Source organism: Fundulus heteroclitus, chromosome 2 (genome assembly GCF_011125445.2).
Source record: "Fundulus heteroclitus isolate FHET01 chromosome 2, MU-UCD_Fhet_4.1, whole genome shotgun sequence".
NCBI classification, from domain to species: Eukaryota; Metazoa; Chordata; class Actinopteri; order Cyprinodontiformes; family Fundulidae; genus Fundulus; species Fundulus heteroclitus.
In genome coordinates this window covers 18,536,388-18,597,335 of record NC_046362.1, presented here as the reverse complement: position 1 = coordinate 18,597,335, position 60,948 = coordinate 18,536,388, and the positions used below count along the sequence as shown (strand labels likewise).

Sequence of the window (60,948 nt, the reverse complement as noted above, 5' to 3'; positions counted from 1 at the left end):
GTTCTATTTACACTCACACAGGCCCGGAAATCCTCGTAATTACTCCATGACGATGTTTTAATGAGAGTCAACATCCTTTGGCTTTTAATTAATAGTTGACAAAAAATGATTATCAAGCTGGGTTCTGTGTGTTCATTGCATTTGTTTCTTAGTCCAGTTTTGCACAATGATCCAATTGTCAATAACATCAGCAAGAACAACATAAAAAAAACCAAGATCAGTTTAGGACCCCCTGTTTGACATTATGGTACGGCTTCAGCGCTGTCATATCTTAAAAATATTTTAAGCTCAAGGCTCACCAACAAGTCTTTAGATTCGTTGCACGTAAAGTGTGCAAACACAGCGTAGAGTCAGCATGCTAACAAACACCAAAATGTCCTTTGACTGCTCACCTCTGTGACCAATTAGCTGCAGGCAGCTTGCTTTCTCCGCGGCTGTGCACCTGCTGAATGACCTCTGCAAATATGTTGAGAATGTGATTAGCTGCAGCAAAAAAAAAAAAATCCAACTTTTATTTCTTGTTTGCCTGAATTTCTATCCAACCTTATAGTCTGACACAGCTGTGTTAAAAAAAAAATAACGGCTGTTAATCATATTAATAATTTTTTTATTCACTTGGCAAATCTTTAGACGCAGATGTAGAAGAGACATAAAAAAAGCAAAATGTCCAAAGGCACACTGCTGATTCCAGGTAATTGAATCATTAATTTTAATTTTAATGTTTAAAATATTAGGATTCTGAAGTTTAATTAGTGAGCTCACTCATTCTGTGAAATAAGCAGCCATTAAACAGGTGGTCCAAGCTCCAGAATCCAAACCTCAGCACTAAGGTTGGGCGATGGTTTAAAAATAAAATCTCCCATTTTATTATACCAAATCCAATTAATCGATCCCCCCCCCCCTTCATTTTCGTTTCACAAAAGCAAATTAAAGAAATTCTTTCCAAAAATTGCTTTTATGTAAAGCACTTCATCTGGGAGTTGACCTGAATTCAAAGTGCAACTAAATACAAGCTGTGAAACATGCTTCTAAAACAAGATGGCTGCCTTGCCTTTATAAACAATGAAAATATGACAAAATGTTTTCTGCTAGCGGTATTAGACAATGAGCTAAGAATAGACTTCACTTGTATAACTACAAACTTACTTAAAAAAATAAGTAAACGAGTAAATTAAAAAGCCTCATATTATGGTAAAAATATTTTGAGAATATATTGTCCTAAACATATATTCAGCATTGCAAGCTATTATCTTCAGGGAAGCACAATGAGTGCATCTGCTAAAATAAATCTAAATTTTTAAAAATTTAAATCTTAAAATATTGTAAATTTGAATTAATCGATTAAATCGATTTATCGCCCAGCCGCACTCAGCATGGTCACTCAGGCATCATGATATTGGGATATTTCTCATGTCAGGCCATTTTTCACATACCGCGGATCATTTTGAATAACATACATCAAAACAGTTGAAGAGGTCATATTGCCTTTAAAAAATAAATAAATAAATAAATAAAAATTATATATATATATATATATATATATATATATATATATATATATATATATATATATATATATATATATATATATATATATATATATATATATATATATATAATTAATTAATTAATTAGTCGTCCAGGGGATGGTATCCTGTAACTTTGAGATGTGATACTGAACTAAGATGCCTGAATCAAATCATTTGATCAGAAGAACATCTACAAGTTTTAGGACATCGACCCTGGAGGACGTCAGTTCATAAAATGTACAGTCACCGATTTTTAAAATTTTGATTACCATAAGGGCTCTTCTTATGAGATTTCTTACGAGTTGTTGTTGTTTTTTCAAATTCCACAAAATGTTTTATCACCCACTTAAATACACTACATCAACACTGGCTGCTTTTTGTTAATGACAAAATAACCCCAAACACATTTAAATTTGAGTGAATTTTCTGAAAAATAATTTATTGCCAGAGTAAAATAAACAATATGTTGCCATACAAAAAGTGTAAGAAAAGGGACAAACCTGTAACTGCAGAGTGACTAGTAAAGTGACCTGAAGTGCCGTGTCAGGTTTAAATACAGGAATAAACTCACTATTCATCTAGTGAGCCAAGTCTTCAGAACCACCTCTGCAGCCTTTTATGCTAAACACTAGAGGCCGAGTGGGAAAACACAGATCATTCCTGATCTTTTGTTTACAATAGTGAACTATACCTTTATCATTCTATATAAACTTTCATAAATCATTTGTGACATAAGACACGCAAACAATTCATAGATAATATATACTGTTCTTAGCTGATATAATCTAATAAAACATCATAGGCCTAATGAACCACTCATATGACTTCTAATCTAATTAACACGAATGTTGAAACACATAAAATAATTACCTTAGATTTTCTTCTCTGTGTCTCCGCTTGGTGCAGAAACAATATATAAATTCCTTTGATATACTGAATCCCTTTTAAGACAAATTAGGCTGAATGCACTCTGCAAAATTGATATGAAACCAACTGCTACAGTGAGAAGAAAAAACAAACAAACCTGCAGTCGTAGAAGAAGGCTAAAGTCATAAACACGGACAAATTGGATCTGAATTGCACCTATGTGACAAGACTTTACTGTCTAGTCCAAGAAAGTATCAAAAGCAGTTTTTACGATCCACCGAGAAAAGAAAATACATATATCAGACTTCTACCAGGCCACTATTATAACCCCGGTCCAATCTGGCCCGGGCGATTCTGGTCTCTTCTTATAAGAAACCCGGCTTCACCGAAGTGAAGTGACGTACAGTGACTCATCAGCAATTCCTTTGTAAACACTTGGCAACTTTAAAAAAAAATTTTTTTTTAAACTATAACATCTTACTTTTTTAGCGTAACAGACAGAACACACAGTGCTGACTGAGATCAGGCTGTCATCTTCCCACACAGATCGGCGGGGTCGTGACGGACCTAAAACAGTATGGTAGCTAAAGCCGTCGCAGCTTCTCGTCTATGCACTAGTAAACAACCGTGACGGACCCAGCTGGAGCTGTGGCGTCATCTTTGTCCACCAGGCACGGCAGGAATTCACTGACAACACCTCACGGGTTCAAAGAACTAGAATGGATCCTTTTCGAAGAGCTCCTGGAGTGCACCTCAGACCCGAACGGGCTTTTAGCTTTTCAACAGACGAAGGAATAACGACATACTTCTTATAAAACAGACTCTATATTTTCACAAAGCTCGTGTTCCTCCAGGTTGTATATAAACTTTGTCCTGTCCACGGATTTGGCCCCGTCGCTGAGTGACGGGTAAAAGTCAGTCGGGGTCAGGTTGCCCTCGCTTCCTTTGATGTACTTCTTGTAGTTCCTCCGCAGGCAGTACCACGTGGTGCTGTAGAGCAGGAACGCCACGCCCTTGAGGATGATGGCGAGGCTCACGTAGAGGTGCCTGTACCGCACGTTGTCGTAAAGCAGGCAGGCGCCCTTTTTGCCGCAGTCGGAGCTCCAGAAGAGGCAGGTGGAGTCGATCCCGGTGCCGAAGATCAGAGGAGGCGGGATGAATCCTGGAAAACACAAAGACCAAGCAACTTGTTTAAATCTGGTGACAGACAACTACATTATTCCACAACTTTGAGTATTGATATTATTCCTTCTCACAAATTAGTTTGTTTTTTTTAGTTGAATTGTACAGGATACATGTCAGGCTGCCTGTGCAAGTTCTCAGCTATCCGGGTCACAGCAACAGCTAACAGGCTTAAATCAGAGGCAACCGGACTTTTGCTCAATTTTCTAAAAACGCTGTGACACATATCTAGGTCAGATGCTCAAAGTTTACTTATCTAGGTCAAATGCTCAAATGCAATTCTGGCAGATTGCATTTGAGCAACCAATAGTTGGAGCGCCATGGAGTGGAGCAAGATTCAGCAGTACACTTGCAGTTCAAGAGCAAAGGACATGCTTTCAACGACAACACTGTCCAGATTTTTGACAGAGAGAACAGATGATTTGAAGGAGTGGTGAAAGAAGCCATCTTGGCCAAAACAGAAAATTATTTAGTGAGCCAACTCATTCCAAAGAAATTATATAAGCAGTGTCATCACGATTCCGGTGACCAAGTACTCCACAACCACTCCTGTATAGGTGTTGAAACCTTTTCAGAAAAATACTGAGCGAAAGTCTGGATGCCTTTAATTTGAGGCTGTTATGCTGATACGTGTCACATTATATTTCGGAAATGGTTTTAAAATGACTTAGCCACATTTTATAATATCACAAAACCTGGCGTTGAATGCCAGTGACACTGGTTCGCATGCCCGTGGCAAAACAGCATCAGAGGTTGCCATGAAATTAACCAGGACACACATCCAGTAATAAATGGAAATAAAATATTTTAACAATATTTTCTTAGCCAAAAATCCACAAACTTGGAACTGCTGTGGTGCTTTATTAGACAAGTAAAAAACTGAACAAAGAAGTCATCATAAATGGGTCTGACTGGTCCAGCTCTAAATTTCAAACACGTCAGAAAGTTAAGAAACTTTGGAAATACATTTTTTAAACTTCAGAGGCTTTGACCTCAGCCTTTTTCTGGCCACAAGGCTACATCTGCCACATTAGATATCCTCAACGTAATGAATGTATAAATTCTGTGCTGCAATCTGACCATGCTGCTTTCATTCTATAGAAATTGTCTTTCCTTTCATAGAGTGCAGGCTCTGCATAGATAGACAGAGAGCACTCTTACTATAGAAATTTGAACTAATGCAAACTAAAAAGAAAGATAGTTTTTGAATATAACCTTCAATGAGATTCAAACCAAAGTATTTAAGTAAGTAAAGAACTGTGCTTAATTTATGTAAAACAGAATGTTTGATAGCTGATTTCGTAAAAAGCTAATTACTTTTTGTTGAGTAAATAATATGCTTCTGTTTTCAGGATAGTGGGGTCACATTTAATTATTTCGACGCAATGTCTGTTGTTACAAGAAGAGGACAAAAATGCTAAATGCTAACTAGCAAACACAGGAATCTTGGAAAAACTGCATTCAGCCATTGGAGTTGCCTTAAACAACAACAATGTGGCCTTTTGGGAAAATAATTAAGTTCTCTTATTAGATACTATATAAAAAAGAAAAGGTAGGAAGCTAGGGCAAGTCTGTCGGATCAGTTCTTACCAAGTAGTCGTAACAAAAGGAACAATACTCCCAGAGCGTATGATTTTAGCTCAGGACTCACGGTCCTTGGAGGGAAGCAGAAAAAAAAAAGATAATGTTAATTTCTGAAAGGAGATGTTATCATTCATCCAAAACATCAAACTAGAGCAATAAATTTTACCTGATCAGGACAATAACAGATGGAGTCTGGGCCATGGCCCCAACCAGGCTGCAGACACAGATCACGCAAAGGAAGATGAGGAAAACCTCCCGGCAACCTGCCATCGGGCATTTCCCGGGAATCGCGGTGGCAGGTCCACTTTCGGAAGATATGCAGGTGCAACCAGTCAGATTCTGTAAACATAGGAGAAAGGAAAAAAAGATGCATTAGTGAAAAGGAACGTTGCTGTAGATATGCGTCCATACTTGGAAACAGAAATGATAAAAAACACCCAAGTGAGGATATTTCATGCTGAGAGCGATTATCTTTAACTGGAGAAACTCATCTACGGTCAAAACCTTCAGTAAGCACACAAAACCTGCCTGAGTGTGTGCTTGCTGATGACATAGTGATGTAATGCACTGAGTACAGAGCATATGAAATGGGTTGAAAAGAAAAGAAGTTGTATCATTTAATCAACTCTGAAGCAATCCTCACATTCTCCAGTGGCACATTATAATTCACCGTAATGTACCTTTTTTTTTTGTGTGTAACTTTGAAATGAACAATGCAGCTTGTTTACATGACACACGTTCAACTGATGCCCGCTCGATGAACAAAACTGAATTTGAGAGAGGACAATAGACGTAAACTGCAATTTTTCAGACAGCCAGTTGTTTCTCAAATACGTAGGACTAGAGAAGTTGTTCCCAATGCACGCGCAATATTCAGGATGGAAGCAGGTCAAAAGTGACACACACACACACACACACACACACACACACACACACACACACACACACACACACACACACACACACACACACACACACACACACACACACACACACTTCAATGACGTTTCCTTCTTTTACACCACAGCACATGGGGAGACGGTGAACTTAGACCAACACTGGTTATTACCTGCAATGTGTTGGATGCGGTCTGAGACGCTCCAGTGCGGGTGCAGCCGGCGAAGCAGGCAGACAGGTAGGTGACCCCGTTGGAGCCGCACACGGGGCTTATAGAAGAGGTGAGGCAGCTGCAGTGGCTGATGCACTGGGCCTCTGGTTTCTCCCCCACGTTTAGTGTCCTGAACAGAAACGCAGGAGAAGAACATCTAAACGTCGGTGCTCGACAGCTACGTCCGTACGAACCAAAAGGCACAGCCTGAACCCTTTCTTGTTTATTCTCAACTACTCTGCTCTGGAACACGTCGAGTTCAGGTTGTTAAATCAAAAAGACAAGCTGAGGCGTTCCTTTAGACACACAAATATGTCTGAAGCCTTCTGGATGCAAGGCAGAAAGCATAACAATTGAACTTGAATACATACACAATATTTCCATACTAGTACATACTGATGTTTTTATAGGTCTTTGTCTTATTGTTACTTGTTTGCTTAAAATATCTTTGTTGATCCTGTTTTAATGCAACAACCCCCCCAGGGGATTTTATATAAAGTACCTACCTGCCTACATCCAAAAACAATAATTGAAACTACTTAGAAGCAATTTTCACTCCTGAAGCTCCCGCAGAGAAAAGGACGTGTAGATGTATGACGCGTCGCAAGTATAATTTGAATGCAGTCCTTGTCATTATCCAACACAGCTTCTTTTATTCTGGGTCAAAAGGAGAAATTACGAATGGGTCATAAAGCTCAGGTGGATTTTTTTTATTTTTTTTTTTACAGCACTAAGACATTTAAGGCCTTTTTAAAGTAATCTTCCTTTAATGCCAATCCCGTGTATTGCTCACCTTACATTCACAAGTACATCTATATCCTTGATCTCCATTATTGGCCTTTTAGCTTAAAGACCACTGTAGGTGTGCATGACTGTAAGGGTTATCTTGGTGTTGAATTAATCTCCTGATTATCCGGATTAACAGATTTACTCACTGTTTATAATTTGTTGGTTTTTATTTCAGGAGCTGAGAGTAATACATTATTCATCCTAGATGACACGAATGATTAAGAGATGAACAAATTGTTGCTGATCATTTTCTTGCCTAAGCTGACTTATTGAGTCTTTGAAACACTGATCTATTCTCAGTTCGAATTGTTGCAGTAAAAAAAGGACATTAAAATAGCTGCACGACGAGCAGTGTTGTGTCACGTCATGTTTGTGTCCAAGTCGTGGATTACTAAATATAGAGTTGTAAACACTTGGATCAATTTAAGCAAGGAAAGTCCAAATTAAAAGTGGCTTCTGGTATATTTTATTCTACAGGAGCCGTGGCGTCAAAAGGGGCACAACTGATTAAAAAAACCCTGTTATTTCCGAGCAGGGCATTTTGTCCTAAAACGTTCAGGGTGAGAAGATGCTACTGCAATAACAAATTAATTTATTATGAGGCTTTTAATGCCTTTTTACCCAGAGAGCGGCAAATTAGCTAATTTGAGAAAACAGATCTTTATTACTTGGTCTTATGTACATGGAAAGCAAATATAAAGGCCAGCAGAAAAAGCTACATGGTTGCTGAAGAGGCTGAGAGGGACTTATTTAAAACAAATAGAAAACACAATGTTTAGAATAGCGGTTTTTCAATCCTGGTCCTCGAGACCTAATGTTTTATATATTTCAGCTGTTTCCCTGCCGCCACACACTTGACTTAAACAAATGGGTGATTAACAGGCCTCTGGAGACCTTGAGGGCTGCTGAGGAGGTCGTGCAATCGTTTGATGCAGGTGTGCCGCAGCAGAAACGCATCTAAAACAAGCAGGATAGTGGGTCCTGAGGTCCTGGATGTAAAAACCAATGATCTAGAAGAACCTGACAGTGACAGAATCAGAGCCATCGGGTCTAAAAGCCAGTGAGATCTTTTGTTTAAAAGTTATTTTTTATAGGTTTACGGTCTGACTCAATAAAGCCCTTCGCATTCAGCTCGTGAAGCCCTTTGGAGTGCAAAGCCACGCTGAATGGAAATCCTGTTTATAGATGAAACGAGGTGACGCAGATTTGTTTGTATAAATGGAAGCGCCCACTGGACCCTGACAAACAGAGGTGGACTGCATTTTCATTGTGCAGGTCACCTCTAATAATGCCGTCTATAGCTTTGGAGGCCAGGAGACTTTTGTGCTGTTGCCGGATTATACTGTCAACAGCCATTAGAAGAAATGTGCTCCTACGATTCGAAACAAGCCTAATAGCGAGAATTACGCTGGGCATTGAAGAATTCACCTTCAAAATATTCATTCTTCCCCTGTGGCCTGTAGTTTACCTTATGTACGTGATTCAGCGCTCCTGTAATCTGCAGGCTCCACGTGTCGGGTTTGAGAATGACATAAAGAGGTTTGTTATGATTTATCAAACCAAACGATCTGTCAAGAGACGGGTCTTAGAAGAGATAACCTCAGGTAAGCAATCTGGAGTCACCCGCAGATGAATGATTCAGATGGTTTTCTGATTAATTCGCCGTGAATTTGTATTCAGCCCCTTTTAATCTGACACCCCTACATAAATCCCAGTGGAACCAATTAGTAAATAGCGTCCATCTGTCTGTCATGTAACTTCAGTCTAATATACAGCTCTTCTCTAAAAGCCTTGAAGTTTTTTTTATTTTTTTTAATTAAACGCTAATGAACAAACAGCATCCTGAAGACCAATGAGCAAAGAAGTCAGTGAATCTAAGGCAGTGGGGTTAGATAATTAAACAATATCCTAGCCTTTGAACAATACATAGAGCACTGTTCAATTGATCATCTAACATGGAATGTGTATGAAAAACCTGATGCTATCACCATATTCAAACCTAATAATATATGTCTATACGCCTGATCCAACAACCTGCAGCAAGGAAGACATTAAGAAGCAGCAGCCAGGAGGCTGCAACTTTGGAGGAGCTGCAGCGAGCCAAAGCTCAGGTGGCATATTCTGTTGATTCTGTGTAGGAGTATTCACACACTCCTCCAAATCTGGCCTTAATGGAAAAGTGAAAAGAAGAAGGTGATGTACAGGACACAGTAAAGGTGTCCTGTCCTGCTGTGCGGACGCTTGTCTTCAGCAGGGACGGGGAAAATGGCCTGAGTAGACGTAAAGACGGATGGAAATAAAAAACAGGGCAATCCTGGAGGAAAACCTGTTAAAGGCTGCAAAAGACTTGAAAGTAGGACAGCTATTCTCCTTTTATCGGGTCAAGGAGCCTAAACACACAGCCGGAGCAACATCATTTAGATATTTATGTGCTCTTCATCTAGTTTGACTGAACTTCAGCTACTTTGCAAAGGCTGGGCAAAGACTTCTTTGTCTGTACGTGAAAACCTGCAGGATAAATAGCCCCAAAAAGCCTCGCAGCTGTAACTGCAGCACACGGTGGTTCTACTAAGCATCATCTCAGCTGGGTGAATGTAAATACATGCTGCGTTTTTTTTAACAGTTTTGTTTGTGAAAATAAAATCTCCCACTTCATAATCACGCATCGCGTCTTGTTGGGCTATCTTATGAAACTGTCGAAAAATATATTGAGTTTTTGGACGTGACAAGGCAAAAAGTAAAAAAGGGTGTAAGTCCTTCTGCGTGGGATTGTTCGTTTATCTGGGGATGGCTGCACTCGTCTGGCGCTCTGTAGCTTTGATAAAGAGATACAAAGACTTGTTGTGAAAGGATAATTTTAGCCGTTTTTCTCACCCAGAGTAGTGGAATATGTGCCACTGCGACAGAACAATTAATGAACAAACTACTGCCAGGGATGCAGAGTACAGGCGGAGTTATTTTTAAAACCAGTGTCTAATAGGTTCCAACCTGCTGTCCTCATTAAACACGGGATCTATGCGTGTCTCTCTTACTCGTTGGCGTATGGGACAGTGACTCCAGCGACCGGCCCGGTGTCGCAGCCCAGAAACAGGAAGGAGACGTAGCAGGCGGTGGAGATCAGGTTGACCAGCATTGCCATTTGGATGGCTCCCAACGCTGAGAGGTTCAGCTTCTTCACCAGCAGGCCACCCATGAAGATGCCCAGACAAGCGCACGGAATGGCCGTCATGCCTTAACCACAAAAGAGAGATCCCCCCCCCAAACAAAGTTAACGTCACAGGTATTCATGCATGTGTATGACGGCGCGTTTGGCATTTTCTCTTAGAGAACAGACCTAAAAGCTGGTTGGCAGACGTGGTGGTGAGGTTGAACTGCTGCTCGAGGTATTTTCCCAGGAAGGCTGCGAAGCCCGCCACGACAGCGATCTCCATGCAGGCGGCCAGAATGATGCAGGTGAAGACGGGGTTCGACAGCAGGTGCTTTGTCACCTTAGGGATCACTGATTGTAAACCGCAAAAAGCAGGAGGAGCGTTAGTGTCCATCTCAGTTGACTCTATCAGCTCAACTTAGCTACTCTCGGGAATTTTAACCTTATGAACACTTGACTATTAAATGACATTTTAATAACCAAATATCATTAAAGAAAAACTGATATTTATCATTATGTAGAATTCATAGTTTTAGGTTGTTTTCACCCAAGTAATCCACAAAAAAACAGGTTTTCTTATGTATGCAAATACAGTGTCTTTTTAAAAAGTATTCACCCCCTCTAGGCTTTTTACCCATTTTGTTACATCCCCACCTGTAATTTAAATGCCTTTATGTGACAATGACTCAAAGCATGCTGCATTAAAGGGAAACATTCAAACACACTGGAATGGCCTAGTCAAAGTCCAGACCTATAATCAATTGTGAATCTGCGGCAAGAAAACACAGTTTTGCCTCGAGGAATGGGCAGAAATCGCAGCGGCCAGATGTGACGAGCTCATAGAAACTTATCCAGAGCGACTTGCAGCTGTCAGTGCGGCAAACGTGGCTCTACAAACTACTGACTTTGGGGCGTGAATAGTAACGCACGCTGAAGTTGTCAGTTATTTTGTCCTATTTGTTGTTTGTTTCACAATAAAAGACACACGTCTTCAAAGTCGCTAAAGGCATAAATCCAATTGAGAATCTGCGGCCATTCCCTCTTCCGATTTTGACCTGCTTTAGTAAGAACTGGCAAAACTTTGACCTCCAGTTGTGCAATACCGCTAGACAAATAGTCCAAAAGACTTGCAGCTGTGGCCGTAGTAGAAAGTGGCTCTGCAACGTCTCAACTCGTGTGCCGAATACGATGCATGTTGTGATTTTTGCTTAGAAGAAAAGTGACCACAGGCATCCTTTTCCTTTATGTTTATGATTATGTACCGCCTCGTGTTGGTCTGCCACGCCCCAAAATTCCTCTAAAGTACAATCAAAATAAGAGAACTTTGAAAAGGGCCCGTTTGAAGCCCTCACCGCACTGTATGCATTTTACATGGCTTATACGGGAATCAATGCCATCCATGCAGCACTGCAGGCTCACCTCTCAGCTGCTGACAGCAGGTGGGGCTGTTGGCAGCCTCATGGCTGAGCACAACTCCATTGCTGGGCTTCGGAGTCTCATACTCTTGGCTGAGAGACGGAGGAAGCATGACCTGCTCGCTCTCGGCGCCCTCATCCCTTTCCCTCGTCGGCAGCGAGTGAGGGAAGCCGAACATCAGGAGAGCCGAGAAGAACAGTAAGGCACCGCACAGCAGGAAGCCCGCCCACCAGGCCCCGATCCACCGCGGGTCGTCTGGAGTGATGGCTGCGGCGAGAGGCACAGATTGAGTCAATGAGGCGTTCAGAGAGAGAAACAGAAAACAAAATGTGACGATGGGACAAGTGAGCGCACTGGTGTTAATGAAGATGAAGTCCACATAGAATTTGGTGCAGACGGATCCGAGGATGAAGCCACAGGCAGGTCCGAACACCAGCGTAGAGAAGAGGATTCCTGCAAAGGGACAAGTATAAACTTAGATTACGTATTTAACAAACTTAATAAATAAATAACCACAGTGGTTGTATATTTGTTGTGGTGTTTATGGCTTTAAAATGTTGCTTCCTACGCACAGCAAACCACAGCACCCAACCACGTATGTGTTAGGTGAAAAAAAATCTAAATGTTCTTGCTGTAATACATTCATTTACTTTATATCTTACACTACTGACATTTATGACAAATACAGATGCATCTAAATAAATTAGAATTTAATCTTTCACGTGATGCCCTTCAGGAATTCAACAGAAGAAAATGTTTTTTTATTCATGCCACAGGGTATAGACAAAGCTTGTGTTTCTGTTGATTTCAATGATCAAGGTTTACAGGTAAGGAAAATCAAAAAAAGAACTTTTTGTGAATTTTCATTTTACACAAGAACAACAAATAAGGATTTTTAACACAATCATAGAGACGTCTGCGGGAATGAAAGACGTCCAGCAGGTCATTGCTATAGAAGGTTGCTAAGCGCACAGTGCTAGAGCCAAGCACATTAGTGTAAAGTTAAGTGGAAGGAAGACGATCACAGAAAAATATGGACCAGCAACTGGGATGCAGGGATAAACACAGCCAAGAGTGAATAGTGAAGCAAAACCCACTCAAGAGTTCACTGAGATTAACAAACTGTGGCATTGCTTGTGTGAAGCCTCTCCTAAACCAGAGATGACATCAGAAGCGCCTAGCCTGGGCGAAGGTGACTGAATTGCTGCTTGTTGGCCCGAAATCATCTTTCAGATGAAAATAAATTGTACATTTAATTTGGAATTGTACTGAATTTGGAATTCAGTACACTTTCTGAGAAGTTACCTTTGGATTTCCATAAGCTGTAAGCCATAATTACCAGAATTAGGAGAAATAAATGCCTGAACTATATCACTGTGTGTAATAAAAGTTTCACCTTTTGAATTACTGCAATAAATCAGCTCAGCAATGGTGTTCTGATCAATTCAGGTGAACCTGCTCATTGTTTGGAACAGGGCTACGCAACATATGGTGAATATATTGTCATGGCAATATCAGTGTGCATATTGCAAAAAGTGCAGTAATTGTTGCCAAATATATTCCAAGTGTTATGAAGTTACAGTTTTTTTTTACAGTAATGTAATATTTAGCCGGGTGGAAAGAGTTTAAGGGCAGCAGATGTTCACGCTGGACACAAATGACGCTGCCCAAAATGCAAAAGGCCACAGAAGTGATGGAAGCACAGCAAAAAAGAGAGGAAAGAAGAAAATAAGCACATATTGCACTGCAAAAACAGATCTAAAAATAAGTAAAATGTTCTTAAAATTTGTGCTTTTGTCCTAGATTTGAGCAGGTAAAAAAGATCATCTGCCAATGGAATGAGTATTTTGACCCCTAAAATAACATAATTAGACATTCTGCACTTGAAATAAGATGATGGAGATGAGTTGTTCCTATTTTAAGTGCAAAAATCTCATTACATTGGCAGATCATCTTATTTACCTGCTCAAATCAAGGACAGATACACTAATTTGAGGAAAATATTACTTATTTTTAGTTGTGTTTTTGCAGTGTGCAACCGGTATCATATCAATTTATAACATCGTGCAGCCCTAGTATAGACCTTCCCCCTCAAATATCACAAAATCTGCTAAAGAACAACTTGATGTTGATGTCAGAGCTCAGGATGTAGTGTTGAACCAGCCTTCAAACTCCCTTGGTTATAACACAGCATCCCTTTAATTCATACACACAAGACCAGTACATGCCATTCTAATCTCACAACATGTCACATCCTGAAGCCAGAATTATGAGTTTGCTGCTTAGTTAAGTGTTGCCTTATTTTTTTTTTTTTAAGCGCCCCTTTTGTAGGCAGTAAAGTGAGTAGCAAAACTGCAACACTGGGAACCATTTCCGTTGTCGCCGGAATCAGATCAGCCACCTTAAAAAACCACAAGGCCGGTGTAGCAGGGGTCGCGGTGATGCTTGCATGCTTTCATTCCCCTCAAACCTGCACCGAATGCTCGGACCAATCAGAAGTAAGCCCCAGTCAGGAAGAAACAGACACAGCTGATGACAGGAAGGGTCTCCTTATCGGCGCCAGCGGCCAGTTGGAGAGGAAATTTCTGAGCTTGATTCGAAGTTCTAATTGCAGCGGGCCGCGTGCCTGGACCTGTGACTCAGACAGCAGGAAGATAATGCAGAGTGGGAGCTCAATTTGAGAGGCAAAATCTTTTCTCCCTGGGTCTGACTCCTGCGATATGCGACAACGTACAGTGAGACTTTCCTTTAGAGGGCCGGGAGATGTCTAGCACACAGAGGCCGGTTGGCCGGTGACCGCCGTTCTCAACGTCTGATTCCAGAGGCGGCCACTTAACGAAAGGACGGAAACGGTGACTAAGCTTGGCGTTGCTCCGCCGGTGCCGAGAGTAAACTCAACAGTCTCCTTCCTGCCTTGACCACCCACTTAGGAAGGGAGGCGACGCAGACACACAAAACGTGGCCTCAATCACATCGTGGTTCAATTTACAAATGCAGGAAGTGACTCACGGAATCGTGAGGCGGAGCTCGGTAGCAACGCAGCGCTGCAAGCAGCTCGACTGAGAGGAAAAGAACAGGGATGGGACCACTTGTGTTTCAGTTGCAGTTTCTCAAGAAAAGAATACGTTTTCCGTCGAGAAGCGAAACCGGCACTGAAACGAGGGCGCACAGGACGCATCCCGTCCCGGTCCCTACCTCCTTCCTCTGGTGGCGTCTGTGAGTCTGCGACATGGACGAGATGTATAAATCTCATTTACAAAAGCAACGTAGGCCTCAAATCAAACCAGTTAACCTCCTGAGAAACTCTGAGGCCCAGAAGAGCACAGATGCGCAGGAAAGCATTGTTGTGGCTTAAAAGGTGGAGTGTTGACTGGAAACAGAAGAAAGCGCAGTTTAGCGCAGCCCACAGTGTGACAGCCATATTTGCCTGTGGTGTTGCAAATGAGGTTGGTGCGCTGCGTTTCCTTAGAAACCGAGTGTTGTCTGCCGGCGCCAACAACATCACAATTGCTTTCACCGCGGGGAAACCTCAAGGAGGAAATTCAGTTAGACAAAAAAGAAAAGAAAAAAAGAAAAAAAGAAAAATCACCTTCAGGGAGGTTAAGGCCCAGCTAAACCGCACATTAGCACCCACTGTGAGGAGAAATGTTTCCACTGAGACCCACACTAAGACCAACACACGGTTGCTTTCAGGTAGACCTACACTGGCTGATCACATCGTCCCTCTACATGAGGAGCTTTGCATCTTAAAGTTACTATCAGTTTTTGGCCTTTTTGGCAAAATAAAACTAGACTTAGACAACTTTATTTGTCATTTTGTATGCACAGAGTGCGTACAGATCGAAACTATCTTGTAAACTTAAAGTTGGTGCGAATCGTTATCCCATGAACTTAATCTTCAAGCAAAACAAAAAGTAATATGGCTTTCGCGTTCTAACCCCTCCCACCTGCCCCCCCAAAGTCTAACCAAAGTTACAAACTAAAATGTTTCCCAAATGTTGTAAAACTGCATAGACATACAGACGTTACCTCAATTAGGAGCGCAATCTGATTCTGAGCAAGAAGTTCCTCTTCTGTCTTCTTCTGTCTTTTTTTGTGAGGCAGACAGCCTGTCTACTTTTAAAACAAGAATTTCCTTTTTTTTTGATAAAAGGTTTAGTTAAGAGTGACTTAAATAATCCTGAACTGTCTTTATGCTGCTATAGTATTCAGGTGCTGGAGTACCTACAGACTTTTTATTTATTGCTGCCATTATTTTGTACTCTGTCTCTTGCTCAGCCTTTGTTTTGTTTATTTGTTCCCATAGATAGTGTGCTTGGGCTGGTGCTTCGGCTCTTGGCTGTCTCTCTTTCCTTAAAGGCCCCATTAGTGGAATGGGGCTTTTTTTTAACTTTGTGTGCTCCTTTTGCCCCAGATTGTACTCTTGGTCTGGTGTTTCTTTGTTTAGCCGTGTCTCTTTCCTGGATGGAGCCACTAAATAAACTATTGTTGCCATTTACTTATAATAATATCCCTTTTTTCCCATAAAGTGTGCTCATGGCCCGGTGGAATGGATCTACTTTAAGTACATGGTACATCTGTTAATGTGCTCTTTTTTTTTTTTTTAGCTAACCCACTTGGCAGCATGGAGCCATTAACATAGCTAATGCTGCTATTAACTTTGTGTTGCCTCAGCATTCTTTCAGTAGAAGGTACCTCTGGCCCAGTGGTTCTGTGTTTGGCTGCCTCTCTTACCTGGAGTGGTTCACTGCTGGGGATATTACCATTATATTTGCGTACTGTCTTAGTCTGTCTTTCCTACAGACACCCCACTAAACCTAGAGATTCTTTTGTCTAGTTGTGTCTCTTTCCTTTATGGAACTATTCATCAGGCCACCGCTTCCGTTAATTCTCCACGCGTTTCATGTTGTTTTTTTGACATGGGGAATACTCCAAGGCAATGATTCTGAGTTTAATTCGTCACCTTCTTGGAAGAGTCATAGACTGAATATTGCTGCCAACACCTTTTTTGCACTCTCCTGCTTTTTTTTTTTTTTAAAGTCTTAAAAAGTTCTCCTAGCTCAGTGCTTCTGTGCTTTTCATTGACCCCCTCCGGTCCTCTAAACTCCCAGCCCGTCGAAGCAGATGTCTGCTCATACTGAACCTAGTTTTGCTGTAGGTTTCCTCCCATTATGCTCATGTTGGCCTGGGTATCTGTAGATGGGTCACTTTTTACCTATCGGTGTTATATGACCAGCTGCGTTTGAGTTAAAATTAACTGATTAAAATTAAATATACGTAATAGGGTCGGAAATTATCATATGAATAGCTACCCTTGGAATTAACTTCATGGATCAGAATTTTGGTTCAAATTGTATTTTAAATAAATTGCTATGAATTGTTTGTCTTGTCAGATGCCTTAAGATATAATTAGCTGAGAAGCTGTGGTTTTATATGTAGCTAAACTAATTAGGGAAGTCTAATAAAATGGAGTCAAACCCAAATGAACATCTTCATGCGTGTAACAGGTAATTGATCGGACTCTCATTGTCAACAGATCTCCTTCTATTGGACACGATATGATTCCCCATGCTGCGGTTAAACTTCTCTAATCGTTTTCAATAAAGATTTGGGAACCAACATCCTTAACTGAAAATTCCCACCAGAGTTATTTATAGTTTGTGGCTAAGCTATAAACTAATTTTCTCTGGGTTGTAAATCTGCCTCTGCATGAATCCCCCCCCCCAAACAAATGTTTCTACCCTGTGATCCTCATGCTTCTGATTTTATTCCCTAAAGGCCTCCGCTGTTCTTGTCCACAATTTACCGACTGAACGACTACCTGTGCCTGTACATGCTGTGGAGGGACGCATTTTATGTTTTTTTAAAAGCAGGATTAAACAGGCAGTAAGGAAATCTAGATTAAGCCCATTAAATCTCCATGAGGGACAACACGGAGCGGGCTGTAATCTTTGCCATGCGCAGCTTTCCCAAGCAACCTCCAAATCCCCCTTTTTTCCCTTCCAGCGGTCCTGATACAAGATAAGAACAAAACAAACTAATTTGTTTATGCTGTACTTTGCTCGAGCCTTTTAGTACGCTGTGAATTATGGTCTCAGGGGAGGATGTCAGAAGTAATTCAATAACAAAGCTTGGATCTTGAGTTTTTGTCTCTCTCTAATTTACTTAGGAACTAGTGGAAATGGCTGCAGAGCCACTGTGCACGAGGCCTGTGCTCTCCAAGATATTAATTAACCAGCAGATGGATCACAGAGCCCCTGCACTGCAGCTAAAAAGGGAGTTTAGAGTAAACATTAAACATTCACATTCAAGAAACTCCATCAGGCTTTCATAATCATTCACGCGGAACATTAAAGCGCAGATTTCGGTGTAAGAAAAGATCATAATTGTGCCGGATGAAGCCCAGAGAGGCCAATTTTATACATTTAAAACAAGGATCTCTCCAAAACTACCCACACTTGTAAATGAAAATCTTTTTATCCAAGTTTAAGGTTTGAAACGACAAGTCGGCACAGTGAAAAGGTTGAAAAGAAATGCCACCCAACTCTCAGGTTCATTTTCTGCTCTCAGGGCACAAAGGGAATTCCTCCTTCTCCTCTGTTAATCCTGCTCAAGTTGGCTCTCTAATCCTCTGAGCCAAATAGGAGCCGAGAGATGAAGTAATGTGGACTGCCAGACAGCAGCTTGTGTCACTTTCACATCCGTGGCCAGTTTGAAATTGAGAGTGAGCTAAATGATTACTGAAGATAAACCCAGGAGCCAGCGTCTCAGCCTCTCATCCTCCCTGGAGCCTGAACACAAGTTCGGTCACATAATCAATAATAGGCAGCAAGGGAAAGGTCTCCCGGGTCAGAGTGACAGAATTAAGCTGGTGTAAGATACGTTTAGAGTTACTTTTAACGTTAAATACCATGACTGCCTTACAGCAGTTCATGAAGATGATTTCAAACAGGAATTAGGTTTTACAGCTCAAACGTAGTGAGATGGAGAGCCATTATCGGCAATTCCAGTATAATAACAACAGTCAAGTCTTTTCACCTCTGTAATAATCAATATAATTTAGTTTGTCGCACAAATATGTAAGCATGCATTGGAAGGTTAAAGAAACTACTTATTCACAATTAAATATCATTTACAGCCTGAAGTTAACTAGTCTAAATAATTCATTTAGAAATTGATTGTTTGGTTTTAAAGTAAAAAAAAACAACAACTTGTTCTCATTTCCATTTCTTTTGCTTTTCAGTGGTTTAAATTAAACATCCCTCATTGAACCCCATAGATAGTGATACAAGTATGTGTCACTTTAAATCTCACAGACTTTCCAAATGAACTTTCCTTGTGAGCATCCAGTCCTCCAAAATGTCAGGTTTTATTAAAATGTCTGCGGCATTTATTTTTTTTACAGTAAGTAAATATCATTAGCTGATTGTTGTCAAAACACAGCAGGAATTTGGTAATTTAATCACCATCTATGTAAAGTTTTCATACAGATTTACATTAATATGGGTTAATGTGCGAGAAATGCTACAGGATAACTGGAGTTAGTAAAAAAAATAGTCATTCTTCTTAAAAAAAACATTTCATCAATAGGAAATTTGTCTTTATGAGAAAACTGCTACATGGTTCTAAAAATAAATCAAAAGATTATATCATCACAGGTGCAATTTAAGCACCGATCCCATTTTTACACACATCTATACATTAATTGGATTTTAATGTATTTGCTTTACATTTCAATGGCATATGAGGACAGCCGGCTTGGAGGAAGTAACCATCAAGCATTATTATTCTGCAGATCTCATACTGTAAGAAACATAAAGTCATTTCCAGCTAAATCGGGCTTCCTTGAATTGTTCTCAACACCTCAAAAATTGTGTGGCATTGTGCAGTGAAAACACAAGGGTTTGTCATTAGTACAATAACAAAAGTACTATCTAAAATGTTCACATATGTAAGTACAACAAGTAATATTTTTTTGTATCAAATTATTTCTGTGTACACAAAAATGCATTAACTTCTATCGCTGCAAACTGAACTTTCAACATCTCCTTTTACATTTTTGTTTGTTTGATGGTTTTTGATGTTTCCTGGTGATGTTACACAAAGCGGCTTGTGTTTTAAATATCAACCTAACTTTTTAAGGTAGACGGAAAGGCTTGGCTTCTTGCTAAAGGAATGATGGCTTAGCTTTGACCAATGACATTACCTGTTTCTGTATGACAGTGACATGCTTTGAACAGTTACAAAAAAATTGGAGACACAAATGACACATTTCACTGTGAGCACTTTAAAAAGCCTTTTGCTCAACCTTTGCTTGGTTGCTCACAAATGTGTCACCTCCAAAAAAAGAAGGTAAAGCTTATATAATTAGCTACTTCTGGTCTAAGCAAAACCCCAAATATAGCCTGCGAGAAAATAATGTGTGGACTAATGAGAGTCAACTAGACTGGGGAAGAAGAAGAAAAAGGGTGAAGTGGCCTAAATATCAAGCAATCTGTTAATGTCATTTCCTGATTCAGTTAAATTGAAGAAGAAGCCCTCATATATGAAAGATAGACTAGCTTTCTAATGGCTGAATGCTGCATAAAGTGGACACAGACAAACAATAAGCTGCAGGACACCAGTTCTCCTTACAAATGTATAACATTTCTTCAACTTAAAAGGTAAAATGTGTTACACAAAAATTGTAACTTGACAATTGTGAGTCTTTAACTGTACAAATCCAAGGATTTTTCTGAGGAGTGTATGTGTGAAAATTAGACTTCACATTTTAGTACCTGAAAGCTAGTCCACCATTTCCTAATCTTTCCTTCAATCATGTTATTGTCCTCTACAAGTAATAAGAAAATGGCTTCTGTATGTAAAATATATATAATTGCTGTCATCACAGTGTTGAAGAAAAATAAGACGTGGTTTTTGTTAACCTTTAGGAAGACGTTTCAGCAAAGTCTTATTATTTACTGACAGCAATTGATAAAATTGTTATCTCAGTTTTCTCTACATATATTTCTCATCTATAAACATGTTCTGACGGCACCACCTAAGTGTTGAATGTCATTAAATGGATTTATTTAAAACCAACAATTCCACCCTGTGAAAAACAGGAAACATGACACTACCTGACAGGATATGCACTAATATAGTCTAAAAATAATAAAAAGACGAGTGGCTTTCAAAGGTTTACGCAGAAGTGCTAATACACCAGGTTTGCAATGAGATGTATATCCCGTTTACCAGAAAAGAAAAACATTTTAGTAGTAATTTAAAAAAATGGTGCAATAAACATTTTAACTGTGTGGACAGTTTTCTGTTCAATAAACTGTGCTTAATTGTACACACCTTTAAACTAAAACATTTTTGAAGAGCCTTTTGATTTTATTCCAACATCAGTTGTAGTGAATCTGACAAACCAGACAAAACATTTACCTTTCCTAGTAAAATCTTCCAGGGATTAGCAAATTTGCACCTGTTAAGTAAAGTTATAATTTGCTGAGAGGTTACAGAGGACCTAAAACGTCCTGTTTTCTACATATGGCAGGAAAAAAGGAATGGGGTTTCTAGAACAAAAGTTTGTTTTTATTTCATCAAATATCTCTAGACCTGGATAAAGACTAAAACCTTGAGAAAGAAAGCAGCTCGGTCTGATAAATCCAAACTTGAACTTTAGGACAATTTCAAAATGTAAGTTTGACACAAAATGAATGGTACCACTTCACAACAAGGCTCCCTTTATGGAGGCTTATAAATGGTTTGTACATGTTATTAATTAATCTGTAAACACTTTATAAACCATTAATAACTGTTTATTATGCATTAATAAAGGATGAGAAAGACATACAAAGATACAAAACTGACCAGTTTCTTGCCAAATAGTGAGCCAAATCTATATTTGGCTAAAACACTGTATTGTGTTTTATCACGGCATTATAAACATCCACAACTATCAAACTTAGCCTTATTGTAAAGTGTACACCATAACACAAAGAAGAACATTACATGGTACAGAACTATGTTTGCACATGCTTCTTGAGCTTACAAGGTTATAATATGGACTGAAATATTTATCATAGCAACTCTAGATGAATTATATACAATTTGAAACGTTTTACCCAAATGTCAGAGCCAACAGCGTTAGACAGAAACTTTCACCAAAGAAAGCAAAGCCTCTACATGCTGAAGTGGCTTTACAATCAATGTTAACACCACTCATCAAAGAAAGTAATTTTTCCCCCCATCTGAATATTTCAAAAGTACTTTTAGAAGGTTCTTAGTCCTCTGAAAACTATGAACTCCAACATGTAAATGATGGTGTTTTCATTGGTAAAATAAAGTATCTTCAGCTTGACTGTGAAATCTTTAATGATTTTTTTTCTTCATAAGTCTTTGACTCATGGGATGGGAATAATCAAAATAATAATAATAACAAAAAGAAGTCCATAGGTTTGCTGTATCCTGGGATAACCCCATTGAGCGCACAGTCATGACCTAAATAACACGCCAAAAGCTTATCGCAGGCTGCTCAACTCACATTCAAATGCCATTGCATCAGGATCATCCGACATTAACTTCCGCTTACGTCAAATCGTCTAAAATTTCAAACCGGCCCTTCGCACACGGAAAGCCATAATCTGACACTAAAATAATGCCCCCTTCCACACTGCCATGTGAACCAGACCAGATAGGGGTTGGAGCAGTTTCACTGATGCCATATGGTCAGTGAATGAAAACTGCAGCCAGAGGACATGTTTAATGCTATTAGCCTTCTGACCCCCGAGGATGAGCAGTGGGGTTACTGCAGAACAAAGGCCATCATGCACTTGGCTAAAACACAGACCTTCAGCAAGTCCTTTTTCCTAAACAAACTGATAATACACTGCACTTTGTCTCAGTTTACGCCCACACAGGTTGAGGCTAGATATTAGAGCTTGGAGCAGGGCAACATGGGTGATTTCATTAGGGTATTTTAGCAACACGGCTGCTGATGGTAACCTATAAGACTCCTACTAATGGAATAGTTCAAAAGATGTTTCTGATTTTCAGTGTCCAGCTGAGAAGGAATACGTCAAGATTTAATATCCTTCTTTAATATTTAGCAAAACTCAATCCTGATGGAAATAAACATCTGAATCTCTGTTTTTTTTTTGTCCAACCGCTCTCCCATTTTAACAAGATTCTCATAATATAACCTTGTGAGATCTACCCATTTATAGAGTAATCCAAGTTTAACATGCTGATGTTAGCTTGCTATTAGCCAGCCTACTTACTCAAACATCAGAAAAATACGTGCCGCTCGTTTAATTTTGACAAACTGCAAGGAAGAGAATGGATGGATGATGGAGACAGCAATGAATGAATGAATGAATGAATGGTCAGTGAACAAAATGATAAAGGCATGAAGGTAGGTAGGGATAGATTTTTAGAAGGATGAATGGAGCGATGTTTAGATGATGAATGAATGAATGACCAGATGGATGGATAATAAACGCATGTATAGATGGATGGATGGACAGATGCAAGGATGGATGGATAATGAACTAACAGATAAATGTAGAGATGGCTGCAAATATAGACGGACTGACATTCTATTTTTTTTTTTAATTATTATTTCTGCAGGGTTTTTGCCTAAGAGTACACTGCTCAGTTATGGGGGGGGGGGGGGGGGGAGTTTTTCGTCAGATCTGAAGTTATGATTATTTACTATGATCAGAAAATGGATTCGGAAACAAAATACACTCGCTGAACCCAAAGAAAAAACAATAGACGGCTCTAATATGAGTGCGTAACATACGTACAGAGTAAGAATTAAGGCTGGGAACTTATGGTGCGGATAGTGCTCAGCTTTGTTCGTATAATGCTTTCATTCAGCATAAGTACTACTCACATGCAGTTGGTTCAAATAACCCTTGAGGACTGGCACAGCGGATGACATTTGCGTCACAAAAGCCTTGCAGTCTAGTTGAGGAAACCATAAATTCGCTTTAAGAAGCAAAAAAAAAAAAGGATCCTCTTTGCCAAATAAATCTTTGTCCTAGTTTATAATGCATTGGCTGTGACAGCTGTGCTGTCTAAATCCTATAAATGACAATGCAGAGAAAACGCTTTAGGTAAAAAAATAAAAAACTTGTGGTGGGATAAAAAAAGAGAAACGAAAGAGCCCGTCACAGATATAAATGCTTTTCTAATCTCAAAATCAACATTTTAGGAAGTGGACTACAGCCCCCGTACGTACATTGAAGAAGAGAAATCCGGTTTGAGCACCTTTACTTACTGTGTCTATATATATGCTAATTGTTCATTCTGAAAATAATTTGATCTAAAAAAAAAAGGAATGTGAGAAAAAACGTTGTCTGCGAAATAAATGTTTTAACATTTACTACTACACCTGTCTTTGTAAATGCTTCTCAAATTTTTTATGCAACTCAAACTAATTTAAACAAATTCATGTCAATTTAAGATACAAAACTGAGGGAATTATCTGCAGATAAAAAGTTTTTAATGTTCTTATTAAACGTTGCAGAAGGAAGCGTGCCTTGGGGGTTTCCAATCTATATGCTGGCAGCTCAAAATGAAAAGAATGAGTTGAATCACATATTTGCAATCACCTTAACCTCACAGGTCAATGCCAATCAGACACTTTAATCTGACATTAATCTCTAATTCCAATTAGCCTTGTGACATAAAAGCAGTCCAGGAACCGGTTAGAGTCCTCAATAACCTAAATGGGTCCAGCATTAGATTCCACTGACCTAAGTTAATTAGTGTCTGGTGCCAGAAATGAAACCTAACTGCCTAAGTAATGTAACGACCGTTGTTATTAACCAGACATTACTTCCAGATGTATAACTCATTTCTGTTCACTGCTTCTAAAACTCCTCGCTACCAGATTTTCTTTGCTTGCAAGGCGATAGATTTTCAACTGATACGCTACTTCAGGCGACAACTGCAGTCATAACAGTAATGATGACTTTACTGAGTCATAAGGTAACACGTTGAGGCTGGGCATGTTTCCAAAAAGAGCCGTGGTGCGACACTGGAATCTCCGAGGTCTTAGCCACACAGCCAAGTGTGCGTATGCCGGGTCGAGCGAGGACGAGAGACATGAAGCGACGGTCGACGGAGGGTCGACGGAGGGTCGGTGTGTGTGTGTAGGGAGGGGGGGGGGCTGATGTAGCAGAGCAAAGCCGGGCCACACAGTGAGCTGTTTGTAACCATCTTCAGATGTCGGAAGAGATACGGAGGCCCACACAGCCTCCTTTGTGGGGTGGCCGTGTTGGTGGGATGAAGGCAGAGGGTAAAACATCAGAGCAGGCTACTGGTGGAGAGCTGCAGCTGCTCTATTGGGAGACGAAGAGCAGGAAGAGGTTTGAGACTGTTTGACAGCAGCTGGTAACAGCTTCCTCTGCAGGTGGTTTGGCCTAATTATCAGGATAGAGATGCCAGAAGCCTTTTTTTTCCTCCTCTTTTCCCAGAATGAGAGAAGTGGGCTCATAAAATGCAACTGATTGTACACCATCATGTCTGGCTCAAATAAAACGGTGCAGAAACTGTGCTGCATCCTGGGGGGAAAGAGTTTAAGTGGAGTCAGTGCTGAAGAGCAGAAAATTGACTTATTTTTACAAAGAAAAATTTTTTTTTTTACTAGTTGTTTTAATAAATACCAAAGTATGTGTTGTAATTGAACTTTTTCCCATTTTGTCACATAACAACTGCAAAATTCCAAGAATTTCATTGAGATTTTATATGACAGAACAACGCAAAGCAGTTAATCATTTTTGAAGTGGAGAGAAAATGATGAATGGTTTTCACATTGTTAACAATAAAAAAAATCTGAAATGTGTGGCCTCTTTTTCTGTTTTGTGCCCCCCTTAGACAATACTTTATGGAACCACCATTTCTGCGAGTCTTTTGGGATATGTTTTTACCAGCTTTGCACAACTAGACAGTAAACGTTTTGGTCATTGTATTTTGTAAAACTGGGCTAAAGCTGAGTAAGACTGGATAAAAAAGCATCTGGAAAAATAAATCTCATATAAAATGGGATTTTCCCTTTATTATTCTGAGGTCTAAACCTTTGCATTGTAGCTCTGGCTGTATGTTTAGGGTTAAAATCAACCTAATGGGACTTGTTATGGCTCTCTCCACCTGAGCTGTGGATCTCTGGAGCTCCTCCAGAGTAACTGTGTTCCTCTTGGCTGATTCTCTGATTAATGCAGTTTAGATGGAGGGCCATGTGTTAGCAGCTTTGGCGATCTCCAAGTGGATATATTAGTTTCTACTAGAAAGTCTGTATATTAAGTATATCTACTGTATATAAAGTAAAACGACAAGAGGATCATAAACAGTTTTGTTTGGTCATAGTACTTGACAAATGGTCTTCATAGCTATTGTCTACTTTTTTTTACTTTCATATACTAATCTAGACTACATTCAAAGGTGAATGACATTTTAATTTGTATGTCAAATTACAATATCATCCTGCTTTATATTCATACTATGTCCTAAAATCTTACAGTGTGAATTTTGAGCAAGAAGGAACAGATGTTTGTTTGTTTGATTTTTCTAAACGTAATGTTAAGCATCATTGGGATGTCTGAGCTCTTGTGTGTTGTTTTGTCTCCCAGCAAATACACAGACTTCCAATCCTATCTCTCCAAGTAGATTTGTTCAGAAATCTGTGTAATTACAGTATTTGTTGACGTACAAAGAGTTATACAATACAATGGTATATTTGATAGTGCATTTTAAACTGTTATTGCTGGACGTGGGACTTGGTTTTACCTCACAAGCAGCAAAAATGGAAGTAAATGGTAAGAGATAAGTGGGACAAACACACCCTGAGGGTGCGTATCAGTGAGTAGAAGCTAACTCCCTTTCTTTAAAAACTAATTAGCACAGTGCCTGACATGGAGTTATCTTTAGAAGTAATGGAGCTGTTGGCCGGCTATGACGAAAATACAATAACTCATGAGAGCAGTGAAAAAGTAATAGGCATGTTACAATCAAGCTTTTTATGTCATTTTAGACTGATACAGGCATGGATACTCAGTGGCATATTAATGTTAACGTGCTCTGAAAAATAAAATACTGTAATATGCTGTTGACAGCAACAGCGTTTCTCCAGGCCAAGACATACCAAACCATCCAATCCGATGGAAAGATCCCTACAGATTTTTTTGTCCTGACGTGCTGGCTGCATAAAGACTTCCTCTACAGACCACCGGACTCGCGAGATCAAAAATTCAGACGAGAGTATGTACTGCAGCTTCCGGAAATTCTGTCAGCATAAACAAGCCGGGCAGTAAACGTAAAGCTGCAGTTGCTGCTTGAACAAGCTTAAGAGAAGATCGCCGTTTCACTTTCTTAAATATTTGCTTTACTTCTGAGCTCCTACCATGGCTAAGTACACTGTTTATTGATTTGTTGAGCTGAGTTTTCCAGGACGAACCAGGCTGGAAATCCTGTACCGTTTTACGTTACGGTTCGGAGATTTTATATGGAACTTTCCACAAAGAAAGGAAAAATACAAAAAAGTCAATTGTTGGTCTCATTAAATAAACTAACAATGTAATCTGACATCACGCTAACAAAAAGGAAGAAATTATTTCATAATTTTCAGATAGATTCTCTTAAACTATTGTCATTTATTAATAATCCATCAGCATATTGTACAATCTTAATTTGGAAAAACAGGGGATCATCAAAATACAATTCCAATGAAAGTCAATAAATATAATTTGTATTACTACTTAGCCCCAAAAGGTTATGAGTGTAATCAAACACTTTATCATATAGGGTAAAACATACATTAAAATAAATGTATTATATTGCATATAGGTAAATACAATGAGACTCAGTTATTTATATCTGCTACCATGTTTTTATCAGAGTCTATTCAATTAGGTGCTCTTACGTTCAACACAATACTGATATGAGGCTTAACTGCTGAACATGCTGCCAGTAATCCAGGAGGCCTACAGAGCTCTTAAAGACTATCCAATCAATTAGGTCTGGTGTTTGAAGTGGATAAATACTGTAGCTTTCTTAGAATGTTACTGTTGTTTTAGTTGTAGTGTCAGAAAAGTCAGATCAGAGACTTCAAACTGTAGCTTTCTTAGAAATTTCCTGTATGTTTGTTAATGTATGAAATAATTCTAGTGAAGGATATTCCTTTGTTTTTTCCTGTGTATGGCTGTAATGATTTTCTGTTCATGTACAGCACTTTGAATGTCTTGTTACTGAAAAGTGCTATATAAATAAACTTATTTAAAAACCTTACCTTTACCTTACCTTTACCTTACATAAATACAGCGTACATGTGCACCTGTTAAAAATCAAGGGGCCTTTTTAATAAGTAGTTGTGTCTATGGAAGATCACCAGAACATCAGAGAAGTCCGTGTTTGTTTCAAACTCTAAACATGTGCAAAGGTGACTGATGGTTGTTTCCTTGACAGCGGCAACAGCCAAACAACTGTCTGTTTTTGTTGCTACAGCTTCCTGATGTGGCTGGGTTTATGATCTATTTCCTCCCACCCTTATCCCACGGCTCCTCCTTCAATGGATGACATGAAAAAAAAAAATCCCCTTTTTAATCAGCAGTGAGAGAGCCTGACCCAGATTGCTTCAAGAAGGCTGTCTGGCAAAGTAAGGTTTATAGGCTACATGAATTTGTGACAAAGACGAAAAGGTGTCAAATGCATGCGCGGGCAAAAAAGGGAAACTACACAGAGCAACTTTCAGGCTTTTCAGCCTGCATTGGATCACTGCAGATGGCAAGCAGAGTATTAACAAACTTGGCAACGGCCAGAAGCTTTCACATCTAGTTTAATAGGCTGTGATGATATGACCAGAGGGCGTCATAATTGCCATCTGTGATGATCCAGATCATACAGAGGTCTAACCTATTTAGAGCTCACACACTTTTTCGGTGTCCTGATGGCCCAACTAATAATCAAGGACTCGTCACACCAGAAAAGCAGGCTCTGGGTAACAGGCAGCTATTTAGGTTAAAACACATCCATCAAAATAAGCTACTCAGTTAGCAGTACTGTGACCTATTTGATCTTGCTTGAAATTAAAAAGTAGCATAATCATCTGGGAATAGGTAAAATAGTGCAGATGCAACAGGTACTTATGACGAACTGAGGACAAGGCGTGTCTGGTAACATTTGGAAAGTTGTGTTGAGTCAGAAACATATACCCAGCCTAAGCATCAATGGACTACCAAACGGCTCCCAAAGCAGGGATTCAGGGAGTTACATTTTATTATTTTTAGAGATTAGATTAGATTCAACTTTATTGTCATTACAAGAGATCCACATAATTAAAATGTAACACTTGCATAAACTACAAAAATATGCTATGTATTAACCTTGCAGTTAGTAAACCCTGTTCTCGCCCCTGCCAGGAAGAAACTAGCTTGCTCCTACAGAGGTTCCTTGACTGCATCCAGGGTAAAAAAAACTTAGTGTCTGGCGATGTAACAAAATCATTTAAGACCTGCTGAACAAATTCTATATGAAGACATTATGGACTAAAACTGAGATTTTTAAATCAAAGACATGTTATGACTCTTTAAGATTCTGCAAAGACAAAATTTGTTTCTAGAAATCCTTGCTTCAACCACGACAATTTCCCAGAAAGATTACAAAAAAATTACACAATTCTAAAAGGGTGATGCCAAAATCCCTCTTTTGAAAGTTATTGATATTGTAGTGCGACTCACCCATTAAACTATTTAGATCTTTTTTTTGCTCAATTACTCATAACTTATTAATCACTGTCTCTCCTTAAACTACAATTAGTTGTATCTGTGACATCCCATGTTGTTTGTGTGTGATATTTTTTCCAAAGAAAATACATGGAAATAGCTTAAATGCCATAAACCACATGGTTATAAACACAATCATCACTGAATTATTTCCACAGTAAACAACAAAAGATCTGTTGTGAAGAAAAACAACATTCAGTCTAACAAAACTACACGGCTTACATTTCAGGATGAGAGATATAAGGCTATATAACGTTTTCATGACACTCCGAGACAATATTACTCTAAATAATTAAGGTAAACTAGATCATGCATATGTTCATTTGCTTCCCTTCGTGATATGATTTCTACCATATGGCCCACGCCTACTGAATACACTCAGACAAATAAAAAAGCGCTGAAGAAGAACCACCATGGTTAGTATGCTTGGGTAGCATCATTCTGGGTGAAAAGTTAAGGGAGTTATATGTTGCAATTGGATTAAAATTAAGGGTCTATCTCACAGCTTTATAGTAGTTATGAACTGCATTTGATCATATCTAGCTAAAAAAGTTTAATATTAAGACCTGAACTGGATAATTCTACACTGATTGGAGACTCCTGAAAATACGGTTTCAAATAAATGAAACCTTTATTGTATTTGGGCAAACACAAATAGGAGTATTTTCCAAATAAATAAATTTTCTTCAATAGATTACGCTATGTCAAAAAGGCACAGTTTATAACCATCTTTTTAAAAAAAAGAGAATATTCCTTACACTATTAGTGTTGTTTTTGGTGGAAATGCTATGCATGGAAACGGGGAGGAAAAACTGCTAAAGCTATCCTTTTTTAAAAATAACCTCTCCATTTAAAGAACATTGCTCAATTCTTTTGCATTTTTGGGTAAAGTTATTAGGAGCGACAGTGGAGGCTCTAGAGAGCCACATGAGGCTCTGGGGTCGCAGGTTGCAGACAGCATCTTGGCAGCTATCGTGAGCTATCATGAGCTTTAACTCATGAAATAGCAGAAACCACTTTCTCATACAAAAAGTGACAGTTTTATTTGCTGTAACCTGATGTTTAGGCCCAAATGACGCCACATTAAACCTTTACAGTTGTAATATGTTTCTCTTGCATCTCTTTTCCTAAACCTTTTTGTGGCACTAGTGAACTTTATTTCAAAGAAGGCAGACAGAGAACAAGGCTGAGAGAGAGAGAGGTGGAAGACATGCGGCAAAGGTCCACGGGCAGGGAGTCGAACCCAGGACTGAGGCCTCTGTACATGGGTCATACCCGTGCGCCACCACCTCGCCGTCTGGCCTCTAACTGACCCCCCACCCGCCCCCCAATGACAACAGATTTACAAAAGAGGAACAGTTCTGACAGCTGCCCACTGGGTAAGATACTGAGAACTAATAAGTACTCCACAGAGCCTCAGTTAAAAAAATGCATGATTCTAGGTTTATCACAACAGAGAGCTCTCAGCAATTCCCTCCTTCTGTTCAAATTTTATGAGCTTTTCACTTAGAATAAGTTGTGAATCAATCAGTGACATTCTTCACAACACGAGACGGCTCTGAAGTGTGCAGACTCCCCCGGCTTCACATTATGCCAGCCTTTTTTCCCCCCCCCTCTCTCCGAGTCTTCTGCATGATGAGATATGGTGTTAGGGGGATAATTAGGAATTAGCTCTCGGATAGCATTTTCTCCACCAGCTGCACGCCTAATAATCTGATGCTCGCTGCCTTCTTTCACCTCCAACACTCAGCCGAAAATGTAACCAAGCCGAGTGAACGCGGCCGGCCTCGCAATCCAGGCACGCAGCTCAGCGCGAGCACCTCCGGGTCACTCGGCTCGCAGAGCAGCAGATCGCGACGGAAACGCAAAGCCCACACTGTACAACGCGACGCACACGAGCCGCGGGCGTTTGACGAGCGTTTGCCGCGTCGCCATTCATCATCTTACGATAAACCGCGCCGGTGTTTGCTAGGAAAACTCAGCACGCAGCTTATGGCGGGGACGGAAAAACCCGTTTAGGATCTAATCCTTCAAGATGACATTAACATGCTCCGAGTTTAAGTAGCTTATATAAAAGCCCTGCTGCAGCAAATGCTCGGGAGTCGGAGCATTTCAGCAGGAATGTTGACAAGACTCTCGAGGAAGGGATCGGTTTTCCAGTCAAACCCAGGCCTGCAGGGCTAAAAGCAACAAGAGATGAAGAAACGTGTCAGAGAATTTGTTCAGCGTGCGAGCTTCGGAAATAGAGACTACCTTTTGGTGGAAAGGCGCCACTAAGGCCTGAAAACGTTAATCAGTTCACCGGGATTTGAGGGAATTCACTCCCTGCTGCTGTCTTGATGCATACTGTGAATGTTGTCTTTTCCTGGCGAGGGAACTATAATCATGATTACCTACCCATTTTTTTTTTTTTTTTTGTCAAAACATTGTGTTTTTATACAAACCCTGTCATTGTCCGCTTATTAAACAAAGTAGATGGGTTGGCATTAGTTTGACAACACTCCCGCAGCTCAGCAGCCTATAAGTGGGCGAAGTGCTTTAGTCCTTTGACTGACAGCTGAATTGGAGCGAAAACGCATTTGGAAGTTAACGAAGACATGTTTGTGTGTAAGAAAATGAAATCTAACTTTTAACGCGTTGAAATGTAGACAGATTGCCAGTAAGGACTATAGCTTGTTGGGGGGCTCTGAGGCTTAACAGATGCAGGCTGATGAACCTGAAACAAACACCCAGAATGTTAAACACCTTCATGCAGATTCATGGAGGATGTCCTGGTTTTCCACCAGCTGTTGGACGTTGGCCTTACCTGCACCAAAGGGTTACGGTGGAGCTAGTTTGGGGGCTTTTGTGACACATGCATTGTGTAAATTGGAGGGGAACTGAATATATATATTGTATTACTGTATCAAATAACTGAATTTAAATTAAACTAGTTCTCATAAGTTACCATGGTTGAAACGGTTGTGTAAATCCACCAAACGGAAAGCTGCACGATGGATCGCCTTTCCGCCGTTTCCTCCGCACGCAGTCTTAGCAATGAGAGACCGCAGCACATTGATCCTCAAAGCAACACAGGGTATGCTTGGACCGACTTGTCCTCAATTTATACTAAGAAAGGCCGCATTTGCAGCATGTTTGGTGTTTTAATCTTTATGTTTAGATTTTGTCAAATTACCACATTCGGACTTCACTGTACCTCGTTGGGATTTTATGTGATAGATCAACACATGGCAAAAAATTATTATTATTTTACATTATTATTAAAAAAGAAATCATAGTCTGAAAAGTGTGACATGTATTTGCATCCATCTTCGTCAATTCGATACTTTGTAGGACGCGGGCTGCGATAACAGCTGCGAGTGCTTTTGCAGATGTTCCTATCGCCGTTGCGCAGTTTGCACATCGAGCCGTTTCCCCATTCTTCTTTGCAAAACAGCCCGAGCTCAGACAGACTGGCTGGAGAGCATCTGTGAGGAGCAGTTTTAAAGCCTTGCTTCAGATTCTTGCATACCTTTAGGTGTGAACTTTGACTGCGTCATTCTAAAGCATGAGGTTGCTTTGACCTCAGCCATTTCAGGTGAAGCGCTGGCTGTACAGTATGTCCGGGGTTTCCAGGTTTTCTATAAGGATTTTCATGTAGCGTTGCCATCATTTCTTCACCACTTCGATTCACGGTGGGGACTCTGTATTCAGAGCGATGTGACATTTTAGTTTTCCTCCAAACATAGTGTTTTGCAGGTAAACCAATAGGTTTCATTTAGGTCTCCTCTGACCACAGCGCCGTCTTTCACACGCTTGCTTTGTGTTCTTCGATGCATATGCAAGACTTCTTAGGGCTACTTATGGTTCCTTTTAGACGATGGACTGAATGAGACTCCTCAAGCGATCCAAAGCCAGAGAAATGATTTGAGAAGTGAACCGATGATGGTGCCTCATGCACGTTTCCCTGGTGGAATGGTTTGTGTTGGTGTGTCACATAAGCTCCCAATGAAATCCATTGAAGTTTCTAATTGTACAAATTGAATCTTGAAAATGCAAAAAAAAAAAAAAAAGTTTAAAGGGTTTGTCCAAGCCACCAGATTAGTATACCTTTTTTTGTGCCTTCAGTAACACCATTTCAACAATAAAGCTTATTTCAATGCAAGCAGTACCCAGGTGACATCAACTACCAGACATCCCATAACACACACATGGTTTAGAAATTAAGACTAACCTGTTTTTTTTCCCTCCCACCTACAACTCTCAGGATAGTTTGATAAGTTTGAATACTTGGCAGCATGCCATAAGCCAGTATTTTGTTATTTTAACTGACAGTAGAGGGAGAAAAATATGCAAATCGGGAGTTTGACGGAATTCACGAGAGAACAGTGTGTAGGAGAGAAGTAAACAGAGACTCAAAATCAAATTATGTAACACCATTATGACTATTTTCATACTGGATGTTTTAAATCCGCACCAAGTGATATGCATCAGCGTACGTAAGGTATACTTATACTTTTTATTCTCTGTTGGGGAGGGAAAAAAGTTGAGAAAACTGACGATATGCCCTCTAACCACTTTGGCATGCTACATCGATGATTGTAAAAAAAAAAAAAAAAAAAAGCATTTATGTGTACAAACCCTGTGCGGGTTTACATGTCTGATGCTACAGGCGCCACATAGTTTACATTACAGTTTGATGAGGGAATCCCATGCTGCTTAAAAGCTTTTAAAACCAAGAGACGCCCCTGGGTTAGGTTTGTGCTCTGCGACACAGTACGTGCGCCTCTAAAACCTGGGATGTGCGTCCTGGCCTGCGTATTTATGTAGTCAGGGGGTCCCGTGGGAAGAGCCAGAATTAGCTGTGGGTAGCGAAAGGTCATGCAGCAGGGCCAGTGGAGAGGGATCCAGTTGACGCAACATGTCCAACAATAATCATTTCCTTTACCCTGTGATTTAGTGCCAGCATCTAAAAGCGGGAGACAAAATCCAAACAACGCTGGAGCATGGCTCCTCCTTTCAAAGTGCAACAGGGCAGAAGTTTCTCTCTGACAAGGAAATATATCCCTTCTAAAACAAGAGGGTCCAAAAACGACCCAGACGATGACAGCGAGGGTAATCAGGTTCCTCTGAGGAGTCGCAGCGGACCTCGCCGGCGTCTCAGACACGCTCAGTAGAGAAGGCGCCATTAAAAACAGGCGGCCTCGGGAGGAGTTGTTTTTCACAGGCCTGTGTGGTATGCATGTGTGCCTCGACCCACTGCGGCCCACCTTGTGGCTGGCTGGTTGGCATTCCTGGCTCGCTCTGTAATTATGGCTCTTCTCCAGAGCGCTCTGCTCTTGTCTGATCTGCTCTCTCTCCCCGACCACCACCAATGCACACTTACAGCAGTCAACTCCCCACTATTCACCTTGATATTTGGATGGGAATACGACTTTAAGAATAGGTAGTTGCCGAGTGGAAATGACTTTAGTAAATGGGGCCCGCGGCGAAAAAGGAAACAAAACAACACCATTAGTCAGTAAACAGAGCTACCGGTGATATTTTTGACTTTACTTTTGAAAGTTACAATGATGTGAAACTTGAAAAACAGATAAACCCTTTAAAATCAAATGTGTCCATACTGATACAAGTATTTCTGAGCCCTAAATCTTCACCCAGGTTTTTTTTCCCCTTTCAAACACTATAAAAGTGACAAATCCTCTTTAAGTGTGCCATGTGTTTACATAAAAAATGCATCTAGTTTTTGTGTAATAATAACATGATGATTGAATTTTGGTGTCGTTTAAGAGACGTACTGGTTTGGTTTAAACATTTCCTTGACCTTTTTTTTTTTTTTTTTTTTTAGGATTTATGAAACAGAAATATAACCTTGGGACCAAAAACCATGAGACTGCTGGAGTGCCAGGACATACACTTTCTTTAATAACTGTCTTAGTTTATTAGTCTTTAATAGTTTGAGGATCAATTTTACTTGCCTGGAAAATAAATAAATTAGCATCTTGTTCTTCTTTAATGGGCTCTTGAAAGAGCTTAAAAGATTGGATATGGAACATGAGAGTCTAACCAGATGCATTGTTGGTCTAAACAAATGTTGATATTCCTTTTTTTATTTTCAGTTGTTTGTGTTTTGCTCTTTTGTGCTATTGTCATATGGTAGCCACATAATCCTAAAAAGCCTTATGTAAATGGTAAATGGCTTGTACTTGTATAGTTATATAGTCATTCATGCACACATTCACACCTGATGGCGGTGAGCCATGTTTGTAGCCCTGGGGCACACTGACAGATCAGTATCTGTTATGATGCAACAAAAGTATGAGAAAAAAAGTTGTTTGGTTAAAAGCATTCACTGAACATTTTTTTTAAAAAGCTTAATTCTCTGACCAATAGTTCTTGTTCTAGGCTTTAAACAGTTGAAAAAATGCACAAAAATAGTTTAGCATAAAACCAAAATAAATTAGAATTCTCTTTTTGTCAGTTTCATAAAAAAAGAAAAATCTAAAACAAAAAGAAATGTTGGAGCTATTCCATCTGCTAACATGTGCCGATCATGTCAAGTCAATGATCATGAGTCCAATGAAGGAGAGAGTTTGACTGGTGCTGAAGTCTGGTTTTGTATCGGCATTCTACATTTCCCTTCGGTCTTGAGTGGCTACATTACCTTGAGGCGACTTTTTCAGGCCAAACAACATATTGCTGTGAGAAACCAAAGTGGATATAGACTGACAAGAGTTTAAACAGCCTGACAGACCGTGTCTTTGAGATAACATTTTGACAGATAAGGGATGACATTTTAACAATTTGAGATAACATTTTAAATAAGTGCTGGCTTTTTAAGAGTGCTTTTGATTCTCTGGGTCTGGTCTGCGCTACGACTTAAGACAACATTTAACTTCTGACTTCCTCTTATTCATGGGTCAAATTGCTCAAAAACCAGTGCGGTGCTGAGTAATGGTGTTGAAATTCATGCAACTATGAGACTGTGATGTACTCACTTTTTTCTTTCATATAATTTTTCATCTTTGGACACATAACTATAACGAGCCAGAAGCCCCAACCTCATTGAAAGGGAAACACTGTAAAACCAATGATCCATGTTGTTTTGAGAAATGCCTTTGACTGTTTCCTCTTGTATGTCTCAAACCTGGTATAGTAGAAGAGTCTACGTGTCTCAAAGCATGTTGACGCAAACTGTCAATGGTAACAAAGGAAATTACTCATGCTGTTTGCAACTTTTGTAAGAGATGTGCATCAGGGTAAGGTTTTCAGGCTGAAAACGTGTTCAGTTTCTCTCATTTCTATTTGACAGTGTTTGCAGACCCCTTGCTTTATCACATTTCCTCAGAAACCTTTTAGAGGTGAGGCTGAAATTACTTTTGGCAGCCTTGCTGTTTTACACATGAAATATGAGACCAGATCAGAGAAAAATCTTCAAGGAACATGGAAATATTTAGCCACGACAAACGATCAACAATCAGAATACATCAACTGTTTATGAAAGAGAATCTCTCAGAACTTCAAGACAATCTGCTCCATTCATGCAGTCGAAGGCACATGACGGGCCTGCAGCAGAAGGATTAGGACGATCAGCTGAGCGAGACTCAATACCACATTGTTCCTCACAGTTCACCGCTTGTTTTTTCCCCTCCAACCCTCGCTGCAGCTTATCAGAGGAGCCAGAACCAAATCTCTCCCCACTTATGCCTGCCAAACTTCAATCACCCCACAGCCCACTTCCCAACATTTAAAACTGTTAACAAGCCACAAAACCGCGGCGCAAAAGACGTCTGAAAACGTCCAGCTTCGAATGCAGACCCGCTGCTCTCTAAAAAAAAAAAAAAAACTTGTGTTCGGGACGATTGAAGACAAAGACGGGCAATTAGGTGAATCTGCTCTGGGCTTTAGATTACAGAGCAGAGTGCCGCCTTTGTTCACAGGTGACATCTGGCTCGAGATGACAAAAGGCAGCTGCAGAACGGATCAGGAAGGGCGCGCGTGTGCCAGGCTGAGCTCATTGTCCCTGCTCCACACCGATAACAAACATCTCGCACTGTTCAGACACATCTGCTCCATCAGCGGTGGACGTGACAGTACGGAGAGTAAAGTATCGACACAGTCAGAATAAGAACATCTTGTGGGTCTGGTTTAAAGATTAAGTCTACAGGAATGATGATGATGATGGATGTTTTAACCTTGATACAGCGCCCTGGAAAAGTGCAAACGTTGGTGTGGTTTAGAGGAATTTGTGTGTCAGAAGAATACAAACGTGGTGAATGCTTGTGAAGTGGAAGGAAAGGAAAAGGCGACATGGCCAGCCTCCGAATCCATACTTAGTAAAACCACCTTTGGCTGTGATTATGGATAGAAGTCTTTGGGGGGAATGTTTCTGAGAATCTTTTGCCAGTTTTCAAATCCCGTCAGATTTTTTAGTTGGATTACAGTCTGGACTTCGATTTGGCCATTGAAACACATGAATATGCTTTGATCTAAACTGTTCTATAGTTACTTTGGGAGTATGTGCAGAAGCAGGTGAACCGCCATCCCAGTTCCCAGGTCTTTTTGTCGCCTCCAGATGGAGGGGCTTTATCAAAAACCACTTGTCTATTATCTTTACTAACGTGCTACAAGCTCTTGCCAAACCTTGTCGGAAGAAGGGCGAAAACATTGCTACAGACCATAACTTTAAAGCTCAGCTTAGTTCAGTGGCCAGGTCCAGTTTTTTTCCAACTGATACAGCTGACCAAAGTCAAAACCTTCCTGTCACTGTGTCATTTAGACATTTGAATCCATGCTTTCATTACAACTTGGTCAGATTACTGCAATGCCCTTAACAAAACGTTACTGGCTCAACTACAGCTGGTCCAAAATGCTACTGCTCGTCTTTTAATTGGTACCAAAAAAAACTAGAGCACTTTTCTCCTGTTTTAGCAGCAATTCATTGGCGGCCAGCTCCTTTAAGGATTAATAATAAAAGTAGTTTATTTGCTTTTAAATGTCTTCATGGCCTTGCAGGCATATGTCAGACCTGCTTCATCTCCATGCTCCCTTTCGCTCGCTCAGGTCGGCGGTTCAGTACTCATCGCTCAAAAGTCAAAGAGTGTGCGGAGAGGTGACCACATGACTGAATCCCTTTCTGTATATCTTCTCTTAAAACCAATTTGTTTTCTTTGTGGCTTTGAACCCAGGTCAAGATGTTGGTCTTGGTGCATTTGTTGTTTTTATGCATTTGCTCTCTATTTTTCTTGTTTTTGCTTTTCTTGTTATTTATTAATACTTGGAATAATGAGCTTTTTACTGTGTAAAGCACTTTGAAATACTGACTAGTATATTAATGTGCTATAATAATAAAGCTGAGTAGAGACTTGCGAAAGCAATTGGTAGTGATGGATTTTATTTAGAGGTTAAGGATTAAAAGGAGCTAAATACATATGGATGTAACACTTTTCAGATTTTTAATTGTTAAAAAAATTATCTAAACTAGGGCTGGACGACGATTTAATAATGTAAATTTATAGATGTGTGGCATGATAGAAAAAAAGGGGTCAATAAAAAGTCAATAAAAAGTTCAATAGAATAGTTTTCCTTCCTTTTGCATTCTAGCCTATCATGTAGGTTAATATTAGAGTAATTACATCCTCCCAACCAATCACAAACAGACCCAGGAATGCCCATCACCAAGCTCTGGCCCATTCAAAGAGTTCAGAGTGCACATGTTTATTTTTATTTTTTTTTTTAAACTTGCAGTTTTGGTAAAAAGGTGGTTGAATAAAGGGTTGAGTATGAATTCAGTGTTTGTGTGTTCTTTATCTAAAAATAGGTCGCTAAGCAACAGCAAAAAATGGCCAGGGCTGCACTTAAAATTGAATTTGTTGATAATTATTGATAAATATGATTTCTATTTTATTGATGTGCTTTTTTTCTATATCGTCCAGCCTTAATATATATCTATTTTTCTTTCACTAAAAATGCTTTGAAGTGTGTGGATGTAACGTGATAAAACGTAATTTAAAAAAATAAAATAAAATTAAGGGGTTTGAATACTTGTGCAAAGAGTTGTACATAAAGCAAAGCAAGTCAACGTCTTGGGGATACCAAGATAGAAAAATACGCACATAATCCATAAGTATAACCCTAAAAAGCAGCTGAATGTTGCACAGGAAGCAGTTCCAAAAGCGCCTTAAAAACCATCATCAGCAACATTTTTCCTTTGAGAGGGGATTGAGCAAAATGGGCAGCCGTAATGGAGATTAAAAGCTCCGGGATGTGCTCACCTGGCACTGGAGTCAACAGGCCCGGGCTCGCCACAAAGGAAAAGCATGCAGGTGTCCTTGGTTGACTAAAACTGCAAACGTTGCACCTGATAGTGGTGAGCAAACACAGCCCTGTTTGCTGTGTTCGGTAAATCTCAGCTGCAGGTTTGTCTTTTCTACAGCGATAAATGTGCTTTTTTTTTTTGCACACCAGTTTACTTGACCCAAGCCATACATTTTTAAAAGTCCAAAAATATATTTCTACCTGATTTTTTTTTATGAGAGGAAACTATTTCTTACCTATATACAGCGAGGAGTCTTTCTTCTTCACGTGATCGTCGATGTAGGAAACTCCAAGGGGCTGCACCGGCGTGGCCCCGATCCCCAGCAGGACCTGGGCCCCGATGAGCAGCAGGTACATCATGTTGGTATTCGCCTTGTTGGAGCACAGAAGCTCGCCTGAGCTGGTGTTGGAACACACATCCCGACCCACGTCCGTCCGCTGACGTTCCTCCATCTCATACTGGCTTGTCAAGAACTCGGGGAGAGCCGAGAGGAGGGCTCCCAGGGCCATGACGATTCCCCCGCAGCCGATCAGACGGGGCCGGTGTGCTTTGGCCCCGAAATAGCTTACGAACAGGATCAGCGCCAGATTGCCGATCTCGAAGCTGCTGGCTATCACTCCGACATCGGCGCTCTGCAGGTTGAACCGCCGCTCCAGGGTGGTCAGCACGCTCACCTGAAAAGAAAAAAGGACAAACCTGACGACATGGAATTCAAATTTACAATTTACATCCCATACTGGGGGCTCCTCCCAGCCAACGGAGCTCTGTTTCTACTTTATTTACTTTCCTCGCCAGCTTCTATCCTTCACCAGCTGTCATCCACAGTTCAGAGCGAAGCAGGAACGTAGGGCAGAAAGAAAGTTTGCTACTCTGTGGCAGTAAAGGCATCCCAGCAGTGGCTATGGGATGTTGAAATCTGGGGGAACACCACTTTTACTTATTTGACATAAGGGGTCGTTCTATAAAGGAGCAAGGAGCTAATCTTGACCTTGAACACAGTTGTTATGCCAACTTTTGAACTGAAGGTTTCTGTAAAATTAAAGCAGAGCTAAAACTCTGCATTTCTTTCCCACTTATCCTGCAGATTCACCTGTATCAGAACATACATTACATGCTGCTGTCATACCTATAGATATTTCACAATGCATATGGCACTTAAATGTTTCCGGTCTTTCTGATCGCGTTTACCTGAATATGGCTCCATTTGGAGTAAGCAAAAATGTAATTAAACAGATTACACCTATTTGTACATATCAAAGGAAAAAATATCTTTGTCTTGTTTCTGTACGTTTTTTGTTGCTTTATTGTATTTAGTTAGATTTGAAATATATACATATGTATTTAGAGTTTAATTGGTTGCTTCACCCTGATGAGAAAAATTACCCACTCCTATATAGGCTGAACAACCAATCAGGAAGCAGCTCCTTGTTTTTAAAGGGAATGACGCAGAGGATAGAAAGAGGGAGGGTGCCTTAGTGGCTAGTGCCTTCATTATTACGTTAATTGATGCATTTTGTGTTTCATTGACATATGCTAATCACTCATGGCAGTGGGGAAATTTACAGCAAGCTCTTAAAACAGGATAAGTTTATTAGAAGTTATTTATTACTACAAATCTAACGGGAATAGGCATGAGAATAATTAATTTCCTTCGTCGTTTATATGATTAGACAGGATGAAGCGAACCTAAACAAATTTAATGGATAACATGGGCATTAGCCAGCCAGTTAAGAGCAAAGCAAAGTTTCTTCCGCTGAACTTGGCTCCACATCAACTTGCTCCTTTGTTTGTCCCTATTCACTGTTTGTTCCGGAGACAACAAGACAGATTGCTTGTGTCTGATTGCAGCGTGTTTACGTGCGTAACACAGATTTGTGATACAACTATGATCTTAAACCGCACTCTCCACTGGAAGGAGACGGGGTCCTGGTTCGGTGTCAGGAGATGTGACAGATACCGACTGGTTTGTGTGTATTCACTCTATTCTTCCCCACAGGACTCAGCAGGAACAGCCTTTTAAGTTGTTTCCGACAAAACTAACACGCAGACAAAAAAAAAAAAATGACAAGAGATCACAACCCCTCCGTACAGTACACTATTATAGGAAAGACGATTTGGTCCTCCCGCAACATCATTTTCAATCTGTGACAAGAAAAACCCACATAGATGCTCTTGAATCATACATTTAACTTGAAATTATGTGGTTTCTTGTACTTCATATGAAGCCTAACTAGACACATATTAATAAACCATCCTACTGGAGACTTTAAGTTAGAAGTGAGGATTTTGTTTCACATGCTTTATACCAACTTCTTCTCTGGAGAAGATGACACCGTGAGATGAACTCTCACATTAGCAGCTCTGTGTTCAGCTGAGTGGATAAAGGTTTGCACTCCAAGCCTTGGTTTTTAACATCTTAAATAGGCAACATACAGCATCTGACAATGACAGCAAAATTTTTTTAAACTAAGACATGTGGAATGTGAAGGCTGATTGGAGGGTTACACACAGACTGAGCGTCTCGGGTAACTAAAGCAAAGAGTTGAAGCTGCAGCAGCATAACAGCTGGCCCACTATTTGTGACAGAGAAGATTAGCAGGTGATATGGCTGCCAAGTATAATGCAGCAAAGCTTGTTTCTTCTCTTGAATAAGTTTAAAATGTGTTTTTTTCTCTTTCATGCCCAGGTGTCACGAGTGGCTGGGCTCAGTATAAGTGCAGCAGGTCCCTCCCTGTAGTTCAAAGTGAAGGGAGAATGACCGCTGGGAGCGCCCAGAGTCTTCCTCTGAATTTAGGGAATGGAAAACTTCGGCCCCTTGGGTGGCTATTTCTCACAAATGAAAATACACTGAAACAGGCAGGGCTGGCTCCTCCCAACATGCCTCATCCAGTTTTTAGAAAGGAAAAAAAAAAAAATCCAATGAGATTCTTTGCTACTATGGAAGATCTGAGTAAATGTGAGTCTGACTGTGCCGGAAAAAAAACCCCCTTCTGAGCAGGATAGGTTCAGCATGTTCATGTCTTCAGTTCTGACCTCAGCAGGCAGGTTTCCAAGAGGAGTTAAACCACCGTGAATTAAACAGGAAAAAGAAAGCAAATGGAAAGCATTCGGTCAGCGGTCACAGCCACATTTTGCCCAGATTACAGGGGAAATGTTTCATCTGCTCCACAGCAACAAGCAAACTTTAAAACGCGGAGTGGCGGCATGTCCACACACGAGAGCAGCTGGTCTCATCTGAACACATATTCACCTTTCAAAGACATTTTTTAAGAACTAAACCGCAATAAGGGTTTAATCTACCCGCACAAAGAGAAAAGCCTCTTTACGGTTTAGCTCCGAGGTAGAAATGCTAAAACGATGCTATTTGCGACGGTTGAGCAGCTGTGTTTAGCTGGAGCTGAGGCTGTTCAGAATAATTTCCACTCTGGTTTATGAGGTGGAACTTCGTCACTGCTGGTTCACCCTCCTCCAACGACAGAGAACAATGGAGGTTAAAGAACAGTTATGGCCGTGAAGTATATTATCTACTATTACGTGATACTTTAAACAATATATTTCTGTGTATGGTGCTAAAACTAAAACCCAAACAGTATTGTTTATGTATATATATATATATAAAAAAAATAACTCTGACTGAACCCATGAACAGCACCAGTTGTCCATTTCATTTGTTTTAAACATTCACTGCTCTGTCATCAATCCCTGACCTCAACTACTTGGTTAACAGCTGCGTCTCTGCACAAAAAAAGCCAGAGGCTATAGCTACAGTATTACATTATCAAGATGTAACATTAGGTCTTCATTATCACAAACCTGAAAATGTTCTCCAACATACCCAACACCAATTACCGTAACAACCCCCCCCCCCCACCCCACCCCTAGCCTCGTGAGACCATCCTAATCTCGCGAGCTTTCAAGGTTTCACTCGCAGATCAGTCTGGCTACTCTCCGTTAAAGAAAATTTGGAGCCGTTCACCAAACGAACGTCCAATCAGCGTTGGCTTTGAGGCGGGTTGAGGTGTGACGCAACGGGAAGCGCGACAGTTCAGTCTAGAGAACATGGCGGCTTCAGCTGACGAAACTAGCGTTAGCGCGGCTATCGAGCAAGTTTTATCGGAATTACAGAGTATTTCTTTGCTGAGCTAACGAGCCTTTACCTGCAGCAGCAAGAGTAGCTTGGCTTGTGGTTGTGTTTTCGTCAACAGAGCGACGACGAAGCATGTTGACGAGTACGTCATGTGCTTCGTTGATCTGATTGGTTTATTTGGCCCGTCTATCATCAACATAGGCCAATCAGCTAACCAGTATTTTCGCCCCTTCCCAAAATTACTTCAACGGAAGGTTTCCAGATGGATATGCGAAGCAAATCTATCTGGCGGCGTCAGGTTACCCCCCCCCCCCCCCACACACACACACACAAAAAAAATTGTTATAGAATGACTGCAAATAATACAAAGGTATTGTTTGGCAGTGAATGGCGTCCCATTGGAGCAGTCTCACGGTCTTTTGCGTGAGACCACTCTGCGTGAGACTTGAGAACACTTTGCATGCATACAACCCAAAAGCCGCCGCAAGTAATACACCTTTGAGATGGCAGAGAATAATGTTTTCCCGTGGACAGATGACGAGGTTCAACTGTTGCTTAAGGTAACTTTGAATTATATCCATGCTCAGCCGTGGTTATATTCGGAAGAGTCAGCAGCCAAACCGGTACTCTACTAGCCTATCTGCCATTTCTTTCTTCTTCTGTGGTTTTTACAATTGCAGGCAGTCGTGATGTTGTGTCTGCACATTCATTTCATGACGATCTCTGTCACACTGCGCATGAGTCGGGATTCCCTGGAAGAAAAGTTCAGTCTTTTCTTGTTTACGTCGCAGCAGAAACCGGGACGTTTTCCATCCGTTACACTCTGGAACCAGTTTTCACATTATGCTGCTGTAAGAAAAAAAGAAAAACATTCACCGTTGCCGTGTAAGTGAACAGTAACTGTTCCGTTTTGCTGTATCCAGATACAATACTAATTTGGCATGGTATCGATACTAAATATTTTAGCATACGAGGCAAACGAAGAAGGAAAACCCAAAGATCTTGACAAGCCTGTGAGCAAGCTTATTTAAAGCATGTTCCATGTAAAAAGCCTTGAGATGACCTGTTGTGAATTGGCGGCATATAAAAAAAAAATTAAATGAATGTTGAGATTGAAAAACTGGACTTTTTCATGTTACTAAAATATTTTTATGCCTTTAATTGCATTTTTTTTTTATCCCTGTGGTATCGAAAATGATATCGAGCATTCAATACATTCCTGGGTATCGATATTGAGTTTGAAATTTTAGTATTGTTACAACCCTATTAAGCACAGTATTGTAATTTATATGCTGAGCTTCTGGATATAAAAAAAGCCACAATATTTCCCCTCAGCGTTCCTCAAAACAAAGGCTGCATTGAGAAGTGCTGTCTAGTCCAAATTTACTGGATTTTCCACACAAATTTAAAAGCCATAGCTACAACTTTTTTCAAAAATAAGTGGTGCAGAATTAAAGTATTGATATTACAGAAAAATAAATATATAGTATATAAATAATTGCTTTCTAAATTATGACAGATCCAAAATATATATTTGCCTCTGGTTACAAAGGCAACATGGACACGTAAGGATTCTGCATTAATAGTCTCACGGGAGACTGAGCTCAGACGTGGCCAGATCGTAGCAGCTCCGTGATAACGCTGAGAAAAGGCTTCTTCTCAGCGTTAGATTCTCAGATTCAAGTGGACTAAAAAAGAAGCAAAACGAGTGCAAACCTTGGTCAAGCTTTTGAGCATTGGAGCCGACTTAAGGAAACAAAGAGGCTCAGAAGCGACGCGGAGGTTGCCGCTTTCCTGGCTGGGAGGAATTAAACTTGTAGCTATATCCTTGAATTTAAAACTCAAATCGTCTTGGTGTCCTTATTCCAGTTTTATCTGCTCTTGTGAGCTGCATCTCTATCTTTGTAAAATTATATATTTTTTTAAATGGTCACAACAGCTCAGAAACACATTTCACCAAACACCAAAAGGTGAATTATAGGAGAGCCATGTCCGTTTATTAGAAGACAAGCAGTAATGTTGGCCGTGTGGAGTTAGGATGGAAGATCATCCTGTACTTACTGGTGTACGTTTGAAGAATAAATTGTGCAGCATTTTACAACTTTTCTAGTGCCACTGTGATGCTAGTGGGCTAAGTCAGAGTCATTGATATGGGGGTAACCTGGGTTTGAATCGCAGTTGCATCAGGAAGGGCATCCTGTGAACCACTGAACATTTCTGTGCAAGCTGAAGTTACTTGCTGTGGTGATCCCTCAATAAAAAAATTCACCCACTACACCTCAAAGATTTGAATTTAGTCAAAATAAGTGCAAATTCAATCTCCTTACTTTAATGTGTTCAGGTTGGGGAATTTTAGAACCCCTCCTGTTAGAGTTCTTGTGTTTAAAAATCTATATGAATTAAGCTACTCAGAACCAATTCTTGCACAGATATTTAACATTTTAACTTTCAATAAAGAGTACTTGTAACAAATATCAGGTTCTAACCTATTTTTATTGTACCTAACATGATACAGAGAAATGAGCAATTTATACATTATCAGCCGAGCCAAAAGATACAATCTGACTGATTTAGTTCCCTTTCATAATTACAAAAATGATAACGTTGCTTGAAGCCCAGCTGTTCAGCTAGATAAAATGTGCTGCAAAGCATATTTCCTAACCTTTATCTGATTAAAAAAAACAACAACAACAAAAACCAAAAACAAAGTGTGTCAGGGTACACAAAGTTTGTTTGTGTGTTTCCAGACACTGTTTCACGATTTCCACTAATGCAAGAATAGTCATTTTTTTATGGATGCACGAGATTTCAGTCAGTACAGAGAGCTTTAATTCAGACACTAGATTAAAAAAGTGGCAGGTTTGCATAAACTCTCCAAGTCCCCCATAACTTGGAGAGTTTGCACAACGCAAGTGCATTTGTGCTTTGTATGCAGAATTTTGCACATTGTGCACTCTGAAAAGAGGCTGCATTCAATTAGCTGTTTCAAACTAGTGTTTAGCGGCATTTGTATGTATATGTCTGCAAAGTGTTCCTTGCCTTGTTTGTTTGTCTGTATAGTGTGTGTATGTGAGAGTGATACTGCCTTTATTTTATTCTGCACTACTCTCGGTTTCTGTCAGGAGGAGCAGTCTCCATGTGCTCCACTAGCCACCCAGTGCACAGTGGGCAAAAGGCAGCTGATGGGTCACAACAAAGGATCTCTGTTTCCCAGGATGACTGCATGAACACAGTTCACCAGAAAACCAGGAGAAGGTCCACCACCGTTTTGTAGCATCTGGTTGTCATTGTTGTGACAAGCTCTTGTTTCACCCCACAGGATCGATTTGCCAGCATGCAGCAGAAGCCTATGACATGTCAGCCTTTCCAAAGGGGGTGTGTGTGTGTGTGTGTGGGGGGGGGGGGGGGTTTGCTACACACCTGCTTGGCAATTCTCTAAAAAAATTAGCCTAAGTAGACCTCAGGTGGTAAACACCTTCCTGCCCCCACCAGCCACGGACAGACAACAGCTTGGTACAAACATCATGGGGTGCTGCGATGCAACCAGAGCACTGCATGGTAGTGGGAGGCCTGTGATGTGGGCCTGTGTTCACAGCCAGACAGAAGATATCACTGTCAGTACCACCAGGACTCCACATAAGTCTTAATTCTGGCCTGTTTTTGCACACCTGTACATCTGCAGTGTTTTTCTTTATAAAGCCTAGAGTCTGTTTTGGGGATTTTCTTTGTTTAAAACTATTAACTATTAAAAATAGGCGGTGCCATTAACTCACAGAACTTTATTTCCTTTATACAGTTAAAATACAATTTACAATTCTCCTTTTCACATAAAAAGCCTTATATGATCATACTCCAATATAAATCAGAGCTCTGATTACCGCGTATGTTCCTAACAGAGCACTTTGCTCTCAGACTGCAGGTCTGCTGGTGGTTTCTAAAGTCTCTAAAAGTAGAATGGGAGGCAGATCCTTTAGCTATCAGGCTCCTCTCCTGTGGAACCAACTCCCAGTTTTGGTCTGTGAGGCAGACACCCTGTCTACTTTTAAGACTAGGCTTAAAACTTTCCTTTTTGACAAAGCTTATAGTTAGAGTGGCTCATGTTACCGTGAGATATCTCTGCAGTTATGATGCTGTAGGCTTAGGCTGCTGGAGGACGTCAAGATCTAGTTCTCTCACTCTGCCGAATTCTCCTACTATTCTCCAATTTTGCATTGTTTGATGTTATTTCAACTTTTATGTTCTCTCTGTTTTTTTCCTCCTTTTTGTGTCTCTGCTCTGTCTTCCCAAACTCCCAGCTGGTCGAGGCAGATGGCCGTTTACGCTGAGCCTGGTTCTGCTGGAGGTTTCTTCCTGTTAAAGGGAAGTTTTTCTCGTCAGTGTCGCTACATGCACGCTCGGTATGGGTGATTGCTGCTAAGTCAACGACAATGCAGACGACTGTCCACTGTTGCTAAACACTATTTCAGGAGGAACGAATGTTGCTTGCCAAAGACTTGATGCAATCTGCTGGTTTTCCTTAGATGGAAAACGTTTTGACCAATCTGTCTGTATGATTTTATTGAATTGACTTTGCAAAAAACCTTGAGATGACATATGTTGTGAATTGGCGCTATATAAATACAATTTTATTGAACTGAGTAAGTGTTAAAGGGCCAAACTAAAGTATAAATGCAAATTCTGGGAACTTTAATACCATTGACTTGCACAGTTCAACAAAATACTTAACTGCAAAGAAAAAAAAGAGAGAGTGAAAAGCCATTGCTGAGTCCATGACTGCCAAATGGTTTGGTCACGGGTATGAAACGGAAGCAGGAAGGGACAAAGTTACCCTATGAAATGGGGGGAATGCTTTGGCAAAGAGGCAAGCAGACATAAAATGGTGTCAAAACTAAGACTGGTGATATATTTCAGATACCTGTGACACCCAACACAAACAGTTAACCAACCCAATGGGATTCACTGCTTAAAATCTAAATCACGTGGAGCCTACTGAAAGCTTACTTTCAAAATGTTTAGTGAGAAAGCTTGGAAACAGTGATGCTAATCTTTGCTTCTGTTTGTTTTGTTTCACCGTTGAAGCCGAGCCGCTAAATCGGTATAACTTAGCGCGTTGCTGATTGTCTTGTACAGTAAGGAGCTCACAGAAAAGCAGGGGAGGGGAGCACGAACGTTGAGCTTTCCCTCTCAGGTGCCAGCAAACTCTCCTACTGTAAGCACAATGATCCAATCAGAGATGCCATAGTTGAACACTTAAGTCGACACCAGCTTTTCAGCCTGACGTCAAACTAGGTAGCAGACATACGTGGGAAGAAACCTTCATGGAAATTAGAAAGGCCACGTGTTTCTCCATGAGGTGATTGCAAACCTAACCGTCTGCTCTAGTTTTACAGTCTATTCGCTGTTTGAACAGGTGTCCAGAACTAATGTGCCATAAAAAACAAAACGAAACCGCTCTTCCAGATAAAAGCACGCCTGGCGGACAAAGTACAAAAGAGAATCCTCTCTCTCTCTCTTTTTTTTTTTTGCTATCAGAGTTAACACAGCGTGGCACCACGGTCTGAGCTGCAGGATGCTCAGCAGGTCCACTTACAGAAGAAGATAAGATGTTCCAGTCCAAATATGGCTGAGGCATTTCGGGTTTGGGTGTATTAATTGGGAGCGAGCGGAGGCATCGCCGCCTATCCTCAGAGGATAAACACTGCTGATGTTGAGCCCAAAATGTTCACAGCGGTTGCCCGAGGCGGCGAATCTCATCCGAGATGCTTTAGTGAACAACGTGTGTGCTGCTTCAGGTAGTTTTCCTTCCGCCGATTCCATACTAAGAAGTTTTTTCACATGGCTGTGTGTGTGTGCGTGTGTGTGTGTGTGTGTGTGTTTCTTTCTTTTGTCGTTTTCATTCAAATGGCATCCTGAAGAGGCAGGGAAACACACAAACAAACGAGAAAACGCTGATCTTTAATCAGTGTGAGTAAATATGAAAGCACAACAGTGTTGGAGGAGTAGAGGAAAGAAGGAAGAAATTATTTGTGAGGTCTTGACCTTGACTGGAATCAATAAATCTAATTAGACTTTTTTTTTGTTCTGGTTTAAGTGGGTTGCTATCAGTATTGGAAATAACCTGGTATGGTTTAGGGATTGTTTAAGTTTCTCTTTATCCACGTGACAAGAACCAGAAACCAAACATCTGTCTCGGGAGCCGGGTTCTGGGTTCTGTCCTTGCAGCCCTGCAGAAAAACCAAGAGTCTGGCAGAAAATCTGCAGCACCAGCAGCAGTCCGCAGCAGCCTTTCATTGTACTGTACGACAGTAAGAGTGCTCCCGGCAGCATGACGCCCTGATAGTGTTGTACTCACCAGGTAGGCTCCGACGGTGCCCTGAGCCAACATGAGGGCGCATTCCGATATCAAGAAAATCTTGATGTTTGAGAAGCATGATGACTTTTTGCGGAGAGCGTCGCTCTCCAGCGCGCCGCCGCTCCGCTCCGAGTCCCGGTGCTTCTTCACCTGCATCCCCGCCGCTCAGGACTCCCCCCGAAACACTCGCCGGGGACGAGGAGGAGGAAGAGGTGGAGGAGGAACAGCGGCTTTATTTTTTCTTATCGACCCGCGAAGGCAACATCCGAGGGGTGTCTACTTGGCGCCGCGTCTCGTTAAAGTCAAACAGGTCGTAAGGCTTTCATCTGACAGAGCACAGATCCAAAAACTCTTTTCGCCAGCTAAACATCGCTCCCTCGCCGACTGCGCGCAGAAACGCCAGAGCTTCCCGTAGGGCTCAGCCAAGGCACGAGTGAGTCGCCGGCCTGAAACCCGCCGTCAGATCGCATGTTGGTGCCGCGCGGAGCTCAGTTTGGGTTTCGGCGGCCGGTGGAGGTTCTCCTAACTCCGGGAGCTGGGTGCTGTCATGAAGCTCTCAGGGACAGCGGCTGCTGCGTGTCTGGCTGCGCACCCGCCTCCAGGCTCTGCTCTCTCTCTCTCCTCCTCCGGTCTGTCTGTCTGTGGCACCAACGCTGCGCTAGAGGCGCTGTGCCGCGTCACGGCACGGAGGGGGGGGGAAAAAACGCCAGACTCTCTAAACATCCTCTAGGACACAGTGTGCGACTTCTAGTGCTGTTAAAGGAATATTTTATGGTTGACGTGAGGCTTGGCAACAGTGGATGGCTGCGTTGAATGAATAATATTGGTGTACCAGGGGCGTTGCTTGACAGGAAGTCACCCCGGGGCACAGAACCTACTTTATATACAAGTGAGGTTTTTGACATGGGCCATATGGACAGTTCAATGGCATTATTGAAAAAAACAAAAACAAAACAATATTAAAAAAATGTAACTTAACTGTCAGGTTCTCTTTGCATTTGTTTTCTATTGCTTTTTTTTTGTATGTGCAGGAAAGCAATGGAGCCCCACCCTATGCTACTTCAAATTTTAGAGGATGTCCTGCACTTTGGTACAAAGGTGCAGAAGTAGAGGCTCACCAAGTGAAGCATGCGTGCAAGAGCCACCACTACCTATCTTTACGTATTTTTAAGCAACGTTCAAGTACAAAGGCTTTTTTCAGGAGTTCAGTGTAGTCCAGTAAATTGGAGGAAAAACATTAGCAATGAATGAATGAATGAATGAGTGAGTAAATAAAAAAAGGATAATCGCCTTTCTTAATGAATTTGTGATCAAGATAACGTGCTCTTTTTTTTTTTAGCTGGGCCAGACTTTGAAGAGGCCTTGGAGGGCCAGTGGCCCGGTCGCCCAGATTTATGTTTCTTTATCTCTAACTTTTCTCAAATAATTGAATGGAGGATTTCACAACCAAGATATCAGGTAAGGATTATCGTTTACATTAGCAACGTGATAGTTTTTGAAAATACACCCACATACTTTACACGGGTAGTTTTGATGTTTTAAACTGAGGTTCAGTACTATTTTTTAACAGTGGCGTAGTCTGTAACTTTTGTAGAAAAGCCTTCCTGGGACTGACTAGTGGCACAACCTCTGTCGGGGTGGAAAGTCCATCCAAGCAGGAAGACTTTTTTGTAAGTCAAAAGGCACTTTTTTTTTTTTTTTTTTTTTTTTAACAGCGCTAATGTTTCGCTGAAATTTGATCGGAGGTTTTACTGAAACACGGAAGTTGTGAATTAGTTGTTCACCTTTATTTCAGACAAAATGAGTCCATATCATTAAAAAACGAAAACACGTAGACAGACGAGTAAACATCAGTCTTCAAGCAGAGGAAACTATCACAGAATATGCAGACACTTGTCCCAATGGTTATAGAAACTTGACATATACCGTGTGTCACCGTGTATTACAACAGTCAAGGCTCTTACCATTGAATTTTTTTGACTTATTCAAACGGCACATAAATTTATGCATCTAGTTTGTCAGTAAAGCATAAAAAGTTTGGACATTGTTTATGACAAACATTTGACTTGCAGGTGTCCATCTTGGAAGCCTCAGGAAGATTCAAAATGCGTCCTGAAAAGCCACCTGCAATTTCCTTATTATGGCTTTACTGTAATTATACCACGAGTGAGTGTTATTTAAAAAAAAAAAGTTTCAGTAGGCTTGAAAAAAGGCCTCTTTAACATTATATGTATGCATGTAAAATTTCCACAGCCTTTATATGGCCTTGCACGTAGAACTTGCAGCGCTGTTGCTTCACATTCTCAACATCATCACAAGGCATGTGCCACCCGGTGACACCTATGTATCCAAACGTTCACCATCAGACCTCTAATCTTAGAAATAAATTCATCTTTTATTACAGTTATACAATTGTACATAGAACATTTCAGAACAATGGGGCATTTATTTGTGTACTTCCATTACACCGGGGAGAAAAAAACAAGGATCTGTATGAGTTGACGTCAACAAATATGCAACACTTGAACATGTCAGGGACTTTTTTTGAGATCATTTTAGACAGTATTTATAAATAACCAAAATACCTTGCAGACATGTGGAAGGAAACAGAAGCACCCAGAACAGACATGTGAAAACATCCAAAATACAGACTGTACGAGCTACACATCCGATAACCAAGCAAAAAAAAAAACCTTGTTGCTTAAGTTGGCAGTACTACATCACTGTTTCTTATCCCAAAACTATCCACTGTTGTTGTAGATATGGGGGACGCCAATTGTTTTTACTGTGTTTAAGAGAAGTAAGGAAGCAGACGTTCTGTCGTTTGCTCATCATGTTTCCACCGTTTATTATTGGATCATCATTTCAGAGTGTCTGGGGTGAGGTAGTGCAGTGGCTATGATGTAATGCAACCACATAATGGGATAATTATGGGCTTTAACAGACTAAATGAAATACAAATGGCATGTTATGGCTGCAAGGATTTTCTGAAAAATTTTATTCAGGAATAGAGCGAGCAAACTATGTAAAGGTCACCGAAAAGTAATAGGCAGGCTGTGAAAAAAACTTTAAGAGGAAGAAAGTCGGTATAAAAACGGTATAAAAATAGTTTATTGGATTACACAATAACACAAATGTGTCTTATATTACAACAGAGATAAAGATTATTGTTTCTAAAGATTTTCTTCAGCTGCAGATTCAGAAATGAAAGCTTCAGACGGGAAGCCCACTTTGTCTCACTTCCTAGAAACAGCAGGAGCTGGAGTTAAATAAAAACTGAAAATGACACGGAAAGATTAAAGAGTCGACTTTGATTTAACTCCTCATTTTTAGACTTTTTGTTTGGCAGGAGTACGAAGTAAAGTGGTTGTAAACTGTCAACTCTTCTTCACGTTAAACCCACTACATTCCCACAGGACAGTAAAACATTGAACTAAAATATATTAAAAAAAAGTCTGTGTTGTTCTGCCTGTTGGTAGAATTGGGCTATCGACAAACGGGGACAGTTTTAACGCTGAATGTGTCAATCAAACAAACTGCGGCAAAGTCTTCACTTCCAGTTGAGCAGAGATGTGAAAAACCACAACAAGTATGTAAATACTGAAAGCTTAAAACGAACAGTGTTATGAGAAATGTAAATCTGATGTGCTGCGGTAGGGTCTGCAGCAAAACCTAATGTGAAAGACCCGGTGACCCAGCTGAAACAGCCACCTGGACATGCCTGTGACTGTCTGTGTGTGTGTGCAAAGCTTGCGTAGTTATAATTGAACTGCCATGCAGAGGCTTTGAGTTATTGTTCCCAATTTTCTACATAACGTTAGTGAAGATCCAGTTGAAGATCCAATTGTTCACAGTCCAGCCGCAACGTTTGTTACAGACTGTGATGCTCCAGACCTAAAAACTCTTTTTTGTCATGTACACACGCAGGCTCCAAAACACAGTTTTCAGAAACCTCCACTTTGGCCAGAGTTTTCAGAACTAATCATTTTTAGCGACGTAAAGCTCAGTTTTCCTGTGGATGAAAGGCCAAAACGCATACAAATCTATTCATTTTTCCTAAATGTCCAGCTACGTGTGGGCCAGGCTTGAGAAGGCACACAACAGAGAATCTAAATAAGCCCAAAACACAAACAGAGGATCATGACAAACTGTTGTTCTTTGTTAGCTTGCCGAGCTAATTTGGCCTCATTCCAATTCCTCAGAACAAATGTTGGTTCTTGAGCAGACGTATTCTCACTGAACTGTGATATTGCAGCATAATTTTATCGGTTATATGTTTTAGTTATATTCTTATTTGTTCCTTTTTTTTTTTTATAAATTACCATAATTTATTTGTTTTTTCTCTTTTTTTCCCAATTTTTAGTGGTTTAATTGAATGTTACTAGCCTAGTTAAAGAATTTTTAAAGAAATATGTGCATTTTGGAGAGATGTGTTTATTCTGTATTTGCGTGTACTGCTTGCTGCTTGAGAGCGCCAGTCTGCAAATTAACTTCTTCATCTGTTGTTCTGTCATACCACACCTCCCCGGCCAGGTATTTAGAGCAATAACTGACAGAGACTGAAAGCTGTTTGGCTATTATTTCCTGGTAATCAGGTGGTGTCCTACCTTAATAACTTTGATGCCACTGACTAACTTCATTAAAAACTGCCCTTGCCAGTAAAAAAAATAATTATTTATAGGCCAACCAAATCTATTTTGCACAACAATATGTCTTAAGTTGTTACCTTTAGACATTTAGGCACTTAGATAAATTGGGAATAATGTGGTTTAATCATCCAGGGAGATTCAGCCAGATTAAAACTGAAACCTTGAACCCAGTAGGGCACAGGGTTTTGCCCTGCCAGTAGTGAAGGATCAAAAACAGAACTGGTCAGTTTGGTTTTGTCTTTCTTTTTAACATGCTACTGTATGTGCGTCTTTTTTTCTGTGAACGTGTGCATGGTTTTAAATGTCCTCCATCTACTTACTGTTGATGCGTGCCCAGCTGTACTTTGTGACTTCCTTTAAGACCAATACCCAGGGCCAGTAGGGACCAGTACCACCTGGCATTTTCAGGTCGACTTGAGGCAGACAGAACTTTTGTCAGAGTAGAAAGTTATTCGACTATACCTCCAGCCAATGGAAAGTAATGCCTCCGCAGAAAACACCAGATCTGTGAAAAGTAAACAGTCCATCTGACCCGCTCTTTTGATTTTTTACTGTAGTGGATCTAGTACTGCAAGCTATTGGGTCCAGGTGTTTTCAAGGCATATAACAATTCTGGCCTTTTCTTTCACATCTCAGAATAAAGTAGAGATCAGACCATCAGACCTCTTTTCTTAAGGCCATTGCATATTCTGCGGAAACATAATTTTTTATACTGTCCTTCAGACTTCTAGGAATCTAAAGGACAAATAATAAATGAAATGTTGAAAATTTATTCCCTCATCATACAACAGTTACTATAGTAGTTTATAGAGTGGAATGCATTTCTGGCTTAATATTTTTTGAAAGTTTGGTTTGTGCTTTTATTTAGGTCAGTTAAATCTGTACAGAACAGATTTTAATTAGGTTATTATTAGTAAATTCACCATTTTATTTGATTGGATCCTGTTGATTTCCCTTGTAATTTTTGCTGTAAGTGTAAAATCTTTGGTTGATCCTCTATCAATCCTTTTTCTGTATTTTAGATAAAGATGATTCAATTTAGGTTAAGAAAAAAAACCCCACCAAGTTCTGTTTTTTCTTGCCAATTGCTTTAGGAACATTAGCATAGTTTAACATAGCTTACTCACACCAACCCCACATCTTATTCTTTTACCGATGCTTAAATTAAAATAGGCTGTTAATATAACCAAGGTCATAGTTTGCGTATGCTGAAGATAAAATGAAAAGCTGTTTGATTCTTGCTGTTTCTTTGAATTCACATTCATGTTCGGCATAAAAGAGGTTCAACACTGGAATCTTCCATAACTTGTTTTCTTTGTGAGTTGTACTTCGTGAGACCAAGGTTTGTTTGAACAACAACAGTCTGATAGGAATGCAGAAATACATGATTTTATGTGTGTGTGTGTGTGTGTGTGTGTGTGTGTGTGTGTGTGTGTGTGTGTGTGTTTACATACAGTAAACGTGCAGGGATACGAGTCAGGTGGAGGGTGGAGACGGCTCGGGCCTGTGCCAAGAATGTGTGAATGGTGAGCCTGTGCAGTATTGTTCTGCCCTCTGAAACAGCTGTTATTTATAGGATTTGGAAAAGGCTGGATGGTGAAATAAAGGGCCAACCCATCTGCTGGGAGACACGGGGAAATCTGAAGGCGCTTAAGGAATGAGCGGGAGTACAAACAATGCTGTTCTTTTACGTTTCCTGTTTAAAGTTTTGAAGAAAGAATTACTAACACTACCTGTTATTCTGCTGGGTTTCCCAAAGGAGTGGTAAACTGAAAAGAAAACACTATGTAGCTTTCTCTTTCTTTTCTGTACAATGAATGTTTTTTTTTTTTACATTTAATTTTAGGCAATGTACAGAAAGCTAGATACAAAGGTGAATGGGTTTTTTTCTTTCATTTGTACAAACTTATTTAACAGTTGTAACTGTTTCTTTTTCAAAACACTACTGTGTTTGTGCATTTTTGCAAGAAACTATAACTAACATAAAGAAAAGGAGACCCCTATCTTTGGAGCACAAATGATTTCCAAACAAAAGAAGAATCAGGAAATGGATTTTCTAAAATCAGTAAAACAGAGGAGATAATATAATCTAACTGTCCAGTAGATGGATGCACTACATGGGGATTTAAATGGATAAACAAGACATGAGTCTCACATTACTATCAAAGTTTTAATGAGGTTTCACACCTGGTTCTCAAAACTGCTAGAAACTTTTTTTTATTATACAGTTTTAACATTTTACGTCCAGTTTTTGTCTTGTTGTATGACACACACAGTAACACTTCTCTTCCCCCTCCTGCACCTATTGCTGCAAATTGTGGATCAGTTGGCTGAAAGAATGCTACAACACTTTGCTTTGCTGTCATAGCAACAAATCTTGGCTTTTGGACATATTTCTGGTTTAAAAAAAATAACCACAAAAAACATGGCATGAAAATTAAAGAAATGGGACCAATTAGTCTTATTAAAGTAACGCTGTTTTGAAACTGCAGTGGACAGTCTGCGAGTGCCATCTCTTTTAAGTAGCCTACTGCCATGTAGGCTTGGAGATAGCCTGATTAATTAACCAATTAACGTCTGCGTGTTAAACCTGCTTGACTATTAAGGAGATCAGCAATTGCTGTAGTGCTGTCAAAAGTTTATTTTTATTGTTCTACTATTTATTCCTAGAGTGAGAATTAAAACATATGGTGCGCCATCTTCTTATTATTATAACCCACAACTGAGGGACAGGCTTCCTGAAGACCTCAGGTCAGCTGAGAGTTTGACGTCAATGGGCCATAGATGCTCAACAAATCTACCGTCTGGCTGAGAATCTGACACACATAACATTGCACAAATAGAAAGATTTATTACTTTTTATAACAAGTATTCAAAAAACAAAATTGCAGTTAAATCAAAACCACGGCATTAAAGTTTTGTTTTTGTTGCCTGATCATTTTGTTGACTGCTTTTCGTTGGGTTGACATTCACACGTTGCAAATTAGGAAATGACTCACAATCTAGACACCCTATTCATGACCTTGTGAGTAGTGCGCTCCTTTTAGTGGTGACAGTTTCCACCAACGTCCGATTGTTTATTTTTAATTCTCATGTTGAACTGCGATTAACCACAATGCAGGGCACATTTTGCATATACTGTGTTGGGAACAAAAAGCAAATGTTTGAGATGAGTCCTTAAACAAGCAGAAAGTTCTTTATGACATTACTGGTGCAATTTGCTAAAGGACATAATTATGTCGAAAATGAAGGCCGCGGGGTGTAGTGGTAGGATAACCAATATGCGGAGGCCTCAGTCCCCAACATGGCCACCCGTGTTCGACTCCGGCCTGTGGACCTATGCCGCATGTCTTTCCCCTCTCTCTCAGCCCCCTTCCTACCAGCCTACTTTCAATAAAGGCCATAGTGCCACAAGATAAAAATAAAAATACAATTAAGGATGCTGATCTCTACTTGTATCTGCGTTTTAGTTTGTGATCTAGCTGGCTAGCGTAGGGCTGGACGATAATTATATAACAATATATAGTGATCAATAGATGTGCATCAATGATAGAAAAAAAGTTCAATAAAAAGTTCAGTAGAATAACTGTTTTCCTTCCTTATGCATTCTAGCCATTCAGGTTAATATTACAGTCATTACATCCTTCCAACCAATCACAAACGCAGACCCAGGAACGCTCTGTCACCAAGCTCCGCCCCCTTCAAAGAGTTCAGAGAGCACACGTTTTTTTTCTTTTTTGAAAATATGTAGTTTTGGTAAAAAGTTGGTTGAATAAAAGTCTGAGTATGAATTCAGTGTTTGTGTGTTCTGTATCTAAAAATAGGTCACTAAGCAACAGCATAAAATGGCCAGGGCTGCACTTAAAATAATTGTTAAGAATTTGTTAATAATTATCAATATCGATCAGTATGATTTATATTTTATTGATATGCTTGTTTTTCCTATACGATCCAGCTAGCATTCTTCTTCAAACCTTTGGCCAATGATGTGATGTGCCCTTTGGTTCAAACTACAGTAACTAATTGGTCATTTGCCTGAACTAAGTTGTTGTTGAAAAGGAGGAGCTTATGCTTTACTGCATAGGTGGCCCCAAACTATTGAACGTTATTCTGCTGCTGCTGAAAAAAGTCTTTATGATGAAACAGAGGTTACAGGTATGCAATTCAAAGCCTATGCTAATTCCTTCATTTTTCACAAGTCCTGTTGATCAACCTGGAGGGGTGTGGACATAGTGAGTCAGTTAAGGTGTAGCTCTAATAAGGTGTAGCTCTAATCTGGTCTAGTTCCCAATTCGCAATACTATGGCTGAGGAAACAGGCAGTTAGTAACAGCTGTTATGCTGAATTTAAAAAAAATCAATGCAGAGGGGAAAAAAATTAAAAGGTCTTATGGTGGTTGGCTGTATTTTTGAGGTGTTAATACCAGGTGGCAGTAAAAAAGTGACAGACCCTTCCAAATACAATAGGCATATATACAAGTCAAATGTATACACTTTGGTCTATTCCTGCTAAGTATGCATTCAGTTCAGGGAGCCATGCACAGAGATTTTTTAACTGATATGTTTCTTTTAGAGAACACGCGGCGAATCATTGTTTTGCTTCAGTGAAGTTGGACAAACTCTTATTTTTTCTTATCAAGTCACACAGTTAAAAAAAGTATCAACAATCTGGCAATAAAGAAAACATTCGTCCACATGTCCATCCATTTTCTAAGACTTACTTATCAGAAGGGTCGTGGCCTATCTCCAGCGGTCATGGAGCGAAAGGCAGGGTACACACACATAGGACAAGCAACCACACTAAAAACTAACATCACTTCAGAGAGAGACCAATTTACCTAACATGCATTATTCAGATCCTGGAGAGAACCCATTTGTGCAAAAGGAGAACATGCAAACACTGTGCAGAAAGACCCCAGCCAAGACTCGAGCCTGGAACCTTTTTGCTGCTAGGAAACTAACATTTGCTCCGCGGCACAGGCCAAAAATGATACAGAGAAGCTATTTATAAAAATAAATAAAAAAGCAAAACTCATGCTTTTATTGTATTGGTTTAATTGACATTAGCAGGTGGCATAAATCCTGATAGCTTAGATGTTCTCTGTTACAGTACATAAGAGTTATTACTATTGAATATGCATGAATATGGAATCTGTATATGTATGTAAGACTTTGCCAGGTGTTTTGTTGACTTTCCTCTGATTTGCACTAAAATAGTTTAACACGACTCCTGCTGCTGAAAGAAACCTATACTATTTCAAGTCTGTGCAGATGGCTTATCAAACTGAGGAGAAAATTTCAAAATTCACGCTTATGGTTTATTAACCTGAGAAAATGCATTTCTATTAAAACCTTGCACAAGCTCAGCTCTGTACACACACACACAAAACGCATGTATAAGGAAAAGGGAAAAACAATACAGACACACACATATTTCATATATATATATATATATATACACACACAACACTTATGGTCTGGACTATGAACAGTTTTGTGTTAATCTTTGTTTTTGCTGAGCATAAAACCCCTCCACTCCTCTTTTAGAACGGACCCAGAGCTGTCTCCTTCAGACCAGCGTCCTGTCAGTTTGGCTCCAGGCAATGTAACGTCCAGCCAATCAGCTTCTGCTGGGCAGAGCTGGAATTTCACCTGGAGCAGCCTCTGAAGAGGATGGCATTGACTGCATTGGAAGGATATATCTTTTTTTTAGTGGAAAACTCCCAACATTTTTTTTCCTGCGGTGTCAGATGTTTTTCAGAAGTCCTTTGTGCATTTAGAAACCCTTTTTTTTTTGCATGGTAAACACTGGGTTCATGAACTGCTGCACAGTAGCTGGAGAGGAGATACAAAAAAGAAGCAACCTTAAACTATGCAGATGTGTATACACATATTTAATGCCACAGTCAATTTCCTTGCATTTTCTTACACAGAGTGCACCTCAAACCTAGTTGTCTTCTCTAAATTCACAGAATATCTTCAGGGCACCTACATACCGTGCAAATGTAAGGACAGTCAAAAATGCGTTCAGTTGGGAGTCGGGGAAAATGTCACCAGGCACTTTTTCTGATTGTGTTTCATCTAAATATAGAGTCCTGCCGTCTGTTCTACATTTTGAACCGTTTCATGCTGCTGTGGAGCTCTCTATTTTTACACCAGTATCAATAGAGGGG

General features: G+C 40.2%; 1 protein-coding gene and 1 long non-coding RNA gene across 2 annotated transcripts; one reads left to right on the top strand and one right to left on the bottom strand.

Annotated features, from left to right (window-relative positions):
* Window positions 1–1,935: 1,935 nt before the first annotated feature.
* On the bottom strand, window positions 1,936–50,774 carry slco3a1 (solute carrier organic anion transporter family, member 3A1). The gene is made up of 10 exons (XM_036149981.1): window positions 50,128–50,774; window positions 39,924–40,362; window positions 11,978–12,076; window positions 11,627–11,890; window positions 10,394–10,558; window positions 10,092–10,290; window positions 6,232–6,400; window positions 5,329–5,501; window positions 5,169–5,233; window positions 1,936–3,558 (listed from the first exon to the last, which is right to left on the bottom strand). Exons 1-10 carry the CDS (start codon window positions 50,281–50,283, stop codon window positions 3,206–3,208), a joined length of 2,082 nt encoding a protein of 693 aa, XP_036005874.1. The 5' UTR covers window positions 50,284–50,774; the 3' UTR covers window positions 1,936–3,205.
* LOC118566733 lies at window positions 49,383–51,815 on the top strand. The gene is made up of 3 exons (XR_004933254.1): window positions 49,383–49,567; window positions 51,467–51,585; window positions 51,698–51,815. It is a non-coding gene; the product is annotated as an uncharacterized LOC118566733 (long non-coding RNA).
* Window positions 51,816–60,948: the final 9,133 nt, after the last annotated feature.

Coding starts and splice junctions, on each gene's coding strand:
- slco3a1 (XM_036149981.1), bottom strand. CDS start 50,283: ATGCAGGTGAAGAAGCACCGGGACTCGGAGCGGAGCGGCGGCGCGCTG. Junction 40,363..50,127: donor GCACCGTCGGAGCCTACCTG/GTGAGTACAACA, acceptor TTTTCTTTTCAG/GTGAGCGTGCTGACCACCCT. Junction 10,291..10,393: donor GTCTGCCAACCAGCTTTTAG/GTCTGTTCTCTA, acceptor TTTGTGGTTAAG/GCATGACGGCCATTCCGTGC.